Genomic DNA, 72,089 nt, shown 5'->3' with positions numbered 1-72,089 from the left:
ATCCAGTCCATATTCCCCCTAACTCCTCCATGCCCATTACCATTTTGATCACTGTTCTCATGTTTCAGTGCATTTAAAGGGACAGCATGCCCCCTCCCTGTCCTGCCGCTTGTTGTGGAGTCTGCATTGCTCATGGAAGAAGAAACAAGAGAGTTTGCGACGCTTCGAGCCGAATTGGGGGGCTCCAATGGCTCATCATGCCTCCCGGTGAGGCTAGTGTGCTCTGCAAGAGAAAGGGAGTTCTTGGGGGATCGTTTCGCAAGATCACCAGCGATGAGGCTTGAGCTCGAGCAAATGCGTTTAACATCATACTTTGTGATATCAAAGTTGGTCACTGCATTCAGTCCTCTGAACTTGATGGCAGCAATGTCGTAGGCCTCTGCAGCTTCCTCTTGAGTGCCTGCACTTACAAACTATAATTACATGGTGGTTCGAAGGCCTTCGAGCAATTTGATTTTTCTTTTCTTGAGCAAACAAGTAATGACTCACCAAGTAGAGTTAATACTGTTCCATTGCCATGAAATAAGAAAGACGCAAGAAAATAAAAAATGGCACGAAGCGTTGAAAACTACTAATGGATTACAACATTGACATGGACTCTCAGATTAAATTAAATAGGACTATTAAAATATCGCAAGATGGTGCCATGAACTTTTCTTTGTTTTTTGGGAGGTATTTAGCAGAGTAGAAGATAGAGTAATACAACCATCTTGGTATACAGAAAACTTGCAAAAATAAAACAAATAAAATGGGACTATTGGTATTGCTTGTTTGTAGAGGAGCAACTCACTGAAAGTTCCAAGGTATAAGTCCTTGTTGCCTGCAACCCTCCCAATTCTAGCTTGCCACCTCCCATGTTGGTGATGCCTATAGATACATAGACAGAAGGAGAAAGATATGAGACAGATTGAGAGTTTGTAATGGAAATTTCTTAATGGAAGCTTGAATGTGGAAAGTAGTAAACAAACTGAGTTTTGATATTAATGAACTTGTTTGAAGAGAACCTTGTGACCCCTCTGTACATAGATGCACCTCGAGAAAAACCACTGCTGTTCCTGAAGTCATCCAAGAGAAAAACTTAAATTGTATAAAAATGGCAGAGGATTGTTCATATTTCTTCCATATCAGTTAAGAGACACACATATGCAGTGATGATGAAGGAATCAAAATTCACAAAGCAAAGATGTTCTTGTTCAACAACAAAAGTAAAATGATATTGAGATTAAATACCCTAGCTTCACAAGTAAGATGTGTTTGGAAGTAAAATAAAAAGGGAATTCCATCAATGCATGAATCAATCTCTTTAAACAGTGTCAGAAAGAAGCATAAAAAGGCAATTTTATCTATTTAAAAAGAAGGGTGCATTTGTATATCACCTACAAAATAAGCCACAAAAAAAGTTGAAGATTTTCGGTCATACATAAAACAAATGATAGAGGTATATAAACCTTCTTAAATAGGCTACAAACTCCTGCCTTGTCATGTTCTTCATCTCTTCTATCTCTTTCTCATAACTGCTAAGCTGAGAACAGTCATGAACAGAACAGTTAACTGGTTAAGATGGAATATACAAGCAACAATTTGTGTCCTCCACTGGATTACAAAATAAAAGAAACTGAAACAGAGGAAAAAAGCAACAACTTACTGAAAAATTTAATTGAGTGGTTGGACCCCAGTATTTGAGTGCAGCTAAATCATATGCCCTTGCTGCCTTCTCTTCCTTATCATAACCCCCTAAAGCAGACAGGGGAAAGCAAAATGTACATTACTACACTCTTAAGGTTAGTGATAAGAAATGACAATGTGGTTGAAAAAAAAAATCATCAAGAGTAACCTTCGATCTTACCTAAGTAAACTGTTCGTGTGCGGTCATCCATCAAAAGAACAAGGAGAAAAAAAGGAAACAAAAGACTCTAATGTTAGTATCTAATACCACATTCTTAAAACCACTAATCTTCAAGATTTTTTTCTTTCAACACAGATGTCTTTTATTGTCTACCTTGTCTACCCTTTCTAGTTTGACCTTCTTTCCTGCAACTGTTGTCCCACAGATGGGCTTCATATCTTCCTGTCCATCTATGCCTATAGAAGCCAAATAATAACATTAGTTATGATAAATAGTCACACACACACACACACATATATATATCATGCAAAATGCAGTCCAACAGACCCACCTGGTGACTCCTCTGTACTGAGAGGTCCTTTGGCCAAAAGTTTCAGTGGATTTACGTGGAATTGGCTCTTGGTTCATCGGCTTGGCCACCAGAGAGTTTCGACCATTGTCAGAAAAATGTGATGAGGCAGCTGGAATAATTTCATCAGCTCCAAAAGGCACACTTGGACTCATTGAAAGAGTTAGAGATTGGGAGTTGCATTCAAAGGCCTCAGCCAATTGCTTCTCCATTGGTGTAGACAAATTCTGCCTCAGCCGAGACTTGAATCCTGATATGGATGCTGCACCATCTAATCCCACACTGTATGTTGAGTTAGTAACGGGGTTGTGGTTGGGCATGAGAAATTGGGGCTTGAGGTTGTAAGTTTGATCAAATGATTGCTTAGACTGGTGGAAGGACTGAAAAAGTTTATACGAGTTTTGTATCTCTTCCTCTTTCTCCTTGTTTCCATTGCTAAATGATGGAGGCATGTTAATATTGATGCTAGGACTAGTTGGGTTATGGTAGTAGAAGTCATGGAAGGAGGAGATGGATTGATGGCTCTGGCTCTCTTTATTGGTGTTCTCAGAGTACCCACCCAAAAGGTCTTCTAGCTTTGGCCCTTCTCTTTCCTCATCAGCACTCTTGTTGGTGAATGTGGCGGCCATGGAAGCCTCATAATTCCAATCTACAAACACAGTATCTTTTTGAGTTATTCAATTTTCTAATTTGGCATAAATTGATCCAATATGGAGAGAAAATAAAAATGGGATACCCCCACATGAATAGATAGATTTGGTGATAATTAAAGGCACTGGCAGAAGAGCGCAATCTAAGAATAGTGCAGAGAGAACAAATACTCTGCATCCATCATGTACTTAATAGATTAATTGGACCTTGCAATTTTTAAACCAACAAAAAGAAAAAAAGGAAAGAAGTCTACATGATCATTATGACAAAAGATAATGACATAATATTTATACAAATAACAGCACTAGGGAAAATAAGCAATAACAACGCATGGAAGAGATGAAAGACATGGAAGACACAAATCAGCAAAACAGAGAGAAGAGCTTTTAACAGTTGCATAGGTCCATCCCTTCTCATATATTACATGAATTTCTCTCTCTTGGATATTTAAGTTTGATGGATTTTGCTTGGAGCGAGAACATAATTCAGCATGGGCAATGATCTCACCATTTAAAAAAAAAAAAAAACAGTGGCCAATGAGAAAATGGGGCGAAATATAATTTTCAGAATAACTTGACCAAAACAGAGGGAGAGAGAGAGATCTCCAAGAGCAAAAGAATAGCTAGAAGTAGTACAAGTTCACATAAATGAAAGATGGAAGCACGCCTTCGAAGAACAACCATGAGAAATGGTGCTACGAACTTAAAAATAGATCAAAAGAAAGCAAAATGATAAAAGCCTCAGGGGCTAAAACCTACAGAAGGGATGCCAAGAGCCCAAGGAGCCAAACGATTCGACTAGGACTCATTACTCAATATATTACAGTAGGTTTTCAAACCTACGATTGATTGCATGATATCAACGGGAGAGAAGAAAATCCAATTAAAACTTCCAGAAGTGGATCCAAAACTTGATGACCAAAGCTGGAAAAGTGAAAGAAAGATGCCAACTTAGAAGTAGAAGAGACTAGAAGACAGCTAACATAAGCACGCCATAACAAATAACAAGAGGATGGCATTCTGATCTTTTTTAAAAGAAAACAGCAGAAAGCGTAGTAGGAATTCAAGAGGATTAGGACTGAGAGTTGTACCTGGTGCACCATGAGGAGGCTTAGAGAGTGGCTCCAGGAGGCAGAGAGAACCATCAGAGCATATAGGCAAAAGAGGCAAAGGAGTACCAAGGCCCACATTCCCGCCACCCTCTCCACCACCTGCAAAGCCTTCCTCTTGGTGGTGGTGGTGGTGGTGGTGGTGGTTTTGGTGGTTGTGGGGGTGGTGATGGGGGGAGAGAGGGAGATAAATGTCCATGGTAACGGAAGAGAGCTTCGGAAGATGGCTAAAGCCCAGAAGCCTAAGTTAAAGGATCATGGACAGCTCTCTCTCTCTCTCTCTCTTCTTCCTCCCTAGTTTACATATTCTTTTTGGTGCTCAAACTCCAAAAATGGACTTGCATGAGATGAGCATTGAAACCAGACTGGAGAAACTTATTTTGGCTTTGGGTGTCGCTCTCTCCTCCTGTCTCTCTGGTGTCTACCCCTGTACGAGGGCTGTAACTCTTGCCTCCTTGGAGATCGTTCCCTGGGTCCACCCTATGCGCGTCCTGCAGAGCAATTCCTTTTTACCCGCGATAAACTTGAGAAGCCATGGCAGCTTCACGACTCCAAAAGATTTCACTTCTTTATTATTATATATAAATATATATAATTCTAAAATTTGTTTTATTTATATTAGTTTTAAGATCTTAGTTGTAAAGGAGAAAAAAAAAATACTGAGTAGTTTTTCTCTCTCTTCTCCTCTTGGCTATACTACTTAACACTATTCACATCCAGAATTTCTTCTATAGAAAATTTATGTATTCCTAAAAGAGAAACATCAAAAAAAAATAACTCTCTTTCATTCTTTTCATGCACCAAAAATACTTAAATAGTAATTTTATGTGTTTTTTTCTATTATATCGGACACTTGACCTTAAACATATTCCAAAAGTGGAAAAATACATAGTTCAACCTCTTTCGAAGCAACTTATGAAACTTCAAAATTCTATTTAGTATTCTTTATTTTATCAATCTATAAATAAAATTTTAATTTTTTATATTTATTTTTTGTTTTAAGCAAATTATTCAGCCTCAAATTTTAGGATGCAAGAGCAAGAGCATCACTGCATTCCTTATATATTCATGTATTGATATTCCTTCTAATTATCCGAGTTTGTTCAAATCCTTACCTAGATTTAAAATGTTATATGCCAGCAGAAGGAAAAACACAATGCAGGTACATTCTCTTACAAATATTTAATTTCAGATCCTAAGACTTTTAATTGCAAAAGAGTCATTTGCCTCTCCTATTGGAAACTAGTTGGTGCCTACTATGAGGTGAAAACAAAGTTTCCAGGGAATGCACTTCTGATTTTGAGATTCTAAGATTTCATAATAAGTTCTGGCTGAACACTGAGCAAACACTAGTGTGCGTGTTTTGAAGCAAAAGACTATGAAGTATAAGATTTTCTTACAAATCCAAACTCTCAAGATATCTAATCTCTAGACCATTCAATTATTCTCTTTCCATAAAATTACAAGATAGATATCACATAATAAGTTAATTTAGATTCAAACCAGTATTCCTAAATAATTAGATTAGGTTATATATATCCGATGTCCTAAATCGATTTGAACTCAATAAATTCAAAGACATACTCAACATAAACAATTTTAAGGACACAATGCATTGGATCTCTACTATTGTTAGTCCTGCTAGTCACAATATCAGGCCATAGTAGGTAATCTATCTCGAGATAAGAATTACAAGTACCAAGTTCAAATCCTTGCATTCTAGAAGGTGTTAACCGGTTGAGAATTGGATGTTGGATGTCAATAACATAGGAATCCAATCTCATCCTCAGCCTCTAACATCCGGACTTTTCTTTTTTGGATGATTTAAATTAATCAAGTATAAATACATATATAGAAATCAAAAGATGAAATATAAAAAAAGCTGTTCAGAAAAATCTATCTAAAAAATCTATAATATAGATCTCATACATAAGATGCCATTCAATCAGATATACCGTAAATATGTGAAATCTTAGGAATGCATTGTTTTTGCCAATAATTTTATAAAAATAGATAAAGTTTCGAGATCTGAATTATCCATAGAATAACTCTAGTAGAGATCTCACGGCTTCCATGGTGCAACAAAGTGCATAAACGGGCGTTCCATGGTTCGGTTGCCTAAGAACTTGTTCCGAGAATGAACCATACTACTACTGTAGGCTTTTGGACAAAAGCCAAAGGATTACGTTGGACAGTGGCCAAGAAAAGAGAGGAGCTCAAAGGCAGCAACTGACATACGTCACGTCGTCACCAGAGAGAGAGAAGTGAGAGAGATATAAACGCCAAGGGGGCGGAAGGCAGCGATTTCCCTCGAAGGCCGTGCCTTTAACCCCCTGCCGGGGCCTAAGCCAACTGCAAATAAAAGACAGAGGCGCTGCAGACGTGAACCGGATGAGATGCAGGGCTGGGTTGGCTGCGTTCCCGAGGCGATTCCTTCGTGTCAAACGGACAAAGCCCGTGGGAATTCTCAGCTCGCGGAATCGGAAAGAGATGGGCGTGGGGCGTTGAGAACCGGATTTTTCTTCTTTTTTTTTTTTGTTGGTAGAAAGGGCCGCTCGTGTTTCTCTGATGTAAATGCAGCAGTGGAAGCAAGAGCTAAAAAAAATAACAGAGCAATGGAGGAGCAGCCTCTCTGATGAAGAATACCGAATACGTTTTGTTTTGGAGATTTTTTTTTACTAAAATATTTTTGTTTTAAAAAACTAATATTTAGATATATAATGGCTAAGAAAATAAATTTTATATATTTAAAAATGGCTTATATTTGATTAAGCATATATTTTTATAAAAAAATTATATAAAATACTTTTTATTTTATAATAAAGAAAAAATATATTCTATTTTATCTACAAGTTTAAGAATATTTGTAAAAAAAATTTCTCTATTTTTTTTTATTTGCCGTACTTTTTCCCATGCTTCCTTCCAGAGAAGAGCTTCTCGCAGCGCTATTCCCGCTCTTGGTCCATCTGCACACTTGTTTAGAATTGATAGCCGTTGGAACAATTTCGAGAGTCGAGACTGCTTTGTGAAAAGTAAAAAATTAATAGTTATTTAGTAAAAATAATAGTTATTTAGAAAAAGGATTCGTTTTTTCGAGTATCAAGTCCAGCTGGGCATTGCTTTGAGCAAAATACTCATAAGCCATAATAAGGTGACACTCAACATTTATTCGCACCAAATAGTTTTTGAGCCTCAACAACCTGGAGCGTAAATAAAGATGGACCACAATTTCATATTGTCCAAGATCTCAGATTGGATCTAATTCAGCTACAGTGTATACAAAAATCTCAGTCATAGTATCTCAACCAATGTAATACATTGTATGAACTGATATTTTTAAATCATTTTTTTTACTTCTAATGCTTGGTGTGAGGAGCTGGTGTACTAAAAAAAGTTAAAAAAAAAATTAATTAGTACATCTCAATATTAAGATATGTTTTGAAACCTAAACATAGTACCAAGAAAATGCTTCAGAGCCAAAGGACGGTAGAGAATTAGGCCATATTTGAGATTGCTATTGGTAAGAGCGCTTTTCGAAAATAGCTATGGCAAATATAACTTTTACAAAAAGTAATTTATTGTTTGATAACTACATTTCTAAAGTATTGTAAAACGTTAATATATACTTAGTAACCATATTGAGAAAGTATTTTTGATATGATAAAATGATAATAAAAGATACTGTATAATATTGTAAAAATACAATGTAATATTACATACTATTACATAATATAATATATAATATGATATAATATTATAATGTAACAAAATATCATTATAATATAGTGTAATATAATATAATATAGTAATATATTGTTACAATATAATAATATGTTATTACATTTTAAAATATTATACATTGTATAATATTACTGTAATGTAATATAATATTATATTTATAGTATAATAATATGATATGATATTATATAATCCATATAACTATGAGATTTGTTCACAAATATTTTGAAATTTCATTGAAGTCAAAATAGGTTCCAACCACAAACTATAAAGTACTTTTGAAAGCCCTTTCTTCCCACTCCCTCGCTCATGTTCCGGCCGCCGCCTTCTTCCTCTCTCTCCCTTTCTTCTTCTCTCTCTTTCTACTATGCCATGGGAGCATACTATACTATCCTACGAACTAGCCGGCACGGATGCTAGTTCCAGTACTGCTTTCCTTGCTTGTTACCCTAGTTACAACGTTGCTTTTGCAATCATACCTAGTTAAAGGCAAATTGATACATGCATTCAGGACCCATGTTCTTATTTCCCGGGGTTTCTAGTGCAACCAAGTTCCACACCATCCTTAAGCAACTGATGCGAGGAAGACCATCATCCAAAGCATACTAATGGCAATACCACCCGCCATTGGTACCTAGCTAATGCATCAACATTCAATTGATGCTTGGAGTTCATTTTCAATGCTCTTTCTGACGCCATTTGCTCACCGTGGGCATCTTTTTGATGTCATTGTTACGCTATCAGAAGCTAGTAGATCCATCCATGATCCTTGTATGTGCCTCTGGAGTGGCTGAAACATTTCATAAGCTCAGCATTAATAGCAAACCAACCTCACCAACCATGGATTCAGCCGGCGGCCATGCTAATTCCAGAATTCACCAACTTGAAACTCAGTTGAGCGAGGTCTTGGAAGCTTTGAGATAACTAAATTGCAGCCTAGCAGCGAACACAACCTATTACGCAATATACAACAGAAATCTCCCCATTCAGGCTAACATAACAAATGGTTCAGGTTGACCCGTGACCCGCCTACACCCAACCCGACCCATTTTAGAGGACCGTAGGGCCGAGTCGGATTCTAAAATTATACCCATTCTATTTTCTGGATCGAGTCTGAATTACTAGATTTAAATCCGACTCGACTCATTTGAAATTTGGATAATTTTAGATTTTCAATCCTACGACCTGACCCGATCCGATCCGATCCGAATCTATAAAATTATTTATTTGGGCCCGTGGAAATGCAAATAAGTTCTAAAGCCATAAATGGCTTGACCCGATTCGGATCCAATCCGGACCCAATATAGACTTGAATGATCCGTTGGGTCCAAAATTATAATAGTGGATTCGATCGGACCTAACTCGGTTTTCTATTGGATTGAATCTGTGTCTAAAATTAGAATCCAAATAAGAAATCAAGTTGGATCGGAGCCGATCCAACCCATTTGAACCTCTAATTCAAGCTTATGACCTCCGATCCAACCCATTTGAACCTCTAATTCAAGCTTATGACCAAGAGTACAGCACTGGCAACTCTCCAGGCATCCATGGCTGAATTGCCGCTATCCTACGTGAAATCTATAACCTAGTGAAGACAAATATGGCAGGCAACAAGACAAAATTGTCCTTCTCACTGTAGATGACTTCTTTGGAAAGGTGGACCCAGCGACTTTCCAGGATCGAGCTGCCTCAACTGCCAACTATTTCGTTTATCATCATTTTTCTAATTGGAAACAGGTCTAATTTTGAGAATTTTCGATGAATTGGAAAGTTAGTCAGTTTCATACCAAAATACCTTCTAAGCCATTTTTAATGAACTTTTGAAGATGTTATTCTTATGGCTCATCCTGCTACTGTAAAAATTTGTGCTCCATGGACACTCATGAGTCAAATGTCATCACATGGTCATGCTTCGCCATCAATTTAGCTTCCCTAAAAGTCGTGCATGATACGTTGGTACTAGTCCTTTGCTCTTGTCATGTCCTAGGGCATGTTCTTTGAAAGGTAAAAATTACCTAGAAACCTGTATTTTTCTGTATAAATATTTTTCAGACAACATGTAGATGAAAAATAATTTATTCATTTTTTTATGCATTAAAAAATAGTTCTAAAACCTGTTACCAATGTTCTTTTGCATTACTACTTTTATGGGTAAGTTGCTTAGATCCATCCATATTTTCCACAATACACTTTATTATATAAACATTATTATATATAATAATATTATTATATTATATATTTCATATAAATAATATATATTTTATTTTATAATGTATAATATAATAATATTATTATTATAGGGCTAGGAATAAAATAAAAAGTTATTGTTTAGATTGATAGAAAAATGGCTTATCCACCTCCTAAGTGGATAAAATTTTTCTCTCATTTCATAAGTAAGTGTTACCTAGAAGAAAATAAATTCTCTACCTAAAGAAAGATAAAAATATGAGTATATTGGTCAACAAAAAAATTAACCAATATCTCGAAAATATTTACCTATCAAAGAATAGGCCTTAAACAAGGACTTTTCTATCTTGCAGTAAAAGATTTATCATTGAAATTAAAATAAAAAATAGCAATCATAACAAACTTTACCTGAACTTTTTTTTTTTTTTGATAATAGATTGTAATCTGGGATCCTATTTTGGGCTTGCCACTAAATCGGCCTCGTCTCACCAAAAACTCAATCTAAACTTAACTTCTTTCTTTGCAGGCCTGAGTCTTGCGTTACTCTAGTTTGGTTGGACCCTTTTTTTTTTTTTTTTGCTGAAACGGATGTACCATACATTATGTATACAAATATATACAAAAAATAAAAAAATAAAAAGTTTCGGAATGCACGGGGTTGCTTGGACTTTTTCACCTGTAATTTTTTGCTTTTGTTTCCTTTCGTTGTTTTAGTTGTGATTTTTTTTCAGATTTCGTCCTCCATTTTGACATCATCTCCTTGAGAGCTGTCCTATTACTTTGGGATCGTGATCTGAATGCAATCTCATTCTGAACTTCCTCCAATCGAAAGGCCGAGGAGGAGACCACCTTGGAGTGAGTCAACTTTAATTTCTCATGCCAATTTAAGTGCCCGTGGGCTCCATCCAATTAATCACGAAGGGCTCGTTTGGTTCGCGGGAAGTATTTTCCCTCCTAAAAATATAATTTTTGGAAAACAAATTTCCAAAAAGAGAATGCCTAGAAAAGTACTTTTGGCATGTTTGATTGACCATGGAAAAGTAACAAATTTCCAAAGTGCTTATGTTTGGTTGGCCATCCACTTCCTGGGAAAGTTATGTATAATTCCTATTATACCCTTAATAAAAATTAGGTCTTTAATGCCTCTTTAATGCTTATTTAATGCTGAAGAGTCTTTTTGGAAAAAAAAGTAAAAATAGAGTGATTCCCGTCTAATGGAAAAGTAACTTTTCCATGTTTTTCATGGAAAAGACTTTCCTATGAAATGTGGAAATCATATTCCCATGGGAATACAACTTTTCCGTCTCTCTCCTTTGAAAACTCCAACCAAACAAGAGGCATCTCATTACTTTCCCATTGACCACACTTTTTCCCCTTCTTTTCCCGCAAACCAAACGGGCCCGAACAGTCATGATTGGAAGACAAGTCCTCTCAAATCCTAAGTCACAAAGGAAGAGAATCCCGATCCAATATTAATTAATTTTAATCTATATGGTAGGTTGTGGTATGAAACACTAATCTCTTGGTGCCATATGGTTATAGAAATTAATTTACAAAAAATTGATTGTAGGTGTTAAGGATAATGGGTCTACCTTGCCATGGTTAAAGAGGTTAGATGCTAGGATTGTTTCATTTTATTGTCTATTGAGCTCTGAGCCTAGTTTCCCTATGTTGAGATTTAAGATTTTATAATTCTTTCTTTAGGTATTCAAAAGAATATTTGTTACGGTTAGGTACATATACCGCCATCCCGTCTGTAGCACTATTATCTTGTAATTCTTTTTCAAATGAAAATATTATTCATTTGCTTTTAAAATAACGAACCTAATCATGTACATAGCACATTGTTTTTTGGGCACAATGTTAGAAGGGAGCAGATGGATAGCTTCAAAGAACATAGGCGTGTTTTATTTTGTTTATATAGTCTATTACATCATATTGTAGGTTGGCCGCACCGAGTCAATCAATTTATGATATGCAAACAGTATATGAAAACCTATGTGGGTGCTCATGGTCTTCTAATTATCTTTCGAACAAATAGCGCTCGTTAATGAGTGGTAATCTATTTTTTTTCCAAAAAAATGTGATTGTATTTTGTCCTTGGGGAAATCTACTTGCTTTTTAGAGGTTAACACATCATTAAACAACATTGACCAACTCCGCTCCAAACATGTGTTTGTTTTTCGAAAAGAAGATGGAGAAAGTAAGCTACCTCCACCATGTTTTATTTATTACTATTTTGAAGAGATACTTACAGAGATAATGTTCTCGTACTGGTTTGTTCGGTTGATGTGTATATTGTCAGATAGTAAAGGAACATCATTTGGGGTCACATATATATTACGGAAGGCGAAAAGTGTGGTTGACTAGGTCGCCTCCTTTGCAACACATCACACCGCGCTTCTTTATGGGATGGCGGCACCCCCATTCCACAGGGTTTAGCCCGTATTTTGCATTTTGATTCTTCGGAGCATACTCGCATATATGGTGAGACGTCGATTTACCAAAAAAAAAAAAAAGGGGACATGATAACTGCAGTGAATGCTCTGATGGCCACATGACAAACGAAGTCTAAAACACTTAACTTTGTTTACTCAATATGCTCTAATACTAACTTTTAGCCTTGCTCAAGCTAGCCAATCCTGTGCATGTCTTCATTTATCGTTCATTCCAGTTCAGCTGTTGCAACATTGAGATGTTTGATAGGCTCATGGCCATGTCTGTTTTTAGTGTCAAATAAGGAATTGTCCAAGTGGATAGGCAACTTGGGACTTTCTTTCTCTGATAACAACTACATAGTTAATTAAGAACTTAATTATTTGAACTGCAATGTATTACAAGAAGGAAGATAGGGGTTACAGCGCCCTTCTTGAATCGCACATCCCTCACACCGTCTATGGGATTTTGGAAGGTAAACTGATATTCTTATTTTGTCAAGAGCATGTTAATGCTATATGAATACACAAGAAGTACCTGAATATTAGTTGACATTCTATAATTTTATTATGAGGATCCGTGCGGGTATATGTTTAGTTTCTATACTTATACAAAATTAAGAAATCTAAATAATATCTTCCAGCTAGCTTTTTAGGTAAGATCTGTATTATTACAAAATAATATCAGAGCGGATCCGACCCATAACCTATGTGGACTAGAAGATACTGCAGCAAGGATCTATTGAGGCTAACCACGAGCCGATTGTAGTGCTTGTTATTAGATTTGAATCCTTAGCCTGAAGAGGACGTCAGGGCTTAAACGGGAGAAGTCTGTGAAGACCGTGCGAGCTTATCTTTAGTCTCTATACTTATACAAGATCAAGCAGACTGGCCATTTTGGGTGAGATTCTGGATTGTTATATTTATAGTTAATGTAGCACTTGTATATGGTCAAAAAAAAATAAGTGGCAAACAAAAGTTATGTTAAAAAGAAATGTAGATTTAGAAGTGCACACTTCATGGGGGATTTATATTTGATGTGCACCAGTGCATGTCTCTTATCGTGTAAATCTTGTCTTATGAGTTATAAAAAAAAAAAAAAAAGATTCGCATTTGTCATTTATCATGCACAAATTAAATTGTAAAACATATTATGCAAGCAAACTTTTTCATTAAACTTTCCGTGATTAAAAATGCTGCCAGAGGCTAGAATTAATGAGAACCTGCTCTATGTCTGCTGAGGATCTTTCAGCTAGGAGTCCACTGAATGAGAAGTTTTGTCAAGTAATTGTTGTCGAAGGATGAAGAAGCTCAAGGAGAAAAGTTGCAGGCTCCACAAAATCTACTGCAACAGAGTTCGGTAACGATGTCGAGGCCAAGACCAAAAAAAAAGAGTTGAAGGCAGCACAAAAGAAATCTACAAAGAGGAAAGACATGAGCGAGAAGCATGAGGAGAAGGTTAATGCCCAGTGCTTCATGGGGGAAGTTCAGAGAGTGCGAGGATTACTTGGCAATCTCAGCATGTATGGAAGTATATAAATCAAATGAATCAAATTTGGATTTTTTTTTTTTGGACTGGACTAGATATTGAGCATTAACCTTGACAAAAAAAATCGAATGATTAAAAATTAATGATAAATCCTATAGATTGGAGATCCATACTATTGACTCTGATCTATGCTGCAAAGATACGTAGAAACTGACATATATTTAGGAGCTCCGTTGTTTTCGCCTGGTAAAACGTTCTGTCCACTTACAATATAACAAAAGGATGGACGGAATGGCATCGTAGGAACTGGTCGGATTCAAATAGATGGATATTAGTTTTGTAAACTTCTGCCTTAGCTACTAGGTATGTCAGAGAGACACCACCACCCTAGCCTTGATGCATTGCTTGTTATAAGCTCTCTCATTCATTCACCATGATTTCATTACACAACAAAATAGTATCTTCTTTCATCATGTTAGGATGATAAACATCTTATGATGATTTAAATATTTAAAATTTATGAATTTTTGATCTACATATTTTAAAATATTAGAATGTCATGCTGCGTGTATGAAAGGCTGCATGCTAAGGGCCCAAATAAAGTTAACCCTGTGAGCAGGCGGAAGGAAGCGGATTTTCAAGAATAAAATGCTATTTTTGGAATGGGAGAAAAAAAAATGAATTTGAACTTTTGGGGTTTCCAGGCATCCTCCAAAGTTATTACAACATGTATTGAACAAAAAAAATGTATGAGAGAGAGGTGTGCAAGTTGAAGGCTTTGTTGGGCTATTGAGAGAGCAAGATTAAAATTTTGGAGAGGGTTGCATGCATAAGGTTACCTATTAATTAATGTGAAGTGATTTGTGTTTGAAATTGTAACATAATTAGGACTTTGAATTTGTTTTTTTTGATTAATTTTAATAGCCTATATTATCTCTAAATAGAAATTTATTAGTATTTTTATATAAAATAAAAATACAGATTATAATGAATAAAGTGGATTCTCAATTTAAATATTCTATCATTTAATTTAGTATTCTAACAAAATAAAGAAGGCATCATCCACCTCATAAATATAACTTAGGGATTTCAAAATATATACCTTTTTTTATTATTTTAGATGAATTTCAGAATATAAATTTGTTTGATTTTAGACATTTTTAAACATATTGATCATTATCTTTAATATGAATTTTTAACTTAAGTGGCTCATCTCTTCTTTTTCTTTGTTTTGATTATAAATAGAACAAATACAAGACCAGAAAGAATTTACTTTAATGTCATTTGAATTTGAGTTGACGCAGTCCTACGGATTTGCCACGCCAATTCTAACAACCAACCAAACATGCAAAGGTGGCTGCGGTTTGACATCATACAGCTAAACGCCAGCCTCTGCGCCTCTGTTCCCAAAACTGGAATCCTTTTTTTTCCCACGCGGTTGTCTCTCTCTGTTCCATCTCAGATCTCTCTCATTCCCAGAAGACGAACCATAAAAAGGGGATCATCGAGAAAGAAAGACTTCGGAGGAGTAAAAAAAAAAAAAAAACTTGAACAAAACAACCGCCAATTCCGATCTCCTTTCCCCCTCCGTCTCTCCCTTTCTTTATGCCGTTCCGTGCTCGCCGGAACGTGGCGGCGCCGCCGGTCGACGGCAGGAAACCCTAACCCTACACATGGAACTCCGATCCTTTACCCTAACCCTCCTCCTCGCCATCTTCTTCCGCCCCATCCTCTCCGCCGGCCCTTCTCCTTCCCCCTCGCCGCCGCCCCCCGACTACCCTCCGCCTCCCCCTCCCACCCTCTCTCCTCCGCCGCCTCCCCCTCCCACCCTCTCTCCTCCGCCGCCTCCCCCTCCACCGGCCAACCCGCCGCCTCCCCCTCCCCCCGCCACCCCGCCGCCTTTCCCCGCTCCCCGCTTCACGCCACCGAATCGGATGGAGCCCCCTCGCTTCGGCTTTGGGCCGCCCCCGCCGCTGTGGAACACCAGGCCGAGCCCACCCGGGTCCTCCTCCTCCTGCCCCTCCGGTCACCGTGACTGCCACCAGCAACGTCAGAGCGTGAACCGGGAGTCGCCCACCAGGCCGGGACTCAATTTCGGGGAGAAGCTCGGACTGATCTTTATCGGGGTCTTCGTGGCCCTGCAGGTGGTGTTCGGGGCCTTCCTGGTTTACATAGGACGCAATTGAAGAAGGTGGAGCGCCGAGAACAGTGCGAGATGGCCTCTTCCTCTGGAACCCCTACTTGATTCTTGGAATTGGGATTTGAGTCTTCCCCCAAGATGATGTTTCTTTTTCCTTTGGCGCGCCGCCGCGGTGGGAATTGGAAGCTGTTGTTGGTTTTTTTATCTTCGGTGGGGAGTGGGAGAATTGGATTCCATGATGGATGCCCAGCTAAATCTGGATAATTCTGACTCGAATTTGGCCAAATGGGAGCTGGGCGTTTGATGATCAGGTCCGTTTCTATTATACTCGGTAAAAATGGATTGATGTCTTTTTACCTCTTGTGTATCTCCTGTTTTTCTGTGATATTGCAATGTAGGCTGTAAACTACCATCTATTCTATACTATAATGAAAAAATTAATTTTTTTATGCTTTTGTTGTTTATCTCTTATTTTATTTCCTTGTATCCATAATTATATGACAATATTGTTTGTAGCAATCCTTGAGCTGATGAAACTGTTTACTATTTATCATTCGTGTCACATTCCTAATAATTTGTTTATGAGTGGATTCGATCCCCTTGTATGAAAACTGGATCTTTTATATCAGTTAAATTGTAGTAATGAAAATACTATAGAAATATGTTGTGGATATCCCACTTTGTTGTTGAATATTGCCGATGTTCAGAGTTGTTGTGAGATTTTATGGAAATATAGATTGCAAGCTGGTTTTGGATGTCGGCAATAAATTATGAAACTGAGGTATAGTATTGTGACAGGGTGGTTTTGTTCTGATCCTACCATCAAATGATATTAAAATAAGACAATGATGTTTACATATCACATTCTTGGAATTTTATATCCCAAATTGAGATCTTTAATTTATGCCTTTTTATGTGAAATTCATACTGGAGCCACTAATAGTATTATAAACAGGAGAATATAAGTTGAATAATCACTCACTCTAGTGCTCTAATCTCTGCCACTATATTTGAAAGCCCTTGAGTCCTTTAGCCACCCACCCATGAGTCTCGTAAAGTACATGTCTTCATTTTTAAAAAATATGCACCCTCCTTAATTAACTAACCATATTCAATGGACAGATAAAAAGGAAAAATATGAAGCAAAAACAGGAGAATATTTACTAATATAACTAAATGGAGAAAAGAAAAACAATAAACTAGATGGTATTAAAGACACTAGTTTTCTCTTAAAAGAAAACATTGCCACTCAATCACTCATCCTGTCACCTGACATGACTTACATGGTATTGGAAGGTTGCAAGCCTTAATGCTACTCACTGTGGATAGTCTTATAAATTATTTAGCAGCAGCCCAGCTACTAGATTTGCTTTTAGATCAGGATACTTTGAGTATATCTGTATGCAAAAGTTAGATCCAGTACTATTGGGTCTCAAAAGAGAAGAATAGGAATTGAACTGAAATCTCCTTCCTTTTTTCTTCATCTCTACGTTACGCAAATAGCAATGACCTGTAAATTGATCTTTTGGGCGTTATGTCAAACTGAAAAATCAGAGGAAACATAAAATAAATCCAAAACAGCTGTAGATTGCTGTATGCAGTCATGAGGGATTTATTTAAAGATCAATTCGAATCTTAGTGGATTTTAGGGGAGTATCTAGTTGACAAGTTGAAATCTTGTTTTTTTTTTCCCCTTCTTTTCTTTAAATCTAATTTTTGTACATATATGTTATCTTCTTTCTTCTTTTTTCCTTTTCTTGATGAGACCTAGGCAAGATACAAGAGATACTATATTGTCTTGCTATGTATATATCTCATCTTTTTTATTTTTACAAGTCTATCCTAACTAGTAGTTTGCTCCTCTGTCCCGTATAGAGGAGAGCCTAGCTAGCATACAAATCTTGAGTCGGAATAAAAAAAAATATCTCCAAAGGTTTATCTACGAGTTATTTCTCTTTTCCTCCTTTCTTCTCTCTCTCTCTCTTTTCTAATATCTGTCCATCTATCTTCTTCTTCTATGCTCCTTTGTCATTATTTCCAGCAGCATCTCAGAAATCTGGCTACATAGAGATTTAGTCCCCCAACAGCGGTACAGAAACCCCATAAACTTCTTTCTTAAACTCTCTACACAAGCTCGAGTTAATTTAACCCTGAAACTTCATTTTTCTTTAATTTCTTTTCTGCCCTTTCCTGTGATCTGATTGGCTGCAAGCTGCACTCGCAGATGCTTTTTGTGCTATGTTGTGCAGCATAAGGAAAATATAAATAAGCAACACTTGCATTTGCTATTTTCTTCATTCCTCCCTTTAACCTTGTACTTGGGCAAAGCTTGATCAGATTGGAGTTTTCAGTAATTGGGGATATGATATGTGATTATTCATTTATCTATCTATTTGAAAGCAAGAAATCTGAATTTTGAAATATTCCCATCTAGATCTCATATATTATTTTTTCCCCAAAATACTATTAATCTTCTGTCTTATTGACACATTTCCTTTTCTTCTGTTGAAATTTTTCTCGTACTATAAACAATAATAAATATTGTATCTCTCTCCTTCATTTGTCATATTGGTTTCCACTTCCTCAAATATTCCTTAAAAGTCTCCCCTCTACCATATTTACAATCAATTAATGCAATGAAATGCCCACTAAATATAATGCATCTCTAAGCAAAAAAATTACCATTAACGCACTTGTTATATATTAATGTGCTTAATTCTTCTTAACTTTATCAAACTCCTTTTTGAGTGAATTTTGCATGCAAGGATTAACAATAATTATGACCAATTATTTTAATTGCACAAAGTGTGAAGTAGAATAGATGACATATCTTATTTAACTAATTTATGCAATTCTTTCATTTTCTCCATGACATGCATTGCACGTGCCTATATGTTTGTATTGTTTAAGTATGATACTCTTTCAACATCTTTTGGCATTTGTCTTTTACGTTGTTGTATTTTTTATACTTGTGGTGGAAATGCCACCATTTGAGTTTGGGACCTCTCCCTAGTGCAAACACTAAGGAGAGGGTACTGACCTGCTAAGCCAAGTCTAGTTGGCATCTTTTTGTTGTGGCTAATCTTCTATTTTGTTTTTGATGTCACCAGATTGGGTTTATTATGTCCTTTTGTATTGATGCCTTTGGTCCCAATAAGAATCTCTTTCACTTGGTAGGAATTTCTACTTTCATCCTCTTGTGCATTCTCTAGGACCTCTTAGGCAGTAATTGCTAGTGTGAGATTATAAAAGATTTTGAAGCAGGCACAGTACCCAGGATAAAATTTTCAGGCTTCTAGAGGTTTGTATATCCCTATATGCGTATTATCACATTATTTATCTCCTTGACTCTTTCTCATATAACTTACGGCCTATGCCCTAAGTGTTCTCTTTGTTGGACATGAATTTGCTCATGCTTCAATACCTATATTTTGACCATAAAATTTTACTGGAAAGCTTTGCTAAGTAGCTTGCTTACGTATTTTTTCTTGTATCGTACCTTTTGGTTTTTCTATGAGTTTTTGCATGTGTAGTTTTCAATTTACTCACTGTTGTGCATCTTTTTTTCAGTATTTTGTTTTCCTTCCACCTTAAGTTGGCAGAAATCTATTTCTTTTTTGGCCATTGGCATATTTCTTGTCCATGATGCTGAAAATAAAGACAGCTTGTGTATTATACAATTGCACGACAACATTATATTTCATTGTATTTCCTCTTGTACTTGTATTTTTTAAAACAATATTGTTACTTTTGGCAAAACAAAGACCTAATAAAGCCATATTTCTTAAAATTTAGAAGCTAAGCATTTGCTTTTACATGCACTCAGATGGTAGGTTGATGAATATTTTTGCCATGATTCATGCAATTTAATAGATCCACTTAGAACTGACCACATCCATGGTGCTATATACTGCATGGCTTCGTGTCTTAGATTTAAGTAGCACATTGGATCTCCTTAAAATGGCAGGCCTCCAATCTGGATCTTTTGATGCTTCAATGTACAAAATGGATCTCGGTGTTTAGTAGCAATCTGTCTTTGAAAATGGGTTAGCAAGCAGCCTCGTATGAGCGCTATTAGAGTGCCTTGATGAGAAAACTTCCAGTTATAGTGTCTGTCGGCAGAGTCATTAGCATATATGATGTGATACGTGTTCTGTACTCGTGTCAGTGATTGATGTGGGCAGAACAAACTGCTGGCAGTCAGGGGCATGGAGAAGTGATGGGGTTAATGGGCATTGTAGATGAGTATGTAATATCTCATATAGGCTAAGACAACCAGATTTTGTGAGAGGGTACGTCGTCTCGGTATTGGGCTCCGTACCGGTGTTACCTTGTCACCGTGTCGGTATATTCGGTATGGGGGCTAGTTTGGCATACCGACACTTGGTACGCCCCTCATACCGTGTAGCAGAACCGAACCAGCGTAGTACAGTATGCTCTGTACTGTCCGGTTCGGTACGGTACATGGTGTGGGTGGAAGTGCAATTTGGACTTTGGAATCAATAGTCTATATTCATTAAATACCACAAGTTTAAAAATATTCGTACATTTATCGAAGGTTAGAAATTTTACAGAACTCGTGCAAATGAATTTCGCCAAGGAAGATACTTTTGGTAGAGCAGGGTCTTGTCTGTGCGGCATAGGGATGCAAGGAAGGAATGTTAATGCAACCAAGAACTTGTAACTTAGAGATGTCTTTTTGGTTGGTCAGCCACTGTCATGTCAACAGCTATATCAAACATGTATTGATAATAAGATTGAAGAAGAGCTAGTATTATATTAATATTATAATTATTTTGAAATTTTCATTATTGTGGCAATGCCATTTTGGGCAAAATTATGCAGAAAATAAAATCTTATGCAATTTGTTTCTTTTTTTTAAGACCCAAAAAACCCTAATTTCAGTATCCACCAGGGTGTCACATTGAAAGTTTGAAACTGTAAGTTCCATTAACATTTATGACTAATTTCACAAACACTATTAAAATCTGGGATAAAAACTGTATGGCATTGTTCCATATAAGTTGGGTGGAGTCATCAGCAAACTCAGTATGATATTGAGAGCTTCAAAGAAACCGCCCTGCGGGGTGGGGGGGTGGTGGGGGGCAAATAGAATAACATTTAAAATCCTTCAGTGACTACAGTGCTTAAGACGCTTATTGTTAACACCAAAATGCATTTCTTTCTTGATATTGAAATTCCAAGATGCCTAAGCTAAGCACTATCAATATGAATTTTGGAGTCCTATATATGGATAAAGGTTTCCTTCAGTTAGTGTTTGAAGCAGAAGTTGAGACAGTTGTGGTGAAAACTACATGACAAGACAAATAAGCTATTTTAATTTACTAATAATGCTTGAAATATTAGATAAATTGGTTTTAAAGGCATGGATTCATAAAACAATTTTTTAAGCCAAAGGATTAATAGGGATGTAAAGAAGCTTTCTTAACATGGCTAAAGGAAAATGAACAGTCATTAGACACTAGTTGTTCATAACCCATGAATCCAAGAGATTAAGCAGATGAATTGCTCGAGCAGTCTAAATATAGCTAATCCTCATTGCCTGAATGGACAAAGAGACCTTTTGCTAGTTGATTTGATTTAATTGGCATGGTTTATCATAGCTATATATTGAGCATATTCGTGCATATTTAGATTTTCAAATGATATGTGCCAAAGTTTATATTATGGTTAACATACAGGTGGTTGTGCATATGATGCAGCCAACTATTTATCTAGTGCTACAGTCTTTTTTTTTTTTTTGTGGGGGGGGCGGGGTTGCGTTGCGACTTTATATGCGCTTATCCTGGTCTGCTTAGTTGCAATTAGACCTGCATCCAAGCCTTTGCGTTTTATCAAATGCTATAAAATATGATGCCAGGGGACTTCATTATGGTTAACATAGCCCATGATCTAGTCATTCCTCATTGGAAACGTTCTCAAGATAATATTGATAAGAAAGGATGAGCTATTCCTGCATATTCTTAAGTTAATAGAAGAAAACTACTTGCTAGCCGAAATAGTTCAGGTTCGTGAGTATTCAACTATAACCAGTTTAAACATGATGTGATATTCAATTGCTGATCTTTTTTATTTCATTTTTATCTTCAAATTTATGTATCCAACATGATAAGCATCTGTACTAATTTTCAATATAGTTTTGGAAGTTCTTAAAGATTTAGATGTTGCGCTAATGTAGCATGTGAAATGCAAATTCAGTAGGATGTTTGCAGCAAGGGACAAGAGAATGCAACAACTGTATTTTGCTTCTTGATATGAATGAGTGATGGAAAGATCAGTCATGATACATATGTGGTTTACATGAGCTTGGTTAATGTTATGATGAACTAGTGGTAATTTACAGACTGAAGACCCATTCACACTTGGAACATAACTTGGGATTAGCTTCTACTTTATCAAGCATGATGTTGGGTCATGAACTGGAAAATGTATTAAAATGCAGAGACAAAGTTAAATGGCTACATGGCGTAGACTCAAAAGTGTCAGCCCGTATTGCTCAGCATGGATGATATGTAAATTGCCAGTTCCTCATCCGGCACATAGTAAATTATGGTCGCTCTGAGAAGTCATGCACAAGTGCAACAATATGATATACATCATCTCAATCATATAAAGATTAACAAAAATAAATATCTCGTGCATTAAATAATAATTTTATATCACGTAGAACCATCAGCAAGCGAGTTAATGGTGTTATAGGAGTTAATTTCATATTGATTTTGTAACATCTTCACCAAGTCCTGCATAAATCTGGTAAAAATCCAGCAAGGTGCCCTTGTATGATTAGAGAACCCTCAGTGGTGGTTCTCAATGGGTGCATGCATGCACACGTGTCTGCATGCGTGGGTTAATTGTCCTCTGGACACATGCTGGTGCCCAGATATCACACCACCGAGACATGATACTCTAAATCCTTGCTTTGTAGGAGGCTAGGAAAGCCTTTCAATATAGCTTTTTCATGTGTTTGAAGTTAGAGAATGGCTCTAAGATCCGGTTTCTTGAGTTTAGTAGGCTGAGTGAACTTAGGTTTTTTCTTTTGATCAATAATGAAGTGAGATCCATTAGATCAAGCTTTAAACTATGGAATGAGTATGTCGTATTTGTCAAGGCTTACCTGAGATAGCGGCTAAAAAATACATATTTATGACCTTTTGGCATATAAGTTTCTTAGGTATATATTATGGGAATTTTTCAGTTGGACTGGTGAGGATGTACAAAAAAACTTATTCACTCTCCTAAAATTGTTTTTTGGAAATATTTTCTGCCCAAAGTGAAAAGCAGAAGAAATGAGAAAGTTGGGGAAGTGAAAAGGACCATGAGCAATGGTCTTTCCAAAACACATGAAGGTGGTTAGATGGCAGGAATTTTTACCTCCTATGTCATGATCATTAGGAAGGCAAGATTGAGGAGCTCCTGTGACGTAAGGCCAATGATTTATTCACATTTTAGAATGCATAATTTGAATTCTGTACTAGCAAATCAGAGTGGATATAAGGAAGGCAAATGCTGAAGGAAGAGTTCTATTAACTTCATTAGACGGGCTTACACAAAAATTATAGATGAGAATGTAAGTTGCTATATGTATGCACTGAAAAAGTAGACTATAGGTGTTTTGCAACAACAAACCAATTCTTAGTGGCACAGGCAATAATACAATTTGTATCCTTTTTCTATATTTGTTAAAAAAAGATAAAAAAACTTCAGCACTGAATTATGAGAGTGAAGATTAGCAAGAGGGTAGTGCAGCTTCAGCTCTTGCAGCTAAAAAGCAACCTTTCTTTGATGTTGTCTGATTTAGGAAATAAGAAGACTGTACAAAAGGAAAGCAGGACAAGTTAGGTGCTAAAAATTACATCCATCTCTAATGGCCAAAGAAGTGGATTTACTGTATAGGCACTGTGGTCTCACTGTAACGGCTCGGAAATCATTCCAATAAATCCAATCCTTTAGATTATTCAATTTCAATGACCCTTGGTATAAATTCAGGATCGAGGTCATTGAAAGGTTCATCACCACCTAGGGTTGTGGGATTATGGTGCCGGCTGGAAATCACACATCTCAAAGGGGACCAATTTCAATGGGAGTGTTTGCAGGTCCCAGTGAAGGCTAAGGTTGGAGCATGGAAGCATCTAAATATTGCTAGTTATGGCCTTTTGGAGGCAGTTCTTGAGGTGCTTCTTGGGGTGGAGACCATGAGGGACCATTGTCTCTGGTCTCTGGTTGTCTTCTTCTGGGGTGAATTCTGTTGCTGTGGGTCCATTTTCCCTACATTGCTTTCTGTAAAAAGCCGGGGGTGGAGCCCAGCCCAGCCCAGCCCAGCTTTACTCAGATTTCAGGCAATGAGAGGGGTTCCACACGCGCGTTTCACCAGTTGAGTGCTGGTTTACCCCACCTCACTGCTGGGAAATCCCATGGCTAACTTCTACTGAAAGTTATTTTGGTGAAAAATGTCCACAGTAGTAGTGTTTTCAGATAACACCTTGTCCATCTATTTGTGCTTCACTGAGAATGTAATTTGTTCTGATGCTACTAATGGAAACATGCAATAAATATTTAAGCTGTTATTTGGTTGCTAATGATTGTAGATATATGATATTTGGCTGTTTTTGATTGTACAGTTAAATCTTGAGCTTGGTAGAGTGCATGTAAGGGTATGATTTAATTCCATGACATAATTAGAGCTGTGGTGGTATGTAGCTTAATATAAGCATGAAAGTCATCGAATTAAAATTGTTCGTTATAAGTAAAATATTTATAAATTATGTTGTTTTTCTCTTCTTAGCATCTTGCATTCTTTGCATTTTTTAACCTTTTTTTAAATAAACATGCTCTCCCTAAAACTGTTTAAGCATATGAAAATGATGAGGTTATAAATTATGCATCCTTTGGAGTTTGATCTAGTTGGAGTAAATACAGTTGGACCATGAATTATGGCCAAGGTTGGATTTGAAGCACAAGTCATTGGCACCCAATCCCTTGTAGCTTTACCAATTGCACTCGGTAGCATTGTCTATCTGAATGTTTATATGCTGTCTCCATAATAGCCTTCCTTTCTGTAACTAGACCTATGGATAGCAAAATCATGGATGAGTTTGCAAGATTCAAACTACATGCTTTCTTCTAGAGCTATATGAATTTGTAATTACAAGTAATTGAACATCCATGTAAGTGTAGGTACCAACAATTGGAACTGAAGGCAGTATCGCTACATGAAATTGCAAAGACTTGCTATTTATTTAATGTTTCTTTATCAAAGATATACTATGAGCTAAGGAGCTCCTTAGATGCCTCTTAAATAGATAAATAAATAAATGGTAATCCTAATATACTCTTGAAAGGATAGCTATGATGGTCCTCTCCAAATTCAAAACCCAAATTGTTGAACATGATCTATACTAAATTACGTATTTTGGTGCTTTCCAACCTAGTCATCAAATAGGTATCAAAATGAATAGTTTAATAGCATAATTCTATGTTTAATTATGATCTGATCATCAAAATCAAGTGAGTTTAAGCCGATCAAATATTATAAGATGTGTAGATCATGATCTATAATATGAGTTTTTAATTTGTATACTCTATCATGTATACCATACTATTACAATTGATATCGTTTGTTTTTGTACTAACTTGATACATAAGTGAGGGACCACCGAAATGCATGAAGTTTAGTTTTTATATTTTTTTAATAATATAAATCATGTTCAACAATTTGGATCCTTAATTTAACCGGCCTATAATTGATTTTGAAAGTGGGAGAGCTATCTTTTCAAGAGTGTATTAGCGGTACTTTATATTTGAGTGTGGTTACCATTAAGGATTAGTTCATGGGATTGAAGAGAAACTTTTATTCAAGAAAATTTAAGACCACCAAAGCCCTAAAATGTTGAAATAAAGTAAATCAATTTTTGAGTATAATCTTTCAAAGTGAGGATTGGCTAACCTTCATCTCATCCTGGTTTTTGGATGCATAAGCTATGCCTACATCGAAAGAGCTGCTGTATGAGTATAATAATTTGTTGATTCTTGTTTTAGTACGACAATAGTCGGGTGGTTGTATGTCCCATGTCTATGGACGCTAGGGTACAGGGGGAGTTTTCTGGAATATGATATTCACACAGGGTGCTGTATGAGAAAAGCACTTCCTCCTGATGATGGCATTTGCGTGAATAAGAAAAAGACGGGGGCGGGGGTCGGCGTGGGGGTTGCCGCTTTGCTTCGTTCCGTGGGCACGCTGTACGCGTGGCATCGTCTGGAGGGAGGTACCTCCTCGGGGCTGGGCTAGTGCAATGACTTCAGTGCCCCTGGATTTTTGACAGATTAACCCTTAAAGTCTTCGGCCACTTACCACCGCATCAGCCAATTTTTCTGCCTTAAAATCCATGAAATAATGATTTTGAGGACCTCAGCCAAAATCTTACTAATTGAGGGAAAGTAATAGTTGACGAGTAATAAAATTTTAGAGTTTTCTCAGTGATTGCCTAGCAACTGGAGGCTTTTGAGTCTTGAGTGGTGTATTTCTACAAATTTTACCCTAGATAATAACAATATAGGTGGATCTCTCCCCTTTTCTCTCTCCTAAAAAAATTAGTAATTCAAAGCTCTAGATTAGATATGAAAATAATAAAAAAAAATCAGATGCTCGAAAACTAGTTTTCTAAAGAATTCTTAGGCTGAGCATCTAAGAATAAACCTAAAAAAAAATTATGCTCCATTTTATGAGTAAGCAAGTATTGCTTATATAGCGTAGTCAAATGCTTCTATCTTCTGCTTCTCATGAGCAAAAATCTCTGTGGCTCAACTAGATTAGCATATTTGCAATATCAATCATCTACCTTTCTTTTGTCCAAACACATGCTTAACTAGGTAGCTATCATGAGCTCCAATGCGCTGTTAATTTGTTATGGTCATATATGCCAAACAACCACATAATTAATAAAACACTAGAATTTTGCTCCTAGAACCACATAATTAATAAAACACTAGAATTTTGCTCCTAGAACCAAATAATTCCCCCCCCCCCCCAACACACAAAAAAAAAATCCATAAAAAATTCACTCATAAAGTTGCTTTATAAAACAAGTGATGACAATCATGTCTTGCCAGGGGCTTGTGCATGGCTGAGAAAGATCGCTTCCCACATTTCCCACATTATTGATGAATTCTGGTCTCCCAAGCTCCAGTTGGTCAACCAGTTTCCTAGACTATATAATTAGGCATCACCCCTCTCTCTCTCTCTCTCTCTTTCTCTCTCTCTCTCTCTCTCTCTCTCTCTCTCTCACACACACACACACACACACACACACACAGAAAGAGAGGAGCTGACTTGCATTATTACTGTTCACCACAGTCCCTAGATCTGATCATGTCATGGAGCTGGCCAGAAGGCCATGCTTGAAACAATGAAGTGACAAACAAGTATCTGAGGATCTTCAGTCTCTATAAACAAAAGCTAAATACATAGAATTCCTTCATTTAACTAGTTCAGAAAAAAACTAGGAGGGCCACCTTAGGAATCTCCGAGTATCACAATAAGCCAAAAATTACACACCTCTGTTCAACAACTGGTATTCTGTGAACTGCTAATTATTGGGACCATTGTCAACAAGCTGTTTCTATTGTGGAAGTGGGGTTCTAAGATACCTACAGTATGCCTTGGTTAGTTGATTTTACGTAGGGGAGTTGCTCTGTCCTCTATTCAGAATGCTCACTTGAAGAACAAAAACATTATGAGATGGGCATCTACTCGTTTTTTTTTTCTTCTTCTTTTTTTTAATTAAGACGGATGGACCATACAATTCTAGTATGAATACATCTAAAAAAAATTAAAAAATAAAATATCTCAAAATGCAGTCGAGACAGTTCTACAAAAAAAACTCTTCAGAATGGTTCGCTACATAAGAGGCGACCCAATTATCGTGTTTGCCTGGCTTCTTTTACAACAAAGGGGTCGCCAGAAAAGCAACGATTCCAGTACTAGGTTAAAGGAAGGGACCAGCAAGGAGGAAGAACATGCGGTCCCCTACCCTACACCGCCCAAACTCATGGCCACCGACCACTGTCAGGCCAAGGTTAATGGCTTCCTAAAGTGAGCACTGGAAAATTTAAGCCATGGTCCCGTGATTAGACAGCCACCGGTGACAAAACCAGCACAATCCAGGCCCCATGGCTGCAACATTATTCCACAACATGCAACATTGTCTGAATTTAAGGATTCCAAGTTCCAGCAATCCTACTTAGTGAAGGAAATCTAGTCAAGTGGAGTCATTTTGTTGTGCTGAACTACTAAGTTAATTGACATTTAGAAGCTCCTCTTAGTTGACATAATTAGGCTGTTAGCATTGAGTTCGATGGCTCAACTTTAAGTTGCTACTTTCTCAAAGTTTGAATGGATTGATTCTAAGCTTATAAACCATGCAAGCTATCTCATGGGTCCACAGAAAAGCCAGATAACTATTTATAAATAGATAACAGAGATAACAAAAGACATGATAAACATATTTATAGATGAAACAATCTACTGATTCCTAAAGGCTTCTCCTCAGCCATTGGAGCAAACAAAGCCAGAGGAAACAAAAAAGAGGAATGTAAAGTTCTCCCAGAATCAGTTGAGAAAGAAAAAGAACAAACAAATGGGTAGCAAGCAAGGAGGGGCATTGAAGCCCATTAGAAAACAGCTTCAGTCTGACAAGATGCCATGGAGCTTTGATGAGTTCTTTGGTCCCAACTCACACAGAAAGCCTTTCAGAACTCAGTCATCTGCAGCACAGAGAAACAATGAAGGATGGGTGATAAGAGGACTAATAAAACAATGAGGAAAACGATGTGTTGGGATGGAAGGATCATGAGGCAGTGAGGGATAAACCATTGCGATATCGGCAGCTGGTGACCGGGAAGTCGTGATGGGACATGGGAATGGAGATTGAGAGCTGGGTCTTCGAGTAGGCAGCAGCAGCAGCCTGGTTGGGGTTCTCCTGTTCCAAATCCACCCATGAGTCTTTGCTCTTCTGCGGCCACTCATCGAAGAAGTGGCGCAGAGGCCTCTGGCCCTCCTGCTCCCTCTCCGCCTTCACAGGCCTCTCCAGCTTGAAGTCAGCTCCCAGAACAAAGCAGTGCTGCTGCTGCTTCTCCTCCGCATCCCTCTCGCACTGAGCGTAAGCGCTCTGCTGCAGAGCAGAGCTCCCTTTCTTGCTCTCTCCAAGTAAACTCATTCCTAGTGGCCTGAACTGCCATGAGCTCTCCCTCTCACTTCCTGAGGCCTCTGAAAAGAAGCTGTACTCATCCACATCCTTCATTCCATGACAATACCTGCCATCCCGTTTTCCAGTCATTCACAACATTAGTTTTATATATATACATATATACATACATACATACATATATATATATATATATATATATATATATATAGAGAGAGAGAGAGAGAGAGAGAGAGAGAGAGAGAGAGAGATGTGAATGCAAACCTGTAGTCTTTGTCAGGTTGGGTGTAGGTTGGTGCGTCCAGATTGAAGTGGGGAGTGCTGAGGCCAACACCAGGTGGCCGGGAAGAGGAGTGGTAGGGATACAGAAGGTGGTAAGAGTCGGGGGTGGAGATGGAGAGAGGAGGGGGGTAGGGGGAGGGGTTGTGGGAGGTGGAGGAGGTGGAAGAAGTGGTGGAAGAGGGGAGGGTGGTGGCCAAGGACATTTCCACAGGCTTTCTTGAACGGTTCTTGCCTCTGTGCATGTGCCTCTCACAGTATTTGGAGTCTGGGTAGGCCTCTTTGGCACACCTCCATTTCTTCCCATCTGTTCTCCTGCACCTCCCTGGCTCTGGGTCATCTGCCTTCCTGCCAAACCCCACCTGGTTCCAGCCCCAGCTCACTGCACCACAGAGGCTCAGATCCCATTTTCCTCCCAATAAAACCACATAGAAGGAAAGCGGATGACAAGGACATATTTATGCAAATATATAAGAGAAGGAAGCTTACTTGAAGGCTGGGGAGGGAAGCCCAGAGTTGGGGAGGTGATGGTGGAGTCCAGCAGGTAGCTCCTCCTTAAGGGGAGGATGAGGTCGGAGGGGATGGGGATTCCTGAGGCCATATACTTGAAGATCAGAGCCTGGTGCTCCAGCTCCTGCCATTGAGATGGTGTGAAGGGATATCTACAGCTGCTCCTCCCACTCATCATCTCAAAACCAAAGCACAAGCCTAAGAACAGCAAGAGGAGAATAGCTGAGAGGAAGGAGGCAGGAGCTATGTCTTCCAATATCTATTGATATATTTGTATGGTGTTACATGCCACAACAAGGGGAGAGGAAAGGGTGGGGTGGGGGGGCCTGCTTGCATTTAATGCTGAGGAGTTTTGGAAGAGAGATTATACAAACACAAGTAGATTTGGGTGGGGATTATTTTATGATATGGGTGCATAGGATGGGTCATTCAGTCAAGAGGCAGAGTGTGGGCTGCAGAATCTTCTGTGTGGTTGCATGGATAAATCAAGGGACTCTGAGACTTGGTCTAGACTTAAAAAACTAATATCAAGGGAAAAGAAAAAGTGAGAGGGTGGTGGAGTGATGATATATAGTGCATGCCTTTCCATGTCATTTGGGTAAAAGCCACTAGTTTAATGCTAATGGCTGTCAGAATGGTTGCAGGTGGTGCTGCCACCTGGGGGCAGTAGACTCCTGCTCCTCTTATTATCATGACAGAGCGCAGGAGCAGCAGCAGCAGCAGCAGCAGAAGGGGCAGGAGCAGGTCTGTCAAACCAGAGGAGTGGAGAGAGAGCTCCTCTCCCTATCTTTAGCTCTACATTTCTCTCTCCATTTCTTCCTATCTCTGCAGCAAGCTGCTGTGCTCTGGTGACTTTTGTTGCTGTTGTCTTCTGCCAGCTTTACGGAAACTCATAAACAAAAGGGCTGCTGTGGGGGACTAACAAGGGGGGGAAAAAACAGAACAAAACAAAATGTTAAAGATGTGGAACAGTGAGAGAGAGAGAGAGAGAGGCCTTAAGACATTTGTAATTTTACTGCAGCTTCCCACTTTTTGCTGCTGTTTCATCCTTTCTTGCCTTCCCTTAGTTAATTTTTATGATTTACTCGGTTCTTTTTGCGTCCCTTTATTGGGATTCCTCTTTTCCTCACCTGAAGCCGGCTCTGTTTTAGCTTCTTCTTTGAATTTGGGAAAATAAGAGTCGTGACAGAGACTGAGTGCTGTTATGGTCACCAACTGGTAAGGAAATCGAGAGTTCAGATTTTAGAATGTCGCCTCCCATCTTTCACCAATTACGTCTTGTACTTGGATGGTTAAAAATACTTCATTGGCAGGCTTTACAAAGAAAGCAGGGAGGAGAATTATAGGGGTTAGGTTACAGGAAGGTGATTGGATCTCAAGCTGGTCACGAGAGTACTGTCTCTGTTCAGTCTCCTTTAATATAACTTTACCTAAGTCCCCAAGCGTTTGATGGAGTTTTTGGATGTGATTTGGGTGAAGACATTCATCAGATGCTTATGATGGTACACCGCACTAAAGAAGTCCATTGTTGTTCCCACAATGCGAAAGTTGGAACAAAATGAGAACATTTGGGCCTGGATTGGACTTTGCTGGCCATTGCATCCTGTTCAAATGACTGTAAAGCAACCAAAAAGCATGTAGGTTGGGAAGGAGGTAGGATTGATTTCCACAGCAGCAGTTCTCTGGCTTCTTTCTGAGCACAGGGCAGTGGGTGGAGGGGATGGCTCCATTCCTCAATAAATCCTTGTTGGCTTCATCTGGGCATGGGTTGATTTATGAGGGGCTTATATGTTACCTACCCTTCAGCCACCAACTTGTCACAAAGATCAGAAGGATGTGATATTATGTGAGTAAAATCTCTTTCCAATCCTTGCTCAGCTTTGCAATTCCTTAATAACACCAGTTGAAGCTCTATGTTGGTCATGGCCCAAAGTTCTTATCAGCATTTATGTGAGACCAGATGTGGATGGTAGTGCTAAAACTAAATTAGACAGTCTATTTTGTATGGTCTTACTTGTTTGGGACAACAGCCACTGTAATAGTAAGTCATGGCCATTTGACCAAGCAAGTGCTGAAAAATTTTATTTTATTTTTTTCATATTACAGATTGAATGAATGATTCAATCTGTAAACAACACCATAGTTGAACTAAGGTATGTTGACTGCAACCTGTCTATATAATTGTTATTAGGTACAATAATGCAATGGAGGTTCCCTTTGACTGCTATTACTATCAGTCAGTGCCATAAGCTGTTGTGCCATTGGAATGTATGGGCTGATATGCATGTGATTACTTGCGCATATGGCTTAATTGTGACTTGTAATATTGTTGTTTGTTATTCAACACTCAAAAGGAAAAATACCATCAGAGCTGGTCCTGATTGAAGCATTTAGCAAAGCAAGATGTATAAAAGCCAATTCCTAATACTTGGGTTAAGGTTGGATAGATGGCTAATGCTGATGGCGGTGTCATTGCTATGTATGTACGTATGTATGTACGTATGCATGTACGTATGTACGTATGTATCTAACTAATTTTATGTCTTTTTATGTTTTGGTAATGTTTATTCAGGCAAACATCAGAAGGCTATTCTCAGACAATCTTCCAGTCAATGGGTACAATAACCACTTTTACTGAAATAAAGTATTCTAGAGAGGTTGAATAATTTTGTTCAGATTATTGGAGATATTTTGTTTTGATTTTTTAAGAAACAGAACATGTCCATTTACTACAAACAACATCTATAACAATGTCATATTTCAAATTTCCCACCAGACAAATTTTTTTGACTTATTTTTCAAGAACACTGGAAAAAAAAATACAATGTGCAAATATAAAACAATAAAACTACAGAAGCACTTAATCAAGTTTTCTTTTCACTCACCATTCACCAACCAAATAAGGCCTAGATGGTTGTTGTTTTTAATTACTCTGCATTTTCCCACCATTTGCAAGCCAAACTTGGAACATTGTTTTTTGCTCTCTCTCTCTCTCTGTGGGGTCTAAACTCTAAGAGCCTTAGGCCATGCTCTTTTTCTATGCAAAACACTATGGTTCCAAAATGACCCTACACAAGTATTGTCCCTATGGTGTCCCTGGGGAAGGGTATGGTGGAGACAGGTGCCCCTTCCCCATTCCTAGGTGACAGCAGGGCTGGTGCTGCTGCTGCTGCTTCTGCTGCTGTGTTTGGCAAACATGGCAATGTGTTTGGTGGGGTGGGTTCAGCATCCTCCAGTGTGTTTTGCACAGTGCTGCAGTGGTGTTGAGGGGGGTTGCGGGGTGGGTGGGATTGAAGGGCGTAAGAGAGAATGAATCATGATAGCAGAGAGCAGCAGAGAGCAGCAGAAGCAGCAGCACAAAAAGCAGGGGAAGGAGAGCAGAAAGGAGGGTCTTTGTTTCTTTCTGGGTCTTTGTTATGCTGCCATTGAAATGGGGGGGTTTCCACCACCCCCACCCACCCCCCACCCACCCAAATTCCTCCCACCACCACCTGGCTTCAGAGAAGATGGCAGGTTTTGGGAGCCCAAGTGCACTGCACCTCTGTCAGCCCACACATGCCCTCAATCCACTTTTACCTCCCTCTCTCTCTCTCTCTGTGTGTGTGTGTGTGTGTGTGTGGGTGTTGAAACCATTTCCCAAGTTGTTTTTTTTTTTTTTTTTGGTAATAAACTGTTTTTCTGGAAAGATGAATTCTTATTTCTTTGTGATAAGATATTGAGAATTCATATTAATGTTGTGTTTGTTTCTGCAATTTTTTTATGGGGGCAAAAAGGGTTTATTTTAGGTGTCAGTGGACCACTGTCTCCCTTATGCTACATACGCATTTTTACTTGTGCAGTACACTACCAATATATTAATGACTATTATAATGTATTTAGCACCTTCATTTGAGATTAGGAGTGTTTGATAAAATTGAAGTAAAATTTATCTACAAGTTATAGTCAGTCATATGAATGTGACTTGCCGATGATATTTTTTTGCTTAGCAACCAAAGATCCTGAATTCATCGAGTGATCATCGATGCTGCATCGAACTCAGAAATTTATGGCACTGAGTCATTGGATGGCTTTGCTTTTGAATCTAAACACCGAGGTGGTATGTCAATTTAAACTATGCTCTTTTCTTGCAAGAAAAGATCAATTTTGTTTCAAAACAACATGCATTAGGAGTCTCTAAACAATTCTTCTTATGCATTTGTTTAAAATATTGCCCATCTTTTAAACTCAGATCCATCCGTTCTTTGGGAAGAAAAAAAAACACAACCTTTTCCTGAAAAATAATAACAAGTGGATTTTTTAAGCAAAGTCGACAAATTTCAAAGGAGGCCATGTTTTTCAAGAAAATTTATTTTTCAAATATTACATAAAAGGATTTTTCATGCAAGACTCTCCCTCAATCGCCAACAAGTGCCACAATGGATCACTGCAGGGAAACAGTTGGGAAAAGGATTGTACTTGGAACGCAAAAATGGAACTCTCTTAAAATGCGACTAAATTTTTCCTCCTCTGGCTTGTACAGAATTTTTTGGGGCATACACTGGATTCCTGGCCATTATGCAACAGTCTTAAGGCAGGGACATCAGAACCTTTTTTTCTTTTTTTTGTTCAACAATTTTCCAAAACGGACCACCTTCACTGCATGGGCATCAAAGAATGAAAATTGCAGGCGAAGGTTAGAAGCCCAACAACCATTCACTCAACCTACAAGATCCCATCTCCACAGGCTATTGGATTGGACACTGGACTCCTTACAATTGGTTGTTCTTTTCTTAGACTTGGCCTCCCATTATTGACCCAAAAAAAAAAAAAAAGGTTGTATCCTCACACTTGCAAATGTTCTACCATATCTCTACGGGCATTTAGTATGGGTATTCACCCCAAGAAGAAGAAAGGTGATATGGATGAGATGATAAAATCACCATATTTGGTTACACCATAGTGACCATGCGTGATTTCAAAGGAGCCCCAATTTTTATATATTGCTGCCCAACCTGGTGATAGAAAACCTATTCTCGAGAATGGACATCCAAGATCATCCCAGAGCAACAATCTTACGCTGAAATTTGGAGATAAATATGATTTTCAATCCACCAAAAGAATTAGTCGGTCAATATATTATTAATATATTATGCATATATATTGACATGACATATATAATATTTATAATAAATTATTAATCATATTATTGTCATATTATTAGTCCATTACATTTTAAATTATAATAGAAATAATATTATTATGCTATATATTTATACTATACAATTATTTAATATATCAATTCTATTTATCTTATTTTCCTCATTAAAATAAATATTAATATTAACATGATAATATTTATAAGTATAAATGAAAATATTAATTCTAGTAACAATTAACATACTTTTATGGCATTAATAATTTATAAAATTAATAAATATATTTTTAAAATATATCAATAATCTTAGATTTTCATAAACTCACAATGGATATCCAAAAACCTTTAATTATTAAAACACCGCAAACTAAATATGCAATGATCCCAAATCATCAAGGATCGAATCATCCTAAGATAAGAATCATCTATAATCACCTGGTGATCCCATTCACTTCAAACGAAAAGAACGAAGCCATGGCTTCGGGAATGAGGGGTATGATCCAAACAATTGGCACGAGAAAAGCCCTGAACCATTTTCCTGGGATGAGTCAGGTTCAACTTTTCTTTTTCCTTTTCTTCTATTATTTTTTTTTTAAAAAAAAAGGATTAACGGCCAAACCGGCCACCATGCACAAAGCTCAGTTTCTAAACCGGAGCTGCCAGAATACAGTAGTAGTTAAAACAAAAAGGAAACTAACAACCTAGCTTTCGACCTTCAGGCTTCAGCATGTCCATCTCCTGTCCAACGTTACCTTCTCATTCCCCCTAATTATAGTATCCAAGTCTCCTGAAATGGATGCTTTCAGTAACTGCATGAGAGCAGAAGCTTTATGTTACGAAACACCTGAGAGCAGGAATTCACAGGCAGGCCCCCACCAGGAGGAACACAGCATTTTACAGTCACAACATATGTTGCAGATCCCATACAAAGAGAATGACACTTGGAGACAATCATTTTGGCATCCCATAATGACATTGAGAATTCTTTGCTGAGAAAAATTCCCCCTGTTGTTCTAATGAAGAATCCTGACCAACTATATTTCAAACAAGAAAAATGCCATAACCAAGAGAATGAGACCAACTATCCGAACCAAGAGAGATGTTTGATTGACCCTGTCTTGCCTTCTCCTCATGAAGTAGAAGCAGGTGGACCAGGTGCTACCACAGCCATTAGCATCCAAGTTGCCACTAGCACCAAAACAAAAAACAAAAAAGGCAGCACAGGTAAATTGGAACATGGCAGGTATCTCCTCCAGGGTCATGACATGAGCTACGAAAGATTAGTATTTCTTAGGGAAATGGATAATTTTTTAAATTAAGATTTCATTCACTATCTTTACTTTTTGATTAGTGGCTACCTTGAGGCTTCATGAATGGTTAACAGATTAACTTCCTTTTAAAACACTAGTGCAGTCGTTGAACTCATATATATGTACCTTTGAAATCTCCCATCAGTTTAGAGTAAAATCCTATAGCAATTAGTGTAAGGCAACAATAAGCTACACCCACACAAACAATGCAATTCTTAAGGTTGATGAGAAGACAGTATTGTCACATAACTCTGCATGGTCATGCAAGCAATTCATTCCATGAACTTGTACTATATGACGCCATGGCATCGAATATATATAACCTGCATAAAATTACATCACAGTGAATGGGTACATGTAATGATGAGGTCCTGTTAACCTTTATCACCAATATAAGCACACAAAGGCTCTTGAATCTGAAGACCTAAAATCCAGTAATTTCCTCCATAATGCAAACAAAATTTTTTAATATGTAACGTCGATCTAAGCAGGGTTCATGAATTATAAATTGTTACAGCCTTCCAGAAATAGTTAAAATTAAATCAACCTCGACCATTAACTATATTTACAGACTTCAGAGAATTGCTCTTCTAGCTGGCTGTAAATTTTGGTCAGAACTTTTTAGTTGCATCACTTTCTTAAGAGCGGAAGATATAATTAGGACCAAAAAGTGGAGCATCTTTGAAGTAGTAATAGATACATGGAAAACATGAGGAGCCGCACCCAATGTGTAGCTTTATCTTTGAACCATCTCAAATCACAAATTTTCTTTCAGACTTGGTAACTTCAACTGTTTTGATTAATCTGTTATTCTACAGCAAAGTTGACAAAGATAAAGAGACCTAAATTTGATATTAAGTTGGCTGGGATATGAATTTAATGGGTGGAAGAAGATAAAGAAACAAATTACATGGGTTGCTTTCATAACTCTATTTTCTGGTACCTTTGTTACCAGCATCTCCCACAGCAGCTCTAGTCCTTTTGGTAGAAGGAGAGAACAAGGTCTGTATGTACAGAAAAAAGCTGGGTATCCACAAAAAGCTGCTCCCACATGTAAAAGAAAAGACGTACCAAAGTAAGTACGGAAAATAGCTATACCACTGTACTTGAAACAGTTGCAGCAGAAAACTATATCTTTTCCTTCATATTTTTGACTCCATTTTAACACATATACAGTAGCAAAATAATTATTGCATATTAGTCCATAATGAAAGTTGGCTAACATGTTTTGACCTTCCAAGCTCTGACACATAATCATTAGGTTATAATATAAGAGAAACCTGATTATTAACAAGCAATAGAATTAGTGAATTTGTGAATAATACTTGATAACCTTGTCTCTTCTTTTTTCAAATACCATTTACAAGTTACAACCCTAGATTCTACTGGCAAAGATTAAGTAGAATTTGGAAACAGAAGCGAATATGCCAATGGTTAGAGCAGATTTCTGAAATTTTCTACTGAGTGAAATCTTCATGCAACTTTCAAGTAGTTCAAAATTTTATCTTTTGAACATACAAACAAGACAGTGATACTGCTGTGAGGTAAAATTGATGGTTCAATAGATGGATTATACCCTGACCTGAATTGCTCATGGATTAGAGTTGGAATAAGTTATAATTGTCTAATTTTCAAAAAGAAATCCACAAATTAGCGAAAGAAAAAGGTTTGAGTGTCCAATATGCATACCTTCATAAAAGACCTGTCGCGATTTGGAAACGAATCGATAAAACTCTCTTTCAAAAGTAATGAAACCTAAACAGCAGCAAACATACAAAAGTAGTTCAGGGTCAAACCAATAGAGTAAGACTATCAGTTCCAGCAGTAGAAACTGATGAAAGTTAACTATAAACTGAATGAATACATACATAAAAAAAGAATTTTAAGTCAGATTATTTTAACAACATTTATGAAACATTTGACTGTAAATTTGCTTACTTGAATGAAGATAATATATGTTTAATCATTATTCAGACATAAGTAAATTTGCTTACTGATATAAAAGCTTGAATTAACATGGAGAAGCATGTAAAATATCCCCCACTTTTCTGGGAACTTCCCAAGGGCTGAAAAACCATGAAGTGGAGTCTACTCTAGACTTCAGAGTAATTTGAACGTTATTCATATAGACAGATATATAGACAAAGAACTTCGGAAAATATGTATTGTGTCAACATGAAAGGAAAAGCTAATGAGAAACTTAGTTGTAGAGGAGATAGATCTAGCCTATTGCCCAGGTGGTCATCCAAGCACCTATATGACCAGATTATCGCAGAGGCAACTTAGTGCAGAATCGATCAATTTTCAGTTCGACAACTTCATTTACATAACTCACGCCCAACAAACACGTGCATGTCAGACACAGATACATGATAAACATATTGTACAAGTATACATTAAAAATGTCAAAAACCTCCAATTATAATGCAATCTATAAAATCCAGAATAAATTCATGAATGCATGATAGAAGTAATAATATATGCCCTTGTTGTCTTATTAGCTGAACTGATAGAGATTCTTAAGCTTCCTTGGCTATCTAACTTGTTAGAGGTAGGAGCTCAGTTTTAGGGTTTCGAATGATAGACATTTATTGATCACTTGCTTTATACCTCGACTTAAGTTTGTTCTTATTCCATAATACAATCTGATTTTCTTCCGGCTCCAATACCTTGGCATAAATATTATAAGAAAACATATTTCACACATACACACAAGCATCTATACATCTATATGTAATTTATGTATATGCATAGTTTCCAATGCTGGCTTGCGTTGGTCCATGCCAGTCAGCATATATCATGCCAGGCTAGATTCAACACCCGACACTCAATCAAAACCAAGGTTGGCGGAACCGTCCTGTACCGGGTGGCTTGGAAAGTGCCGAGTCGTACCAACGGCGGACTGGGACGGTTTCGACAACCGAAACGAAAAGCATCCGACGAAAGAGGAGAAGAAAAGAAAGTAAAAGAGCGAGTGGCGGAGGGAGGGAGAGGGAGAGAAAGAGGGCCGCGGAGGCCGGCAAGCCACGCGAAGGGACCCCTATTTCGAACGAAACAGGAGACTAGAGGCAGAGCCCCTCCGAGCAGCTCGTCGGCCTCCACCGGCCCCCCGCCGGCCTCTCTCTTTCCCTTCCTCTCTCCCCCTTCTCTCTCTTTTCCTCTCTCCCGTTCTCCCTCTCTCTCGCCTCCTCAAATGTGTCGGTACAGGGCCGACACAGAATAATACAGAGACGTATCGAGACCTTGATCAGAACCAAAGTCCGCCGTACCGATACCGGTCGGCGTACCGGTGGCGGTCCGGACCGGTACGTGCCGGTCCTGTATCGGTCTCGTACCGGTACGGCAGTCGTACCGGCCGATTTTTCAATGAAAAGCTTCTAGTACCGAATCCCATGCTGATCCGGTACCGATCCCTGCCCGGACCGGTTCATACCGGCCCGTGCCGGCCGGTACGGCATACCCTGATCAGAACATAAACTAATAAATCCTTATATAATTAGTTTGATTTAAAAATGGCTACTATTTCCATGAACTTTGTTCTAACACAGGACGTGTCAGCATGGAAACATGCATTTCTTTATCTCCTTGTGTATGTATATAGATGTATGTGTAAAGATGCAATTATTCTAATATCTAATATATTATATCTAATATGTGTGTATATCTAATATAGTATTTTGTATGCTTTTGTGACAGTCTAGGGCCTGGGTTACCTATTTAATAAAATAATCGAGTTCAAGTTTGGATCTTTGACCTGCTTAATAAAAAAGTCAAGTTTCAAGTTGACGGATTTTTGAACCATCCTATATCTGACCCAATGCGAATATGATCCGACCTGATTGCCACCCTTAGTCTAGGTAGTGTCTCCTAGTGTCCTAATGCCTATCTACTGTCTAGTCAGTTCCCTCCAATTATCCTCTATAGGTACAAGTTCTTAGCTCTCTTAAAATGTCCACATAACCTCAGTAGACTCTAATTTAAATCACATCTTACATAAAAATAATATCAATATTACAGCAAATTTTGGTTTGATGTCATCTACAACCTAGGGTTGTGTTCAAGAAATTCATGCAGTCATGCAATTAAACATGCTATAGAATATAATAACATGAAAATAAACTATAGGAATTTTTCGTGACACATATGCATACATATGCGTATGCATTTATGCACGTATGTATGTATACTTATACATGCATACATGCATGCATACATGTTCGTGTGCATTTATGCATGTATGTATGTATACTTACACATGCATGCATGCATACATATGCGTATGCATTTATGCACGTATGTATACTTACACATGCATACATGCATGCATACATATACGTATCCATTTATCCATGTAGTTACGTATATTTTTACATATATCATGATGCTACAAAAAAAAAGTAATCAAGTTCAGAAAGAAACCTTGTCATTATTTGATTGCACATTTGTGATTGTATGAGATCTTAAATTGGAGCACAGAGAATCTAGGTAGGATCTAAGAACTGCTAAGAAACCTTTAGCAGCTTCAACCTGTAAATGCAGGAAAATGGGAAACAGTGCAGAGGATCAAAGAAATGACAGAAAAAGTTTTAAACAATTAAAATCTTTCTTTTTGCTGGATTGAGAAAATTAAGCTTGACTGAAATTAGTCCTGAAAGGAGGTGGTACTGTGTCATATACTACTGTTGATATGCGCTACAGATTATAAAGGATGTCAAACATGCTTCACAATTATGCTTCTTTGTCCCCCCATTGTGCAACCCACTGCCTACAAGCCTCTTTTAACCCAGCCAACAAAAAATAAGGGGAACAGAGGATCAAGCTAAAGCTTTTTTCCCCAAAAAACACACAATAACGACAGCAAATAGCACTGTATCTGACATAATTAAGTCATTGTTTTCTTTTCCCACAAAATCCAAGACACAGCATTGATATCTGGCACAATTGCTAATGAAAATGTTCAAATGAATATTGCCTTTTATCATAACAATCACTTTTAGGCCATACCGCAAAGATGAGAGCAAATGTGCGCCAGTTGCCGAGTAAGACATAGGTTATAAAAATGAGCATGATAGAATAAATCCTCACACAATACCAACAGTTACGAAAGGCATATTAACCTAAATAAATAATTTTAGAACTTCACAAAACTAATTAGTCAATCTTTCACCTCCTCCAAATGAGGCTAAATTATGACCACTACTAATTGCACTGGAAGTGTTTAGGTGCTTTTTTTCACATGGTAACTAAATTATCAACACATTTCTAATGAAAGTGGCAGGAGAAGCTCTGGTTCTTATTGCATTTCATCATATGAGGCATGTGCCTAAAAAATGCATTACAAGGTACTGCCTTGCACCATGACAAATTTTCTATTGTCAATGATTTTACGCTTATTAAGTTCAATTACTTGAATAATAAAAGGTATATAAATGGATATAAGAAGTTATGAATTTAAGAAAGAAAGATTATAACTAGTTTAAGTCCTCAAGAACTTACCTGGATATCCGTGCACTCATAAATTGGTCTTTTTCTTGCTAGAAAGCTTTCACCTACAAGCGTTGCATGATATGGACTTAGAGATGCAAGCAACTCTTTTTGTCGGGGCAGTTGTGGCATTGAAGATGACCTCACCTACTTGCGCAATGAAACGGCTAATCAGAATTCTTATATTTATAGTAGCAATTAGAATCCAAACTTCAGTACATGATAGAGAATTATTTCCACAGAAGTTGCTATAAGTAATTACAGCAATGAGGAGAAAATAATCCGCATCAAGATATGCAGAAAGAATTATTAGAGAGAGAGAGCTCCAGCACATATGGAAGGTCAGAAGAACCACTCTATAGATTACAAAGCCACAGCAACAACGAACAATCTGCATCCCAACTACATGAATTCGGCTTTCTCATAATACATCTCAGTAAGGGAGGGTTTATTTTTTATGACCTTTTAAACTACCTTACTAACAGTTTTGGATTGTGGTATCTTAACATATTTGAGCAGCTACTATACTAGTTCAAGGAGACATTCCCAAACAGATTTACGCAACAGAACTTCGCTGATTGTTTTGGTCCATTAAACTGTCACATTTTAGACATAAAGTACAACAGAACTTCACTGATTGTTTTGGTCTCTTAAACTGTCACATTTTAGATATAAAATACAGATACAGTAGTGGGGTATCTCTAGATCTTCTCATAAAATTCTCCTCTAATCCAAATTTAAATGTCTGTTTTAGGAGGAAAAATAGGAGCAAACATTAGGACCGTAAAATTCCTACCTATAAAAGGGGGAAAGAGGAATTATACAAAGACTCGTACCAGTTATCATTATAAAGTCCAGAGATATACAAGAGGTCTTGTCCCATTTTCCTGGTTCAGCATTGTGGAACCTGAACTAGTATTTCGATCAAGCATTGAACTATGTGACCATAACAATGAAACGACCTATTGATTAACTATTAAAAATAGTTTCAAATGGCTTAATTGAATAAAGAGTATTAATGACTATAAAACTTTATTATCATGTTTCAGAGTGGATCATCAACTCTTGGAAGCATAAGCCCATATCATATTCCAATATTTAACCCACAATTTCTGCATCAATTATACAGGTTTCTAAGAGTCCAATATTTAAGCTTACCAGAAAATGCAAAATTTGAATTCCTATTGAATCCCACATAAAGACACCAAAAATATTCCAACACAATCTCAATAACTCAAAAAAATTTGTAACCCAACCTACACTGAAGTAGGAATTGCAGATACTAAACCCGCTCAATATGGGATTTCAGAAACATCTGATGTTCTAAATAATGGCTGCTTTGGCTGCGTGGTCATCTGCGTTAGTGTTTTGCATCATCCGCACATGGATGGTGATCAACTATGTCATTAGTAATTCATGCTGCCACGTTGACTTACAACATCTTATTCAACATGTTATTCTTGATTATCAACATTTTTATCCTCTAATGTATTAGTTCTTCAATTTAGTTTTAGGCTGCCTTTGCTTTAACTTTTCATGCCCGCCCACCTAGCACCTAAACATTAGGCAGCCTCCTAGCTGCCCATCTCTCACCTTATTTCTTTAGTCATCTGGAGTAATTTAGCCAAATTGTTTTGATTTTATTGCATATTTGGGTTGACATATATATATATATATATATATATATACTTAACAAGTTGGTCCTGATCGTTATCAAGTGAAGACAACCGGTACTAGTATTTCTTAGTAATTTGCTGGTCTCTGGATGCTACATACCTCCAAGCAGTTCCACTTGAACTGCTTAACAAATAGCAAATCTTATGCAAAACATTAACTTCGTTATGATTCTGTTTGATTTTATTAACAGAACAACAATGCCCTGGACAATGAATCTCTCTGAAACCTAAATATATGCACATCTTCAAGCAGTCTTATTTAGCATGCTCCCCGCAATATGATAAGAAGAAAATTGAAACAAGAATTTTAAGCTGAGTGACGTTTTGATATAGCAAATTTCCAAAATTCGAGATATAAGGTGATTTAGTATCAATACTTATTGATGTTTATCACTGAATTAATAACAATATTCTAAGAACCTCTATCAGACCTAAATATACAAATTTTAGCATGTTAATTGTAACAACTTATACGCCACACTGGTAGCAATACCAGAGGAATAAGGTCAAAACAAGAAATATGAAACGAGTAATCCTCATGCTTAGTTCCTGAACATATTATCCTTATAAGAAGAGAACTGTTAATGTTCAGTATGCGAGGCCAGACTCCTTTAACTGTGAAGCCTCCACATGCCTTATTTAATAATAATAATAATATATGCAATAGAGCCCACATGCCTTTTCTTCTCTAGTCACCCTCCCCATCCCACCATTCTCAAAAGGCAAATGCATGGCACAAGTAAAATACCAGTCTGCATATAACTACAAGACACATCTAGAAGTAAAAGACACTGCTCACCTGGTTCTTGTTAGCATCAATGAGAATGACATTTGCTAACTTTGGTTGTATGTCAGCAGTCTTACTCTTTATGCCAACCTACACATACAGCAAACGCTTTTTCAGAGAGAGAGAGAGAGAGAGAGCAATAAGATGAAGTCAAGTTGAAGAATGGTGATTAAGAAGATACAGATGATGTTCCACCGAAAGAAAAATCTGTAAAGCCGAGAATCTTTTTTTCAGCAAGGGTTCATGCACTCGTTCAGGAGTTTCAAAATAACTTAATTGCAAACTATGATCTATTGAGAATCTTCTTTTTCTCATTCTAGTAAGCTATAAGTTACAGCCAATGGACATCTTCTTCTATGCATGTCTTCATAGTAAATGTAACCTGGATTGTGCATGCGCAACGAGTTTATGCACGTGTGCTCATGCATAATTATGATGAATAAATTACAAAGTTCTAACATAGATAAAGCACAGATTTAGCAAGATTCTATCTAAAGAGAAGCAGATTGGTGTATAACAAAACTGTGCTTCCTGATGAACAAAATCTATTTTAAAGTTCTCTCTATAAATGATTGAAAAACCAAGGTACTGGATCTAGTTTCCAACTTCTTGGCAAAGCTGTCAGAATGGATACTTGACAGATCAAGTGGTTGCCTATGTCAATGACTTGTCAAGAAGCCCTCAAGGAGTATGTGCTTCGATGCTTGTTCTGTCTAAACATAATGAATTTAAACAAATGTTATGGTGCTTTTTTAAGTACCAACTTAAGACCTAATGGCTCAGAACGTATATTGAGTTAATTTAACCATATGAACCATCAAATAAGCAACTTAGACAAACAAATATAATTATTCTTTTTTGTTAAAATAGTGTGCGTACTTTTGCTCATTCATGGATCTAAATCCTAATATGACTCAACTAATTGCCTAACTCAGCTTCAGAAGCTCACCTATCATCAAGGATTGTCCAACAGTAGCTTAATTACCATGTCTGACCATCCAACAATGCTCTTCCTTAAGCAAGCAAGATTGAAACAAGACACTATAATATCAAAGTTAAGAAATTGAATTATTTGTATGTGGAATTGTTTTTCTAATCAATTTGATTATTTGAACTGACTCAGAAAACAATTCTAGCATGCTTAAACACATGAAGGAGCTCAGGCACTTGGAGGCTCCTCAAGTACTGAGGCATCCCCATCCATAGGTATAAACAGTGGCATGCTCACACAAAAAAATACAAGCCTAAACAAGGTTTTAAGTGCCATGGAGCATGATGTCCAGTGGCTGACAAAGCACATGCCATGCCAAGCATGTGCATAGCCCAGAAAAAAAATAAAGTAAAGTGACATAAAAATTAATTTTCTATCTGAAAATAGAAAAAGGGATTCAGTAGATGCTGAGTTGCCAATGCTGGATGAGTCCTGGCCTACTATGGCGTGTGCCCGCTGGCAAAGACAGCATGGGCCAGCATAAAACTGCCTAAATACCTAGTATTTTTGCAAGTTTACATTCAATATCAATGTATGCAGAGGATATGCATATTAGGTTAGTCTAGCATATAAATAAATGTTTAACTCTTTTCTTCTACGAAAGAAAAAAGTTAATAATGAGTATTGAAGTCATTAATTTCAGAGTTCTCTCTGCTCTTATCAACAATGAAATGGAACGCTTTTAATTAAATGCAAATATAGTTTCTGCCGGGTTAACGGGAAAGAAAATTGAAGGAATGCAAACATAGGCTTAAAAAATCATAAGGAGTGTTATGATTTCTAGGAAGGATATAGTCATGACTTAGCAAAGAGCTTGTTCAGTAATAGACTGCACGAAACATGACGTCAACCAATTCCTAATACCATCAATTTTATAACTTAGCCAAGATCCAAGAATTATTCTGAGATGATCCACAGTCAAAAGAAAATATGAAAGAGTTGAAGTATGTAAGGAAACTCACTATGTATGGAACAGGCGCATCCAAAAAGTCCAACATGTCATTTGGCAAAATCTGGATTTTATATGTTAAAGTTACTCATTGGTGGCACTATATATAATAAATATATAGAGCAGTTCTAAAGAAAATTCCAATATAGACAAACTGTCAGTAATGCAAGAAACAGAAAAAAAGGGTTGCATACTGGCATTAGTAGGCTCTGCCACTGATAGGGACGTATTAGTGGTATGACTGATAAAACTGCAGCAGATAAGATTCCCTGCACATCATACATAATATCAGGACCTAGTAACTCATGTCTAATTTGCAACACACGTGGGATGCATGTTTACTTCCTGACAGCATGAAATCTTGGATTTAAAGTCATTTGTATAGTTTCTTGAACTCCATTAATATAATTGACACCTTATTATCAAAAATAAATAAATAAATAGTAACAGGATCAAACACATAGCAGCAGATCTCAGTAATGTGCAAGGAAATAAAATCAGAAAGAAAATATTTACTGGAGCCACTTGAAGAATAAGGGATGTACACAGCTAGAATGCAGGTAGACAGCTCTTCTTGTAAAAAATAAAGCAAGTGACCAAATTTCGTTGGCTTCACGTCATTCATACAATGAGAAAAAGAAATAAAAATTTTGGTAATGAAGACAAAACACCCTTCAAGAGCTATGCGAATGCAAGCTCAGATAATCAGCAAAACCATTCTACCTCTGTTTTTGTGCTCATTCACTATCTATCTGCATGCAGTTCAAAGCACAAGCAGCAAGATATCTTGACTAAGCAACACGACATACATCAGAATCTAGCAAATAGATGAAGAAACGAAACAATTAGCAAGGAAATTTAATTGGGTGAACAAAATGCCAATATGATAGTTTTAACACTTAGAAGGATAGTTGTATTTCTGTATCAAATAATATTGAAGGACTAAAATATACAACCAACCACAATGGCATGTGGCCTTCCTATGTAGTGTCCATATACTTACAAGAGTAATAATGACCAAGTAATGAAATTATCATTGTTACTAGTTGTTGCCTTGGTCAAGTGCCTTAAACAGGCTATAGGACCACTGCCCAGATTATTGTACATGTATATCTATATATTTAGAAAAGCATGTACGTATACATGCTTAAATAGACACATTCATGCAAAAACCCCATTTTGTTAATCGTTTATCAATGATATTGAAACTAAGACAAGCCATTTTCATGTGCATTTTATAAAAAAAGGCACTGCATACAATTCACTTATAGACAAGTTACAGTTTGCTGAATGCCAACATCAACCTTCAAGTTGATGTTAGCATAACCTTTGGCTTCTTAATGAAATGTCTATCATTTGCAGAGAAGTATATGGTGATTCCTCCTAAAATCTATGACCAATCTATCGGCTTTGGTAGACCCTTGGTGTTCGCTTATTACAAGCTGTTAAGAAAAGATTGGGCTTTAGGCTTTTTTCATTTGGAAACTCCACATAATCATCGCAACTACATCTTAAACAAGGTTTCAAATATCGATAGCAGAACGGTACAGTATCAGGTACTGATAAATGGTATGAGCTTGCGTCCCATACCAACACAATGTGTACCGGTGTTGGAAACCTACCGAAATGATATGGTACCATTCATACCGTCCCATTCCAGCAGTATTTGAGACCTTGATCTTATAATTGTGATTGCATCCTCAAACATTTCATGCATGAACTCAACATTTCCCACCTAAATTAACTAAAGTCTTGGTGATTAACCAATATGGCTTAAACACAGTTTGGGCTTTGGATAATGCAGAATCCCAGTGTCTGCAAAATCTATAACATGGTAAAATAATTAAGGATCCAGGCTAATCTGAAAATCTCTTAAGAATAGTAAATAAGAGTTCTAAAATTGGGTACTTGGAGACATATAAGAGAAAGAAGAGAGTGGGAGAGCGAAAAAATAGTTGATAAAGGGAAATTGAAAAATATAGGCTTGACACTCGAAGAAACTAGAAAAACCCTAATTCCTTTCAATCTACATGTCATGTTTTCTCTGCACAATTAGAGGACAACGCTAACCAACCACAAATCAAACTTCCCTAAATCAACCTCATTAAGAGTGGTTGGACCTAGGATTCTTTAAGGTAGAGGTGGGTTGATGGGGGATCATGAACATCCATCCACCCTTTCTCCCTCTTTTCTTCTTTTATGTTAGAGCCACATAGATCAACTTGAAATAAAGGGTGATGTCATTTTAAATTACTGCAACCTCATTCTCTTATTGAAACCCCTCAAATACAGAGATTAAAACTTTTAATCTCAATCATTCATTCTGCAAAAACAGAAGATAAAAGGTTTAAGTTCACTTTAAGCCTAGGGTGGCAATGAGTCGAGTCATTTTGAGTTTGGGTTGGGTCAAGATATAAGTATTACATATGAAACCTTGACGCATGCCCAATCCAATCCAAGACTAAGTTGGAAATCTGACCCAAACCCACCCATGGGTCATCTCACTTGACCCGATCCTACCTAGCTAACCTGCAACATACTCCATTCACATGACCAGAACCCACCAATCTGACCTCAACCTGATGCCCCTTACGCAGCCAGAACCATGATGGTAGAAAGAAAAAGGAGTGCATTGTGTGGCCTGGTGCCTGGTGGGTTTCACAATGGTATAAAACAAAGATAGGAGATATGGGAAGGGATTTAGGAATGTGGGTTAGGAGAGTATTTTAGGAGTTTTAAATATGCATTGAAATTCCATCCAATGCTTGTCATTTTCAAGGATAATTATTTAAATCACACCAAAGAGTCCAACTCCTTGTGAACTTATCTTAACTATTAAATTGATTTGGACTGGGAAATCTGACCGGAGCAACCTTAACAGAACCAACTGTCATGACCCGAATCAAGTCAAGGAGCCAACCTCTAGCCAACCAGATTTTGTCAAGATTAGGACTTCAAACCAAGACCCAAACTAACCCAAATCCGGTCAAGTGAAGTCGAGTCTGGTCAGTTGATTAGGTAAGGACAAATTTTTCCACCCCTATTTAGGCCCATGAGAATTGGGGAGGAAAATAAGTCAAGGATGTAAGTCTTTGAAAATTCCAATTGCATCATTGGTTATTTTAAGAGCATAGCATATATTTTCCATGTCCTCTAGCATGCGTGTGTAGAATTCATGTTCGACTCCAAAATAAATGGTATGATTTTGTATATAATTGCCTTGTTTTGGAAAGTATATATGCATGTAAACACATTTGCCACCAATGCAAAATATCTATATAATCCTTCATTCCTTCCTTTATTATGCTCTCCAATCAAAGGCTCCAATGATTCTTTTATGACTGCTTTGCTTTGAAAACCCACTCTTGCTTTCAAATGGCTTCAAGCTTTCCATTAATTATATCATTAATTATTGTCATGAGTTTATATCAAATACTAATTTTACAAACATTTTCTGTTATTACCTTATTTGTGCTTAGATTATACAACCATCTTAGAAAATATCAAACTAGCATTATGTATAACTTATCATTCATAGTTCTGTAAAGACTTCTTCAGAACACTAATTACCTATCATTTAAAAAACCCAATTTCCCAGCCACCCAAACGTGCTTGCATTTCCTCTACCACTTGGTACAACAGTAGTCCATACTTCATACCTCTACAGAGTTCCTGTGAGTATTTCCCTTATTCTCTTGCACCCTTTCCGAAGCTTCATCAATTTATATGACCTATCACTTGATGGTGCAGATGCATCGTACACAGATTTTGCAAATTTATTCTCCAGTAGAGACATCATTCAGCAACTTCCCTCTCCATCTTTCTTTGATCATGTCATAATTTCACCAAAAAATTACATCCTAACTACAAACGCACCAGAGATGAACAATATCTTTAGGTCCTCTCTTAGCACAATCAATCATAACAAAGGTGGAAAACCAGTTAATATATGTACAAGATGGAAAAAAAAAGACATGGAAAGAGGAAAATACTAACTCCATCAAAGATTTCAAACTCATCTTAAGAGCGAGAGAGAGAGAGAATAAGATGTTGCCTGGAAACATGATGCCATAGTCATCCATTATTGCCCTGAAAAAGAAACTCCAGTATGACATTGGTCCAGGTGCAGAAGAGTAAAATCACAGCATTCTCATATACTGTATGATTTATGAACTTACCCTGGAATAGGAAACCTTCTGGAATATATGATTGTTATTCTTTGTCCACAAACTTCTGGTACCAACACTTACCGGGGATGACCACTAAAAGATGGTTCCTCAAACCCTTTCGCACAACATAAATACCAGTAATTGATGGAAAGGGACCTCTGTTCAAGGAAAGAATACAGACTCCCAAGTTTTAAAGTTCATGGAGCAGTATGCAAGATGAAAGGGGACCAATATGTCAACTTTTCTGCATCATCACCTAATGAATAAGAATTATGTCCTGCCTCTTTATTAGATAACTCAAGCAAGCATCCATGCCCATCAAAATCAAAAGCATGAAGCAGGCAAAGAGAAGTTGTTCCAACTTCTCCACGCCCTAGAGTCTTGAACATATAGGTGAACATAAAATCCAGTCAACATTTTCAGCAGACCAGCTAGCATACCTATCCTCTCTTTCAAATTCCTGTAGTAGGGCTGAAAAGCATTCAAGACATCCAAAGGCCAGTGGTCTAGAACTAATGCCTCCAAGGACCTTTGTCAGACACAATACCAAATTCATCATAACCATTTCCCTTCACTAACTTTCGATTCATTTGACTGGCCAACAAAGAGGCAAAATCCAAAAGCATTACCTAGGATAGCAAAATCTATGATCTTAACATCTTCAGTCCTTAAAACTACAAGCTTCTTTAGGACTGACCACCAACAACCATCTTACAAAGCAGTAACCATGGATACAGATTAGTGAACCATGAAGCATCAGTCTCATTGCCACTAGTTTGTGGACAATTGTGTAAAATGCAGAGACAACAAAGAAGAAGGTAAGTAATATTTGACCTTTTTTTTTATCAAATAAATTTTTCCTATAAAATAGAGGAAACACCCTTGCTAATACCTCTTTTCAAATAATTTTGTCACTGGAGGGTTGCTTATAGAAATGTTCAATCATTTATCTAAAATTGAAAGATAAACATATGTCACAGGGAGATCTTAATTCATCAGCCAAATCTTTCTCTCTAGAGGCCACAGATCCCCCATCAAATCTTAATGTTGCTTATTCTTTGCCAATCCATGAAGAGATCCTTTTCCCATCGATTTCATGTTCCACATATTTCCTTCTAGATAAGTTGCATCGTTTAACTTGTCAATAAAATCTCAAGCTATTACTATGATAATCTCTGCCTCATGATCCCAGATCATATTTGGCATCTCCCTTATGCCTCATTCTGTAGTTTATCTACAAAGGAGCCTTGATGTTTAAAGTGCAAAGAGAAATGTCGGATCGCACATGGTCCCACTGCTTCTAGCAGATAAATCAAGTCATTCTTTAACTTCATGGTACCTCCTCCTTAAATTCCTTCTAGGATTAAAACTCTAACAAACGGTATCCCTAGAATCTGGAAGAGTATAATACAAGAAGCAGTGTGCATGATCACTTACACTGGCAAAAGAAGATCACAAACTCTGCTGCTGCCAAATGCAAGCTAATGACTACGAAAACTGAGTTCAGAAGGTACCTACATTTTAGCACTAGATAATATGTATCTCGGCACCTATAACTGGCAAAATAATGGAAGCTCTTTTCCTTATCTGAGATAGGCAAATGCATCTGATTTATTGAAGCCTATCATCATTACTATGACAAGTCCTGAAAAAAAAAGAACAAACCAAAAACTCACTCATTCATATGGGAATTAACCCCAGGAAAAATGACTGGAGCAGGGACTTTCCTCATGGATATGTTCAATGAGACCAAAAAGATAAAAAAGTTCTAAAAGTTAGCAAATGTGTTTCAATCAGTAAGTGACGAACTGACTTTATAGCTTATAAATTTTTAATGAGAAATCTTTAGATATTAGATCTATCTTGTAATCATGAAACCATCGATCATAAAGTCCAAATAAATGAAACTATGAAAAAGTTAGTAAGATGAAGAATACAATGGAATAAGCACATGATTCTGAAAGGAGCACATCTCAATCCTTTTTTCGTTTTTTGCGCACATGTGGTGAGGGGAGGTGAGGAAGGGTTGATCATGACATACCAAATTAGAGCAGACAATAACTATTTGTTTCTCCAAAAGTGCCCCGGCAAACATTGTGATTATCTGTCAAGTGCAAAACTGTCTTGTCAAATATAAGAGCTCCATATTGAGATGAAGATAAAAATAACAAGGACAATGCAAAAACAATTCTACTTATTTTTTCCATATCATGGAGAAGAGAATACATGCATACAGTCACATTGTACAGAACAATTTTATGACAAATGCTATGGTGCCTAAGTGCCAAATTGCATGGTTGGTTATCCAAAATAGCATTCTTCACTGGATCTATTGTCTCCATTGTCCAAAGTGCCAGAAAACCAAAAACCAAATGGTTGAGGACTTTCTATCTATATATGAAATAATTAAGCATGAATTTGATGAATATTTGTCAATAACTATACCAATGGTTTACTCAGACATATGGTTGGAAAGACTTCAAAGTTCCAAACTAATTGAATTTTAATCAACATATTTTTAAAATGTTTACACCATGAACCCGGTGATGAATGGGTTGCACTATGGAATCAAAGCCGAACCCATTGAAACTTTTAGGTCAGGCTTTGAGGTTTTTATACCCAACCAGACCAAAACCTGCATAACTACCAGGTTTATTACATATACAAACATGCACATACATACCTGCCTACATAGACACATACACACACACACACAAAATACATATATACATATATAATATTAGTTTTATTTATATCCTTCAATTGAAAACCAAAGTAATGACACATTAGAACATGTATAGACTTTACGTGTATCTTTTCAATTTTTAGTCCATTTATTGCTATATATTATTTATCAACTGTTTGTTGTTCATGATTTAATTTTTGTAGCATGTATTGGATGTTTCATTAGTAAACTTCTTAAGAACGGGTTGTTTAGGTTGCTTAACTCTTCAAGGTATCCAAATATTTGATCTCCGTTGGGTACCCAGAACCAACCACTAGCCAAGCAAACCCAATACACAGATGTTAGACCCGAAACCTCAATAGGTACAGGTTTGGGTTTAGCGAAATAAGGACCCAACCTCACATATGTACATACATACATTAAAACATACACACATACATTTGGTCACTTCAAAAAATGAGGAAGTCAAATATGATATTTGCAAACAATCTTCTAATAAGGGAGGGGAAGATACTCCAACATTCGTACTTACATTTTCAAGCCTCAGACATCCACAAATGCATGCAACCGTCCATACAGACAAAGCAATTGCCTCCTCCTCAGCTAGCAGTGCACTGTGTGCCTGAAAAATCAAGGCCATAGAACATGTAGGACCTTTATATCAAACTTCTACATATGAAAAGATCTGACTTGTATCATATAATGCATTACTGCAGCCTTTGGAAGTCAAATTGATGGCTAATCCTAGCATAAGCAGAATGTACCTCAGCCACTTCTAAGCTTGTATTGCAAGATCTAAGATCAACGGTGGAGTCAGCTATATGAAGAACTGTTTCACCAGGCCTGTGAAACTCCAATGCATGCAAGTGCTCCAAGGGCTGGAAGATAAGCTTTGAACCCCTGGCAGGGCATTGTAACACATAATATTCACAAATTATCTGTAATGATCCATGACTGTTTGCCTGACAATTCAATTAAACGTATTAAATGAAAGAGTACCTAAGAGCACACGGTTCAAAAAACCAAAACATGAAACACTAGTTTCCGAATTATCATACCTTGGCCCATTCTAGAATATCACTGTGAACACTAGAATCTTCCTGACCAGAGGAAGATGGCTCTTCCAGCTCTACTTCATCCGTATCACTCCTAAAATTTCTGTCTTCACTAGGAGAACCTTGGAAACTGCATATGTTGATGCCAAGAATTACAATGCTAGCTCAGTCATTTAAAAATAGAAATTCGTCAAACTAGACTGCCAACACAGCTGTGCAACTGCTAATATAAAAACTAAGCCCTCAGATTATCACTAACTCAAGAAAAAATATCTACTCTCTAATTTCAAGTTTTCAACAGAAAGCTGTGGTGATAGAAACATTAAATATCCATAAATTTATATACGTTCACAGGTGGAATGTTAAGAATCCACCCATTGTGCCCTTAGCCTTTATTCGTATGTCACAATGATTTTTAATGGGAACTTTTGTGGCACATAAGTTCCATATTATGTCATTCATTGAAAAAATATATTGCAGACAACAAAATTGGAAGTAAGCCCAGGATACTTTTCATAGACCACTATGAAAGATCTTATATATGCTCCATGAAACTTTAGTCAAGGTTTTAAATGACGTGTTATACCATTATGATACAAAACCGATATTGACCATCATTACAGTTACAACAGCTGTTATTTGCCTCAAATGGTAGCATTTCAAATTTTTAGGATTTTAGGTTATATGCCCTTCCAAGTACGGCTTATTGCATTTTTACCCTCCAAAAATTTCTTTTTTGCATATAGACCCATCAAAATATCCTAATTTTGCATGGGTGTCTTTACCATTACATTTTGGATGACAGCATCAATAAAATTTAACATTCATTCAGTGTGTATTAAAGAGAGCTATATTTTTTTAATAAATTTTTCAAGGTTATTAATGCAAAATGAAAATAAAGTCACAGTACGCTTCAAATGGTTATTTATTAACACCATCAGAAAAAAAAAAGCATCCATGCAAAAATAGGCTAATTTGAGAAGCATATTTGCAAATAGTAACTTTCGGAGGGTAGATATGCAATAAGCTATATTTGCAAGGGTACATATGAAAAAAAGAACCTAACCACTATATAACAGCTATTATAACGATTATAATTGAAAATAATGAGCAATAATGAAAAAAAAATGGTGTTATCTTTCCATTCAGTTCTCATTGGATGGGAATTATTATTTTTTGAAATGTAAAATCATTTTTGAAAGGACTTTTTTTCAGAAAATTTTCCCTGAGAAATTTGATGCAAAAAAAATGAATTTTGAAAAAAAAGGAGAAAGGTACAGGTGAAAGTAATGGCCTTTACTTATAAGTTATGATCGGCCATTATAACACTAAAAAAATGGCTATAAAAGACGTATCTTTTTCTCTTATTATTAGAGAGGCACAAAACTGTTATAGCAGCCACTACAAACTGTTATAATGGCCATTACAACAGTTATAAGGTCATTATTTGAAACCTTGGCTTTAGTTGAGAAGCACCAATATGATTCCAGATATTTGCTGGACTTTGCTAAGAACTTTGCATATTTATTGCCAAAAAGGTTAATAAGGAAAATATTAAAAAGAATAAGAAATGCAAGAAACAAGTGAAAGTTATATATATTAATATAAATTTAAAACACAATTTTTGTCCTACTGATTTTCCATAAAACTTCTGCACACAATAAAAAAGTGCTAAACAATCTGCAGTGAAGTATTCAAACTTCAAACTGAGCCGAGAATTTAATAATATTATTTAAAACCAAATACACTTCAAGTAATCAAACATTTGGATAAATTTATCATTTATAATCTCAAGAACGACGAATAAATAACTTCAGTGGTAAAACACAAAAAGGTCTCTATTAAAAGACCGAAGTAAAATTCGAAAAATTAGGAAAGCCTGGCAATATTCTCTTTTGAAAATGCATAACATAATGGAATTTGTAAAAAGTAGTAGTGACAGAATACCATTCATCACAACAATTCATTTGACAATCATCCGGATTGAGATAACATCCCAGGACCACTTAAGTGGATGCAATGCACCAGTATATTTCAATTCAGAAACGAACCAGAATAATAATGCATCCACTTTAATCTTGATTATACCCAAATACATTTAGTTATTTCAATCTACTTGCCATGTCCATCGGATCCCAACAAAATGTCAGAACAATTGCGCCGAAAAGGGAGACTTATCTAAAGAATGGATCAGAGAAATAAACTTCTACCTGGCAGATGATTCAGAGCTTTCGTACAGGCAGCACCGCATATGTGGCAAAACAGCTTCTGGAATACGCCTTTCAGATTGCCTGCCCCTTATGACCTCATCGACAGAGTTATCATGGCTATCTTGAATGACCAGTCCAGATTCTCCTTCAGTTACAAAATCTGTTGTTTCTTGATTGACATTCAAAGCGGTGCTATTCTGGAGGACTTCCTTAGAATTCAAGTTCACTTCATGGAACTGGTTATCCACAGGTTTCACATTATCAGATATTTTCTTAGGGGTAGAAATTTCTGTACTTGAATAAGAACATCTCATCAAATTTGTTGCATCCTCGGTGCAGTGACGTTCCTGTACAGGACTACTGGTTTTATCATAAGTGCTGTCTTCCACAGAAATTTCTTCCGATGACAGCAAATTTAGCATGTCAATGCCTTTTGTTAGCTGCTCGAACCTTTCTTCAATGAAGATGCTGCAGAAAAAAGGAAGGCATATCATGTGCGACGCCAACAAAAAAGCATATTATGGCTTTCCAGAAATTTAAAAGGAATCATATCAACCAAAACTTGGTCTGTTACAGCAGATTTTTAATGGCACAGAGAGCCAAAATGCATGTACTCATGCACAGCCATTGCAGAGGAAGGTCACAGAAGGAAGCGCATGGCAACATTTTTTTTTTTATAAAGAAAGAATAGACAGTATCCAGCAGAAAGCATTTTGGAACATAAAAGATAGTGATGAATTTGAGACTCCAATTTTTTTATTATACTTTACAAGAAAGTATGCAAGATAACAAGCATAACAACATAAATAACATACACAGACACATAACAAGAAACAGCAACATCACTAACTGAGTAACATGTTAAAGAGTCACTAATTGTGATAAAGCTAGTCATTCTTGAGGAAAATGATAAAGCTAGTCATTCTTGAGCACTAACTATATCCTATTAGAAGTAATATGATAGAGAGCGGAGCTTGCCTCGGAGGAGGCTCATCCAACAGTCAGATCTAGTAGAAAGGACGTGCATCCAGTGGCTGGGTGTAGTGGAAAAAGGCAATGCCCCAGGTCAATGGTTCCTTCATCATGAGTCCACTGACTGGAATGTTTAAGCCAATTATTCCCCTAATCAAAATCACCATTGCAAGTGCATCAAATTTGGAAAAAAAAACAATTTGAGATAATGGATCAAAGAAATTGCCAGTGTGGGACCACCAACCATATGGCTGATCACTACTGAAGGTTCCATCATAAAAGAATCATGCATTGGAGAGTCAAGACTGCAAAATAGCTTTTAGAGATGGCCCTTTAGAATCTATCTTACATAGGCAACAAAGGAGTCCTTTCTCCAATAAGAGCAAGAAATAAAAAAATATCTAGGCACTCATTATATTTTCATGTTGATATCCAGATCTTTTTTCTTGTGTTGGAATAGTAGTTTTATTTCAAGTATAATTCATTTGGAGTATCCCCGTTTGGTACAAGTTAGATTAAAAAAGTTTGGTCATTGGGAGTGCGTTCAAGTGCAAATTTGTTAACCTCCTCCATGGATTTCCAAGGAACTTAAATTGTTTACTCTACAAATGTTTTCGACTGTTTTAAGTTAACATAAAGGCCTTTGCTAGTACAGATTTTGAAAAAAGGAATGAATCAATAAAAAGAGAAGAATATAATATCTTGGTGAGCTATTGATAATCGCGTGTGCATGCTACACTAAATCAAGAGTTCTAAATTTTAGAATTTTCCATGTAGATTCCGCAAAGTCACTTTACCGTCCACCAAGGTTTGAAATACCTAGCAGTTTAGCGAATAGCAATTGATTCCATATTGTACTAAGGCCTCAATACGGTGCAGAATAAATACTACCCAAAACCACCCCTAAACTACCCAAAGCAAGGGCGAATCAAGGTAAGTCCACCCCGTAGAACTGCATTGGAATGAAGTGGTATGCTTGGGTACCTGCTTAGGAAGTGGGTTAGAGGGCAATTCTCTTTTATTTTCCACCATATGAAGGTGGAAAACTAGAGGGAAGAGAGGACAAGCTGCTAGATGGGTTTCATATCAGATTAACCAATATACGAACCCCTTTTAGATTGCAAGTTAAGCGATGTTATGCAATATTTATGCATGATAGCGACTGGTACACTGAAAAAACCTTGATTGGAGAAATTAACTCGATACTTTTTATCTTATTTCTTACAAAGATAAAGCATTTAGATAAGAAGAAACAATAGGAAATGCAAATCCAAAGTTAGAAGGACAGAGCCATACTAAAGGCATTTGGGGCATATCCATGTGTATCCATCAATGCCCTTTCGCTACAATCCTCAATAAGGCACGTGGCACACCACCCTTGGTCAATATAGCATCAATCCACGATATTTTGAACCTTGCCCGCCACTTAATGCCAGAATATCCTCCATTTAATGTATTTTAAAAAAAAAGTTTTCAATATTCATGTACAATCCCAAAATATGTGGCCCAAAGCCTTCCTTTCTTAGAAATCCCAAAAACCATTCTGAAGAATTTTCTGCCCCCTATCCCTCCCTTCTTAAGAACTTACACATTTTTACCTAAGATTCTTAAACATAAACTTGCTTCAAAGTTCAAATCCTTATCAAATTGGGAAGTTTGATCCAACAAGATTTGGATTCTAAACTTCTATTATATAAAGAAAATGGCTGGAGTTGAACAGGCAAAGCAAGATTCCTAAAGAAGTGAAAACTCATGTGGGAAAAAAATAAAAAATCAAAATCAAAGCATGCAAGCTCCACTATTGAGAGAGTGACTTTCTTACTAAGTTCCCATGTTTTTCTCCACGTCTCATGCAAGGCATGTGACAAAACCGAGCTTAAGAGATCGTTTCTATTTTTCTTATTAATACTTAATGTGCATTGTGCATGCCTAGTGATGAAAAAATGCTATCAAATTTTTAGTTGAAGCCCACGAGGCACTGAAGTTCCATTAGTTTTTTCCTCATTCCTTCACCTTTTGCTTGCCTATACATGGTAGTGCACGTGTATATAGCAAAAACCTTTTTATAGAGGAGCGTTGCAAAAACCCATAAGATATGATCACCCTACCACGGTACCACCAATTTGGGGATCAGAACTAAGACTGGACGGCATCACTCTTCCTCTTCACAACCATAATTGCCCCTTCCGTATGCCAGTGAATGTTGACTCCAACCATTGCTGACAAGACCAAGGCAGAACCCTTTGTTCCAAATGTTTGCCGGGGCCCCCACACCCACTCTTTTTTGCCTTCTCATTCCTTCCACGCTTTCTCTTCAAACCAAGACATCCATGCCCCATCTAGCTCTACTGAAAACTAAATTAGGGGAGAGAACAGCTTAAGGTGGCATAATGCATGGTGGATCAGTTGGAAAGGTAAGCTGGTGCTGACTGAAGCCTTGCAGCCTTGCAGGTTAGGAGAACAGAGGCAACAAGTTCCACTAAATAAGAATGTATGGGCCAAAACTGACCAAAGAAGGGTAACAATGTCAAACAAGTGTATTTAGGCAAGGAGGGGTGAGATATAAGACCAACCGTTCTCGAATCATTTATGGACTTAACAATTTCTTCCTTTTGTATCTGTTTTACTTTTAACAAACCATGCTTGTTATTTTGATTTTAAAAAATATTTCTTTTCTTGTACAAGCATGGGCAATCTTATGGTGGCAATACTGTTAAGTCTTTGACCATCTCATCAGAGTTCACTTTTTTTTTTGCTAGGACGTATGTATCATGCATAACGGGTACAGATACAACTAAGAAAATCAAAGGATAACAAGTCTCAGAGTGCACCAGGTAGGTCTCTCTCCCACCCACAGAGTATGCCCAGAGTGGTTGGCCACATATGAAGCCACCCAATCCGCTGCCCCGTTGGCCTCTCTATATACATGCCTGCAAGACCATCCCACCACGGACCATAGCCCAAATGTCCCTGAGTAGCGGATGGTAGTCACCCACCCCACCGGCACACTGCAGGATCCAGCCAATGACAGTCGCCGAGTCGCCCTCGAGCACCACTCTAGCCCGCAAAGCCCGACGAGCATAACTCATGCCAGCCCATGTCACCCTCAGTTCTGCCTCCGAGACCGAGGTGTCAAAGATCTAGCAGCCACCAGCACTCTGGACGTCGGACCTCTGATGATGAAGTCGACACCCCCTACTCCCACCATCCAACACACAGCCGTCAAAATTGATCTTGAGAAAACTCAGGGGTGGGGGCTCTCAAGTAAAAAAAACACCATACGAGACGCTCCACGAGCAGAAGTGCAGCCCCAAGTATTTCGAGCTACCAAGGGTCCATCTAACAGCTGTGCCTGCGTAGCCTATGCCGCCTGGATTCGTGCCCGCTCAGCCATGAATCTCGGTGGGGGACGGCTCTCACCAAACGTCCAGGCATTCTTGGACAGCCAGATCTGATAAGCTGTATAGGTTGCCGCAATAGTCGCCTGTCGGAATCGCAGGGCGATATCCCACCGTCCGATCATTTGCAGAAAAGACGCTGAATTACACCACACCTATGGGATCCTGGTGAGCTCCCAAGTTTTCGTACGCTGACACTAGAACAAGGCGTGGTCCACTGACTCGTCCACATGACAGGGGCAATGAGGGTAAATATCTAAATTCCTACCACTCAAGACGAGTCTTATCGAGAGCCAACCCCAGGCGACCTTCCAGAGGAATAAGGCCACTCTCAAGTGTAGGCCGAAGCGCTAGATCCAGACAACGTCCACCCTCGAGCGTTGCACACCCTGGAGGACACTGTAGACATCGCCCACCCTGGCTTTAGCACAGCAAGTCGAGCTCCACACTCACATCGGGGATGGCACAACCCGGAACCGGCACTGACCGGATCCTCTCCGCAAACTGATCTCCGAAAAACTGGGCAATCCAATCAGTGTCCCATCCCGCACCTCTGAGGCGAAGAAGGTCGCAGACTCGTAGTCCTCCCGGGACCTCGACGCTAACCATGGTCGGCCACCGCCTAACCGGAAGTGAGTCCATCCAGGGGTCGTCCACTGCATCAACAATGCCCATTGCCGATGAGTCATCTGCAGTTGGACAATACCAAAGGCACATACCTACAGATCTCTCGCCACATAGGAGAGCGGCGCCGACTCCTCGCTGGAACCCAGCAGAACCGTACCAAGTAGCCATCACCTAACTTCAAAGACACTGCAGCTCCAAGACAAATCTAGCTGTGTCGGGCGATCAGTGCCTCTCGCCTCGTCAAGAGGGATTGCACCCCAGTCCACCGGCACGAGTCGGCTAGCATATAGACTCCCAAGCCACCAGGTGTACCCCACGGCCACTTTCACTACTATAATGTTAATATTCTTTGCTATTTCATCCAATTTTACTAGATGGTTTTTCTCTCTTCCTAAAATATTTTTGCTTAAACACCAATTTTGAATGCACAAAAGTACACCAATTTTGAGCAAAATGAAAAACAATATGCTTTTGATAGAATGCCAAGGTCAAAAAAAATGGCACAACCTTTAGTTTGGCAGTGGTAAAATGAAGTTATCACTATTGTTGTGTTTTTTAGTAGCAGTATTTGATAGTAAATCTAACAAGTTATCAATAATATCATAACCTCTTAGATAGAAAAGCTGAAATACCAACCGAATAATATTGAACAAGACAAATGGAAAGCCAAAGATATCTAAGGTATCACTAAAAAAGGAAAAAAAAACATAATAATGACATTTTACCTTCTCAATATACCAAAATGCAGCTCAAAGAATGGAAGCCTTGATAGAATGCAATAGCACCGAGATGTTGTTATTATGTGACGGCTTAAGGATGGAAAGAAGCTTCGCTCTCCTGTAAACATGGAAACTAAACTTGAAGGTTTCCGTACAAATTCTTCAACTAAAACACAGCATCCATATAAGGTTGAATCATCAGCCACCTGAGGAATTATCAAGCTCTTAGTAGTGATCTTTTGACTGTACTATATTGACAAAAAGAAAACACTGGTCACACATACAGCATATGTTTTTCAAATCTACTGACATATGAAACTAAAGTTTTTGAAATTTCAAACATTCAAAACCAATAAAACATAAAAACTAATTACAGTGATCCCAATAGTCTAACTATCCAGTTTGAGTACAAGTTGGTCGGATAAAAAGTGTGGAAAATTAAAAATTAACTCAAAGGGAGACTATGAATTAACAAAAGGGCAAGAATAAAGCATAGCTTCTTGTCCAACCACCACTTTGCGGAACAAAAAGAAAGTAAACCAGAACTATAAAAATTCAAAATGTTGTTTGAACTTTTCTCACTTAAACTTTCTTGATAAAGAATTGATGCCTAAAAAAAACACTAAATAAAAGGTTTCATTTTGGAGTTAGTATATCATCAGGACAGAAGTGATCAGTTCATAAGTTTCAATTAAACATGATTAATGGAACAACAAACATCTAGAAAAAGATAAAACATTTATATACGAGGGATAGTGAAGTGAATCTGTAAACAGCATACAACACTACCCAGATGGTAACAGAAAGTTCTGGATAACATCAGGTTAAACATGTATTCTATGCTAAGGACTACAAAATGTAAAATTGCAAAATAAAACTCAAATGAAGCAAACAATAAGCAATAATAAGAACAAAATTAACCGAACTGAAATTATAGTTAACAGAAACTCAAAACTAAGAAAAATAGATGGAATCTGTAAATTGGTACAAAATGATAATAAAAAACCACCTGTAAACGAAATACAAAAGATTGGTCGCTTTGCTTCAGCTGTTCCTGCAAAAAGGGCATTAACTCATATCAAAAGCAAATCTCATTAAGGGCTCGCACGGTTGTAAGAGTGTTTTAGTGTCCAAGTTTTGGATGTGCATGATATAAACGAGATGTTAAAAGATAAGCATCCAGTTTAAGAACAATATTCACCTGCCCAAGCAGTATTTCATTCAGCTCACTTAGTGAGGGAGTTCTTTCTACAGCATGAACCTAAAGTTGAAAGTCAAACAACGTCAAATATAGTCATTATAGACAGATAGTTTAATGATAATTATCCAGTAGATGTTTGATAGCATAAGGGAAAAGATATAACACAAAATAGATGTAAATAACCTCAAAGCAACAAAATTATCTAAATTAAGGCACAAAAAAATATTACCATCTACACAGGATTCAACAGCTAAATTCTTAAATAATACCTATAGAAAGTACAACTTAGGTACAAATGTGGGATTGCTTCAAACTAGGATAAACAAATAGTTCAAGTACAAATATCGGAAACCAGTAAATGCTGAATAAAGCTAAAACATGTTTCATTGGTATCCTATTATTTAATACTTTTGATAAATAGAAACATACATATATCAGGATACTTTCAGATTTGTCCCAAAAGGGGTGGTGATATTGATCTAGACCCATTTGCCTAATACCACCCACCAATCACAGCCTGTTGGGTTTGCAGGTCTGGATACAGGTCAAAGATCTCTAACTTACCAGCAGATCAAATTGGGTGCAAGTCAGACCATCTCAATTCTTCAGGTCAAGGGCTCAAGGCAACTAGATTGAGTTAAATTATACTATTACTGCATATATACGAAAATAAGCCATTGAATCAAAATATGATTGCTTTAAACCTTGAGTGATCGACCTCATGGGAAGAGCAAGTGACCCAATCCCAAAATCCATAGTTTCTTGTCACCTCCAAGCCTTTCCATTCCTCTGATCCCTCCCATCTCACAACGCAATGGCACCTCCTCTTCCGCAACCGACAGTCCTTTCCCACCAGCAGACAACCTCATCTCCTCCCACTTCCCACCTACCATCATTCAAAGTCTCACCGCAACTCAAGAAAACCTAGCCTTCTCCTTCATCATGGGTTTGAGCCAAACCAACCTCAAGAGCAGGATCTCCTCGACCAGTTGGACAAATACCATTAGGTCCTTTCAAAAATTCAATCTTAACAAGGTTCTTCTCGGGTTGAAGGCACCAGCAAGCCCCGAAAGGGAGACTAGGGTCCTTCATGGCTTAAACAAGGTTGAGGAGGTTCATATGCCATGGGCGACAGCAACAGCAGAAGCCAATATGATCGAGGCCTGGAGGTATTAGGTGACCACAGCAAAGAGGGATCAGCAGGCAGCAACCACTGCAGTAATGTTCCCAATGGTGAGGTAGATCCCGGTCATGGAGACTTGGCATATGGCAATGGCAGAGGGAAAAGGATGGGCTTCACCTTAGGTTTCTTCGATGGTGCTTCCATTCATGGCAGAGTTGGGGATGGAGAATTGCATTGGGCTTCAAAAGGGAGGAAAAGGATCCTAATGGAGTGTTAAAACCTTAAACAAAACCCTAAAAGAAACAAATAACATATATCAGTTCATAATGGGTGGTGATAGCCCAGACTTGTGTCACATGTTCAATAAAAAAGCCCAAAACTTGAATAGGCTTGGGCATTTGCGAGTTAGAATTCTTGGCCGACCAGTGGGAGGGTCAAGTTTAAGTCTGCCCATAGAAGCACGAGCTATGGCATTAACCCAACCAGGATCAGCTCGATGCATTGCCACCCTATGTCCACCCCTATTTCAAGGATAATTCCTGGATACATTGGGAAAGAGAGAGAGCACGTTCGTTTTCCTAAATGTTGACCTTTTAAATGATGGACATAATGGACAGTTAAGTTTCGAATTTATAATGTTATTACTATTTATTAAGTATGAGCGGTATTCTATGGATTGAATGATGTCCAAATGATGGAGTTTGCATATGTTATCTTATGAGGTATAAATTATGAAACTTTGATTGCTCATTATCCTATATTTAATGTATTTTTACATAAATGTAAAAACTTCCATATTTACTTATTGTTACATCTCAGTCATATAGCATTTGTATCATGTCATATACTCATATCTTCATCCCATATCCATTTCCGTGTTCCACAGCTTACAATAATGTGAAGCAGTAGCCAAAGGAAATTTAGACGCGATACTATGAGATATTATATAAAGTTATAAACTAGTGTATGCACATACACAGATATAGATTTATGCAATTTCATTAGCAATAAGAAAATCTCAAACACCTGCTATCCCCTCTCTTTCTACTCATAAAGGATCAAAAATCAAGAGTTCACTTAGTAGATACTAAAGTGTGTCCAAGCACAAAACATTGTAATGATAGGATGTATGGAGACAATTCAGTATGTTGCCAATAGATTGGAAAGTAGTATCAATCTCCATAAGCTTTATTTGCTAGTAAAAGGTCAGATCATTTGCCATCTGGATTGCACTCTGGAGAAGATAGTGGGCAATAAGTATTTCACAGAAGTCAAGATATAAGGCACCAAGGCCAGCAACATTTTTGATAGTATGAGTCTCGTCCCCAAAATTAGAGCAAGATATGGCATTGCTTCTTGATCTCTAAAACATAACCAAAACTATTAGTGTATGAATAAGAAAGACATGCACAATTAAACAAATTGAAGGTACCTCTCCCGTGATAAGACCACTTAGAAGAGGGGAAGAAACATTGCGCACAAGACAAAGGTAATTGTGCAAAAATTGAAAATAAAGTTGATGAACAATCCTATACAAATAAAAATCAATTTTCTCCACTAACTAGATGCTAATCTTTTCATACAATTTAGGAGGTCCTGACTATGAATTAACTCTAGCAAACCAATAGCTAACAAGTCAGCTGTTTCAGATGATTGTGTAAAGGAGAATCCAATTCCAGTAAGTATATCTCAGTGGCAGCTTTTCAAAATAGACAACCTTCATATCCTCATACCCAACCTATCTGCTTCTTATTCTCTAGTGTAAATCATTCGAATTTTCTGTCACATCTCAAATCATTAAGTAGTACCCAAACAGTCAAGATGCCAATCCCGCTAATGTTATACGATAGTCCAAGCCTTGACCAGTCCAGTCCTGAGGATGGTAGGTCCAGAAATGTGCACTATGGTGTCTTTAAATTGAAGTAAATATCAAGACTCAAGTAACATATGTTTGCACAGCTTGGTCTGCTTATTTCAAGACTTTGGTTCGGGTAGTCAAAGTCTTTCACTTTTGGGCTGACTGTAACAAGGGATCATCAAATAGTGTAGGCACTGCAAATGTTGGGAAAGAGCTAGATTCTTTCTTCAATTAACTACTCTAAGTAAGAGCGAGTGGTTGCAATTTTTCCCTTTTTCTTACCTACATACCATATAGCCAGCAAACATTGTAGTATACAATACAATAAAAATTATAAAGACAATACAGAATCTTCATAAAAAGAAAATAATGTAAAGAACTAAAAAAATTAATATATGTATAAAAAGGGGAAAATGCGAAGTGCCAAACCTCCACACCTCCAGGAAAGCAGAAAGAAAGGAGATCCTTATATTTGAGTGGTAGCTGTTTTTCTGGAGGATATACAAATAGCACCTAAAAAGTAGAAAAAAAACAGAACTTAGCCTGCATGTGTAAAGTATAAGTTTGATTTCCAAATGGTAGAAAAACACTCGAGAATTTATATATGAAAAATAGCAATAAACAAGCACAAAGTTGCAGCAAAGTGCAAGGCAAAGAAAGGTACAGTCAACATTCTGGATATGACTACTTAGAAATTGTCGCAGAACACCATAAGTAAAATATATCATTCAAAAATAATATTAAACTATGAAGAACGGCTAACATAATAGAAAAGGTTCTGGTTGCAGCATAGTTGTGGATAAGGACCTGTGGTTCAAGATTCGGTTCAGCATGAACCTGGTGATTGTAATTCAGCAAGCTTCTTTGTTTCTTTGAAAAATCATTGTTCCTCTCATCTATCAGCTTTTGAAGTGCTTGGTCATCAACATCAGGATGGAGTCCAACAACTACCATGCTCTCAAAAACCCTAGATGGTTCTTTCATAGGTCTCTGCTCCTGTTACATATAAAAAACTTCAGATGTATGATTAACATATGAACAATAAATAAATAGTAAGGCTCTAGAAACATGTATGGCAACATTATCCGATACATGAAAGGGAAGTCAGGTCATTTACAAAGCCAAAAAAATGCAACAAAAGATAATTTCTAGCAGAGTCGGCGGGCATGTATTTAGTCCCACATCGGTTCTTTGATACTTATACAGGATCAAGGAACCCAAATAATACCTTTCGGCTAGCCATTTTGGATGAGGTCCTACGTTGTTACCAATGGTATTAAAGCGGACCCAGCCCATAACTTATGTAGACTAGGGGACACTGTAGCATGGATCCATTGGGGCCGACCACAGGCCAATCGTGGTGCTTGTAATTAGATTTGAATGGATTTGAACCCTTAACCTAACGAGGACGTCAAAGCTTAAATAGAGGGAGTATGTGAGGACTCGTGCGAGCATGTGTTTAGTCCACATCGGTTATTCGCTAGAAAGATTTTGGATACTTGTATAGGCTACAGAAATCTAAATAATATCTTTCGGCTAACCATTTTAGGTAAAGTTCTGGGTTGTTACACAAAATGGGGGTGGAAATGAATCCAACTCTCTTCTATCAACTAGTTGTCACCCTCAAATACATTGAATGCATGGAGAAGGAGAAGAAGAAGAGAAAGAAGAAGTTTGTACCAGTGATTGCAACTGGAATCTTGCCCATTGACGCTTTTGGCTGGTAAGAACTTCTGGATTGTAAGCTCCCTTGACTTCAGGTGGAGGTGAGAAACCCTTAAACACTTTCGTAAGCTGATGTTGCAGTTTTTGAAGTCCGCTGTTACTGCTATCTCTGGATGAGAAAACTACAGATGGGCGTGTTGATCGAACAGTTGCAGCTGAAGCAGCAGCAAAAAATGCTCTTGCAACATCTTCAGTTGTTTGCTTGAAAAATGAAGAACCCCATCCAGGGCTGCCAGAGTCTTCATTCTTATCCATCCTACTTTCAGTGTATCAATTTAATGGATTCCCTACCATTCATGTAAGGAATACAGTTAACTTAAATGCATCAACTGCATGCGATTGTCTCGGGTACATCAGATCAGACCATAGGTCATGACATTACTTCACAGGAAACTAACTCATAAAGAAAGAAAATAAAATAAAATAAAAATTTATGACTTGCGGCCAAATGAAATGACAGAAATACTGAGGATTCACGATAATGAGATAAGAAAGCATTTATTTGTCTAAAATGAGTGCTTACAATGCTTTTATTGTCTTTCAGGAGAAAAGTTTGGATTCTGGAAAGCATTGTGCAGGGCAACAAGCTCATTATTATCTATGCAATACTAAAATCTGGAGAAAATTATTAAATATAGGCAACAGAAAATGGTGCACTACCCTTTTTCGTTTTGTTAAATAAATCTGTAGTAGTTAAAGAATGAAATTTATGGAAAGCAATCTAGCTGAAGCTCACGGAGATCCCAAGCCGACAACTAATAGGTTACTTTTGAGTATTATATTATTTTGCAGCGCTGATATGAGAAATATTTGACGAGTGCAAAATCCTTATTGTGACACTGGCCTAAAATGACCACCTCAATTCATCAGTTGTTCCTTGGAAAGAAAATGTTCTCTAGCTCATAAAATATCAAAGGCACAAAAAACGAGACATTGCCTATGAGGACATAAATAAGATGGCATAAGAACTTCAACAACATTGATCATGGGCAGTTACATTTCAGATGATGATACAAATATAATACTAGTTTTGAGAGATAATGTTGTGATTGTTCTTGCCACTGGCAGAAACTAAAAGAAGGTAGGCCAATAGAATTGACAGATCACATATACAGAATGCAACCATACCTCATGATTTTCACTAGAATATTCTTTTGCGAATAAAACAAATACTGGATAAAATATCATGGCAGCACTAATTGTAAAACAACTAAACAGATACTGGATAAAATTTAAAGGCTTCACCAATTATTTAAAAAAAAAAAGAACAAAAAACTCCATAAAGAATATATGTTTGTGTCTGTGGAGAGAGTAAGCAGTGAAAACAATTCAAGTGTCTTTAATAATCTGTCATAGGAGGAGAAACTAAATGAGCTCACAAAATCAAATCATTCCTGACCGCAGCAATTGCTTCTCATCAATTATATCTGGAACCTCATGTTTGATTGTCTGGACCAATTGTCTCTCATCTTTGCACCACTATTTCAATCAATGAGTATCAATTGGCCCATGATAATAAAATATCAATCTTTTCCAATAATCAGATATCATCAACAACCATCTTTCAACAGAAATATGAACATTTTAAGCTTGGTTGCAACACATTCTCATATCGGCCATCTCTCTAATTCCTCGAATGTGAAAAGCCAGATAAAACTTACAAGCTATTGCAATAGTACAAAGGAGAGACTGACACTATAGAAATTTCAAGAATTTCTATCAAGCACACAAAAGATATCACTTTAGTTCTTTTCATAATCAAAGTAACAACAACAACCTTACAGGCATCAGAATCAGAAGCCTGGTTTAAATTTTTCAATGACTTTATTGAGATAAATTCAACACAACTCCTTTATACATCAAATATGTCCTATACTCCTATTGGTCATGAGAAGAGTCCCCATACTACTCCATGCGGACCATTTCTTTATGCACAACTTCCCTAGCACGAAATGGGCGTCCAAGAACGTCAAAAAAGTTCCCTTTTTCCACAGATTCGTCATCAGTTCAGCAATGATCAACAAGCTAAGAAACAGAATTAAGGATTCCCGTCGAGTAAACACCCCATATTTTTCCGAAGAATCCCACATCATTCAAAGAAAGAAAGCACTTAGAAAACTCGATAAAAGTGAAAATTTCCAAAAAATACGCAAGGTTTTCGATTCGACAGGAGCTGGGCCTCAGCCTCCCGATCATATTTCACCAAACATCCCAAAAATAACCGAAAAAAGCAGAAACAAAGGGGTAAAACAGAGTCCTAGAATAGAAAACGTAAACAAAGCGATCAAAATCGATCACCTGCTTGAAATCGAGGATGGAAGAGTGCAGCAGCCGCCGATGTCTTCCCTTTTAGGACTCTCTCGATATCTCCGGCCAAGAGAAAGAGAGACAAGAAAAAAGAAACGGCAGTATATATTTATTATACCGGCATATAAAAAATATTGATTTGTACCCAAAAAAAAAAAAATCGATTTATGTGAAGCATATCCTTCCCAATTATCCATGCTACAGGGGGGGATTTAGAAAGGGATTATACGCAGCCATTTAAATGCTGACACGAGTATAATTTGCAGTGGGACCCACGTAAATTATTTTCATTTGCATTGCTTCCGTCCCTGCAATTCGATCTCCATTTTTAAGCAATTTATTGAGTAGTTAATTAATATTTTATTTTAATTAATAAAAAAATATTGTTAATGAACTACATAAAGGAGACGAGTTCGCGTACCCCGTGTGAGCTTACCGGCTCGCTGTCTTCTACCACTGAAGCATCTGACCGGCACATCATACGGGCTATGTGGAACGGTTATGATTCACCCTGTGACTTGCGATGGACTTTTAAAAGTACCAGCAAGTTGTCAGATATACGACCGTAGCGAGCCGGGTTTAAATCCCAGCCTAATCTCAATTTTGACTAAATTTTCTCTTATTGTGATTTTAAAAATATTAGTAAAACTTAGGATAAACTTTGATAAATGCTCAAGAACAAATGTAATATATATATATATATATATATATATATGAAAAGTTTATCAAGCTCACACATATGATTTAATTGGTAACAAATCTATGAATTGATTCAATTCTTCGTGGTAAGAGGACTGTTCATGTGGAAAATGGGTATTATTATTCTTTTACTATTACAGATAAGTTGAGAAATATTTAAGACTAGAGTATTGTGGCAAGTTTGATTCATATTTTTAAAATATTGAGGGGGTTTATGAGAGATCGAGCATGTTTTGGATGAGGAGTAACATAAAGGGTATCATATTTTATTTGGCATTTTCATGGTGGATGCCAAATTGCCAACATGCATCATAAGATATTCATTCGAGTGAATTTAAATTACTTCTTAATTTATAACCATCTTATAAAGCATGATCAATGCATGTACAGCTCATGCTTTCATTCACTTAGTTTGTGTTGGCGTAGCATATATAAAAGTGCCTTTTAACTAGAAAAATGGTTTGAAGCCTAATCTTGGGATTAAAAAAATCCTTCATTATTACATGTGATGAAGAGATCGGTGCTTTTATGCTATAGCCCCGCCATAGATTACACCAAATCTCTTGTTTAGATGGAATTGAGCTTTTTATTACCATCACCGGCCTGTAGTACTGCTCTCATAATTTACGTTGAGCAGCTTCTTTGATGTTTCTGGAGCCATGCAATCTATAACCATAAATAGGTTCCTACTTCCTAGTTGCAATAATGAGTTCTTATGATAGTAGTCTTTAGTAGTTAATTTCTTAAAACAGTAAAGTTATATTTAGAATATATTTATGTTTTATGAACCAAGGCTTGCACGTATAATCATATATTTCCATTTAGCATATAGTTAATTATGATGCCAGTAGGTCTTTTTTCATTTATCTCAAAAAATATATTTAAAATATTTTTTTTAGCAATTGATGTAACCAATCATAAATGCGAAATGTTCGAAAGAAAAATATTGGAAAAAAGTATAAAACAATATTTTACTATTTTAACTTTGCTGATGTTTGAAGATATCATCCTAAAACCCCAAACAATATTTTTTCTTTTTTAGGACGAGCATTATTAC

The 72,089-nt window shown here is 37.3% G+C and overlaps 4 protein-coding genes across 9 annotated transcripts in view; 1 reads left to right on the top strand and 3 right to left on the bottom strand.

Annotated features, from left to right (window-relative positions):
- The window catches only part of LOC103704965 (AP2-like ethylene-responsive transcription factor AIL1), a 4,573-nt gene extending 230 nt beyond the window's left edge, over positions 1 to 4,343 (bottom strand). The window contains exons 1-9 of the mRNA XM_039129497.1: positions 3,937 to 4,343; positions 2,178 to 2,844; positions 2,000 to 2,082; positions 1,847 to 1,855; positions 1,646 to 1,734; positions 1,449 to 1,522; positions 1,005 to 1,055; positions 791 to 867; positions 1 to 400 (exon numbers count right to left, since the gene is read on the bottom strand). The exon at positions 1 to 400 is cut by the window's left edge and continues 230 nt beyond it. Coding sequence (XP_038985425.1) covers positions 1 to 400; positions 791 to 867; positions 1,005 to 1,055; positions 1,449 to 1,522; positions 1,646 to 1,734; positions 1,847 to 1,855; positions 2,000 to 2,082; positions 2,178 to 2,844; positions 3,937 to 4,153 — 1,667 coding nt within the window. The 5' untranslated portion in view covers positions 4,154 to 4,343. The remainder of the gene's footprint in view (positions 401 to 790; positions 868 to 1,004; positions 1,056 to 1,448; positions 1,523 to 1,645; positions 1,735 to 1,846; positions 1,856 to 1,999; positions 2,083 to 2,177; positions 2,845 to 3,936) is intronic.
- Positions 4,344 to 15,171: 10,828 nt separating this feature from the next.
- Positions 15,172 to 16,392, top strand: LOC108511209 (chitin-binding lectin 1-like). Its single transcript, XM_039129496.1, has one exon. It carries the CDS (start codon positions 15,477 to 15,479, stop codon positions 15,987 to 15,989), a length of 513 nt encoding a protein of 170 aa, XP_038985424.1. The 5' UTR covers positions 15,172 to 15,476; the 3' UTR covers positions 15,990 to 16,392.
- An 11,994-nt stretch (positions 16,393 to 28,386) lies between these two features.
- LOC103704966 (growth-regulating factor 1-like) lies at positions 28,387 to 32,118 on the bottom strand. The gene is made up of 4 exons (XM_039129495.1): positions 29,932 to 32,118; positions 29,428 to 29,824; positions 28,830 to 29,272; positions 28,387 to 28,723 (listed from the first exon to the last, which is right to left on the bottom strand). Exons 1-4 carry the CDS (start codon positions 30,128 to 30,130, stop codon positions 28,716 to 28,718), a joined length of 1,047 nt encoding a protein of 348 aa, XP_038985423.1. The 5' UTR covers positions 30,131 to 32,118; the 3' UTR covers positions 28,387 to 28,715.
- Positions 32,119 to 35,943: 3,825 nt separating this feature from the next.
- Positions 35,944 to 70,424, bottom strand: LOC103704902. 6 transcript variants are annotated; one of them, XM_008788396.4, is made up of 20 exons: positions 70,325 to 70,424; positions 67,982 to 68,313; positions 67,109 to 67,297; positions 66,731 to 66,814; positions 63,321 to 63,380; positions 63,129 to 63,173; positions 62,126 to 62,325; positions 56,404 to 56,871; positions 54,197 to 54,323; positions 53,903 to 54,100; positions 53,671 to 53,760; positions 52,494 to 52,556; positions 46,478 to 46,552; positions 46,297 to 46,347; positions 44,356 to 44,433; positions 41,893 to 42,027; positions 40,816 to 40,923; positions 38,086 to 38,151; positions 37,340 to 37,437; positions 35,944 to 36,274 (listed from the first exon to the last, which is right to left on the bottom strand). In XM_008788396.4, exons 2-19 carry the CDS (start codon positions 68,279 to 68,281, stop codon positions 37,369 to 37,371), a joined length of 2,406 nt encoding a protein of 801 aa, XP_008786618.2. In that variant the 5' UTR covers positions 68,282 to 68,313; positions 70,325 to 70,424; the 3' UTR covers positions 35,944 to 36,274; positions 37,340 to 37,368. The 6 variants fall into 6 exon arrangements, 5 of the variants coding, with proteins under 5 accessions (XP_008786618.2, XP_008786617.2, XP_008786615.2 ...); XR_003385233.2 differs by lacking the exon at positions 35,944 to 36,274 and adding an exon at positions 36,835 to 37,208 and having other exon boundaries at positions 37,307 to 37,437; XM_008788395.4 differs by lacking the exon at positions 35,944 to 36,274 and adding an exon at positions 36,835 to 37,208.
- Between the last annotated feature and the right edge of the window lie 1,665 nt (positions 70,425 to 72,089).

The sequence above is a fragment of the Phoenix dactylifera genome, chromosome 8 (assembly GCF_009389715.1).
Source record: "Phoenix dactylifera cultivar Barhee BC4 chromosome 8, palm_55x_up_171113_PBpolish2nd_filt_p, whole genome shotgun sequence".
NCBI classification, from domain to species: Eukaryota; Viridiplantae; Streptophyta; class Magnoliopsida; order Arecales; family Arecaceae; genus Phoenix; species Phoenix dactylifera.
Note: the sequence above shows the minus strand (reverse complement) of the source record. Positions and strands in the feature narration are given on the sequence as shown.

Bases quoted from the DNA above. Each gene is read 5' to 3' on its own strand.
- LOC108511209 (XM_039129496.1), top strand. From the start codon at position 15,477: ATGGAACTCCGATCCTTTACCCTAACCCTCCTCCTCGCCATCTTCTTC.
- LOC103704966 (XM_039129495.1), bottom strand. From the start codon at position 30,130: ATGATGAGTGGGAGGAGCAGCTGTAGATATCCCTTCACACCATCTCAA. The intron at 29,825-29,931 runs GTAAGCTTCCTT...TCTGTGGTGCAG, and splicing joins CTTCCCTCCCCAGCCTTCAA to TGAGCTGGGGCTGGAACCAG. The intron at 29,273-29,427 runs GTTTGCATTCAC...ACGGGATGGCAG, and splicing joins CAACCTGACAAAGACTACAG to GTATTGTCATGGAATGAAGG.
- LOC103704902 (XM_008788396.4), bottom strand. From the start codon at position 68,281: ATGGATAAGAATGAAGACTCTGGCAGCCCTGGATGGGGTTCTTCATTT. The intron at 46,348-46,477 runs GTATGCAACCCT...TATAAAATCCAG, and splicing joins GGCAGAGCCTACTAATGCCA to ATTTTGCCAAATGACATGTT. The intron at 40,924-41,892 runs GTAAGTTCTTGA...CTGCATTTACAG, and splicing joins ATGAGTGCACGGATATCCAG to GTTGAAGCTGCTAAAGGTTT.